The 72,089-nt window shown below is 36.4% G+C and overlaps 1 protein-coding gene across 1 annotated transcript; it reads left to right on the top strand.

The window, feature by feature from the left end:
* The first annotated feature begins 21,237 nt into the window (after window positions 1-21,237).
* LOC764414 (metabotropic glutamate receptor 7-like) lies at window positions 21,238-61,070 on the top strand. The gene is made up of 2 exons (XM_031000044.1): window positions 21,238-21,741; window positions 60,795-61,070. Exons 1-2 carry the CDS (start codon window positions 21,238-21,240, stop codon window positions 61,068-61,070), a joined length of 780 nt encoding a protein of 259 aa, XP_030855904.1.
* Window positions 61,071-72,089: the final 11,019 nt, after the last annotated feature.

Here is a 72,089-nt window from a genome sequence, read left to right as displayed (position 1 = left end):
AGGGTCTCTCATCATAATCTGGTATTAAGCCGACAATCGTTACTGATCTTCCATCTTGTCTTGGACAGTTTTCGGTAAGTGAACACCATCTTCTTCGGCCCTGTCTTATCTACTTTATTTTCGAATATTTACCGGAATATGACTGTTTTGATAACCAGTGTTCTATACGTGCGATACATGTCTACTTGAGTATAATTAGATTAGTTTAGTTAATCTAATTAATTTAAGCCCCGAAAATTAAATATTGATTTCTTGTGTTATATTCTACAAGATGTAATAGAATGCTGTTTTGATATTGTTTTTAATTAATCATGTCACAACTCTGTATCATATTATATCAGATTATATTCTTTTGAGTACCAAAAAAAATAACACTTGAAAAAAAAATCTTGAGTATGATTGCAATTTGATGGTATATGTATGTTTGTTGGTACTTGTTAATGTTATCCAATAGATAGCCTTGTAACTGTGTAAGTGGTATATTTTGTGTTTGGGTGCCGAATTCGAAATTAATGAATGATTTTGTGTAGCCTAGTCAAGTTGGTAAGATTGGAATGTAATGTGATGAGATTTTCAAAATGGGCTGGTTATATAAGGAGAATTTTCGTGTTTGATATCGTTGTGATTTCCTTGGCTATTTAACAATTCCGGCGCCCAAAAGTTGGCGCCATTTTAGGCGACATGCGCTGTACGAAGATAGTGTATAAGGCTTACATTACTGAGGGCCATTTCTGAACATTTTTATAGGTTCATTTTTGTTGCAGTTATATATCTACGGGATTCTTGATCTTTTATTTTAGTGGCATTCAGTGTATATCGGTTTTATGTAGTAGTTTGAGTATTCATATTACTTTGGAAAATGATATCCATGTTTGCAATTCAAATTACATTATAGTATGAAATACAACTTTATACTCTTTGAAGGCTTAGAATTATTTGGTTCATGTAAATCGTGGCTTGGAGAAGGTGAACTGTGAGTGATAAGTCTATCGGACCCTGCCCCTTATACTATTGGCGAATGGCACGCCCAGTCATTTACTCTTTAAACAAATTAAATATTTGTCTGTATTTATGTTAGGGATTAGTGTAGTCAATTTATGTAGGTGAACGGCTCATTGTTTTTGCGCCGACACAGCCGGCCGGTGAATAAGGGGGGGGGGGGGGGAGGGCGCTGGTGTCTTTTGTTTAAAAAAAACGTAAAATGTATATTACTATCGAAAGAAATTACCGTTTAGGGGGGCTAGGGGGGCCCGGGCCGGTAAAATCGGCCCATGGATCCGTGCCTGGGGCCCTGCCCCTTTATATGTAGGTAAACGGCTGTGCCTATCGGGCACTGCACCTTAAACTGAAGGTGAACGGCACGCCCAGTCAAAAAAATTTTCTTCAATTGTATGTATTTATGTTAGGGCGTAGTGTAGTTAATTTCTGGCTGGGAGATGGTGACCTGTGAATGATGAGCCTACTCCTTAATTGTGGGTGAACGGCACGCCCAGTCAGATGCTCTTTTTTTCTTCAAATTGTATGTATTTATGTTAGGGCTTAGTGTAGTTAATTTCTGGCTGGGAGATGGTGACCAGTTAATGATGAGCCTAGTGGACCCGGCCCCATAAACTGTAGGTGAACAGCACGCCCAGTCAGATGCTTTGTTTAATTGAATCAATGTGGTTTAGGGCTGAGTGTAGTTAATTTCTGGCTGGGAGATGGTGACATGTGAATGCTAACCCTACCAGGCCGTGCCCCTTCAACTGTAGGTAAACGGCACGCCAAATCAGATGCTCTTTTTTATGTTACGGCTTAGTGTAGTTAATTTCTGGCTGGGAGATGGTGACCTGTGAATAATGTGCCTACCGACCCTGCCCCTTAAACTGTATGCGAACGGCACGCCCAGTTAGATGCTTTGTTTAATTGAATCAATGTGGTTTAGGGCTGAGTGTAGTTAATTTCTGGCTGGGAGATCGTGACCCGTTAATGATTAGCCTAGTGGGCCCGGCCCCTTAAACTGTAGGTGAACGGCACGCCCAGTTATAATCTCTTCTTTTTAATCGTATCTATGTATGTTACGTGTTCTTGTAGATAAATTCTGGTTGGGAGATGGTGACCTGTGAATGATGAGCCTACCGAGCATTGCCCCTAAAGGGCCACTCTATCCAAAACGGGCTAAAAAAAAATGAAGAAAAAAAGACATGTAGATTAATTTTTGACGGAAATTCCGAACGTTACAATGATTTTTTTTTAGAAAAATAATTCTGGAATCTAGCTTTAAAAATGACTGCTCAGAACGCTCAGGAAAAAACCCTGCTTCGGAGCTAAATTGCGCAATAGCATATGACGTCACTGCAGGAGCCTCTCCGTTGAAAAATGAGGGTGATTTAGGCATTAAAATGTCTTTAAAAAGGCAAACTATGATATCAATTTATCCAAAATATAATATGCACTTGATAATCCCAGTACGTTTCTGGCAATTTCGTCATTTCTAATTATGAATTACAATGAGATTGTAAGATACTTATTTGTAGAACAAATCGGATATGCCCGCAATGATGTAAAATGCGTCATTAAGTCACGTGACCGTATCATTTTTTTTCGATCTGTGAAAATGGATGGTTATTATCAATTTTTTGTCATTTTAGAGATTTTTTTGAAAAATCAGAAGCTGGAATATTAATAAGTAGAGATTTATTCATGTTTTGAAAGCCTATGTTAGTTGGGTAAGAATGGTTCTTTAAACTGTAGGTGAACGACCCACCCAGCCAGGAAGAAAAAAAATGTGTGTATTGCTCAATCAATCAAGTCATTTATTGTTATTACTTAGACAACAAAAAAAAACTACGTAAATCGTGGCTGGGAGATGGTGACCTGTGAATGGTGAGCCTACCGGGCCCTTTCCGTTAAACTGTAGGTTAACGTACAGCACGTCTATCCAGATATTTAAAAAATATATTTATAAGGCTTTGTTCAGTCAGGTTTTGATTTATTTTTCTCTTCTTACGAAGGTCCTTGAGCCTTAGTGAAATTAAACGAAGATTATTTCTGGTTGGGAGATGGTGGCCTAAGAATAAAGAATTTACCGGCCCCGGTCCCTTAAACTGTAGTTGAACAGCACGCCCAGTCAGAGTTTTAAAACAAATATTACGAAGGCTTTGTTCAGTCAGGTGCTGACATTTTTGTTTTTCTTCTGTAGGCCCTTTAGGCTAAGTAAAATTTAAGAAGTCAATTATTGGTTGGGAGATGGTGGCCTGTGAATGAAGAACCTACCCCAAAAATTGCGTAAAGAGAAGAAAACAGAGAGAGAAGGAAAATTAAAGAGACAGAGAGAGAAAAGATAAAAGTGGTTCCCAAGACAACCCTTAGTTCTGTAAACTTGTCTTTTTTAATGAGAAAGAGGTTGTTTGTGCGTGTGTGTGTGTGTGTGTGTGTGTTTGTGGGTGCGTGTGTTTGAGGGTGCGTGTGGTTGTGTGTGTGTGTGTGTGTGTGCGGGTATACTGCTACCTCAACTAGGCAAACCAATCGTGTTGTATCCGAATTTACCTCTCGTTACTTTCCGCCCATATGTGCCTTGTCCATATAAGCGACGGACGGTCTAGATTTCGTTTTTGAAAACAAAAATCAAGCTTAAATATCCCCCACTCAATATCCCTGCTCCTGCTACCTCTGTCGAGGCCTGCCGTATTCATATGGTACCCAGCACCTTTAATGTGATGAAACCAAATAGTCACTGGCCGTATCACCCTCCCATTCATGAAGGGAAGCTGCGCACTTCGGATTGGTCGATAGCATGAGGCACATTCATGTGTTGTGCTCCCTAATGAGACATATTTGATTTTACCCGAATGGGGTCAAGAGGAGCTAATCGAGGTTAAGTGTCGGGAGGGATAGATTGGAGGTGACGTCAGTTTTGGCGAAGGAATAACAAAATTCCCCTCGTCCAAGTCTGGTTGAAATTACTGATTAAAGCTCCGTTTAATTCCTTTTTAATATGTGCACATTGTTTGCTGATTATTTTCAAAGATTTGGCGAAGGAATAAAACAACTCAATCGGCCGAATCGCAGATTAAATCTCTCTTTCATAAAGGTACAAACGCACATATTTGTTTATGGGCTTTGGAGAAAGGATCGCAAAATTCAGTTGGTCAAATTTCAAATCTCAAAACAATGCTCAGTTTCATACCTTGAAAGTGCACAAACGTAAAACCATATTTATGGGTTATGTTTACTTCAAATGATTTTGGTTTGTTGAAATAATCAATCATATACCCATCAAGACATGTTTGTATCTTAGTAAAATCTCTTATGATATTCGATACATGTATTAATCAATAGGAAGAGATCCTTAGGAGTATAGATTTGATGCCCCAATTTATTTTGTTCCTAATCAAGGCAATATTTTTAATTGGAAATTTACGAAATCAATCAGCGCATCTTTAAATTTCACTTCTGGAACGAACAGTCTAAATTTGTTCTCAAATTGAAAAACCACTCCGATGGAGAAAAAAAATGATTAACGCATTTCTTATTCGAGTTTGTCGGAAAAATGCTTTTGAACAAACCCAACAAAACCACAATGACATTCAGTTATTTTAAAAGTGAATCTTAATTGCATCCAAACCGCATCGTGAAATACATATAAAATATTAGAAATGAGACAGAAACCTAGTCATGGCTTCTTTGCAAAGATGCCTCATTCGGGTGGATTATCATAAAACTGAATAACCATCAACGACCCGTTTCTTATTTGTTATCCCCCTTATCCCCCTCTCTCTCGCTTTCTCTCAAATAACATGTAATGTTGGTTCTTGTAATGAAAAGGAGTTTGCATTGTGTGTCATATTTTCCCTCTTGAACAAAACATGAATATACTAGATAGTTTAATGGCCTGTTTATAAACTCCGATCAATATCCCGTTTGAAAGGAATTCCAATTCGGGGCTAGCCCTTTAAAATACATGTATATACGCATGTAGCTCAACTCGCCCTGATGTCCCGTAGATTTGAACACATCCCCACACACGAGTAGTTTCTTGTATTGGATACAATTCGCGAACCGATTCGTTTAGCGAACAAGTCTGACAAAAAAAACACCAATTTATTGACCGCCTATAAACATAACACTTGAACACTGTTCAATGAATTCGAAAGCAATTTTCAAACATTTTGATCACGTATTTCATAGTCTTCTTTTGTTAATAAAGATATTCATAATAGATATATTAATTATTAGTTAAAGTAAAGCGTGCAACATAACATTCAAGTTGTTGTGAAGTATCCTAAAGTTTGAACAAGTTGATATACTACCCACATATTTACTTTTCTTTTATAATCGAAATTCGATTTTGGCTGATCGCATAAATGTACATGTATGTGGATGAGGGAGGCATGTCTACAAGTAATAATGTCTTGTGGTGGTGGTTATTTTACCTGACTGCTAAGAAAGCACAAATACGATGTTAAAATTTAAGACTTTTCTTTTTACTTATTTCCAACACAGTTTGTTTTTTAAGGTTTATCTCCATCTTGCACGTTAAGAACCAACTGCACTATTTGTATAAGAGTAGGGGAAACCCCGGTGCAGAGTCCACCTGCACACCCCCAATCACTTCTACCGGAAGGAGAGACCCGAGGGTTACAGTGATTCGCATCGATTTTCGCCTCCCAGGCACAGGTGACGCCAAATACTTAATAATAATAATAATGATATCAATCTCTTACATATGCCTTTTCATTATTTTTGTCAGCATAGGACAGATCATATTATTATTTCACCAACTTGGAATTTCTTTTACCTCATGATGACAATGATTTGTCAAAGGCATGGAATACGCATTGATTAAAGTTTAATATTCTAAATAATCAGTGGGCAGAGACCGGAACATCTTTAACAGATTGGGCGTTTTTAAATCATATAAATCCACAATGGTATCTAACAATTAACCTTCAACAGAAGAAGAAAAAAATCATGCACATTGTCACTAGCCAATTAATGTACACATCCGCGCATGAGGCTATTGTTAGTAACCACACAGTAAACAGATATCAGTTGCACGGTGAATTGAGACGGTATAAGCTGCGGACTATTGTTATCAATTGTGATGATGCCTTTTAGTACTGTTAGTTTTGATGATTAATAATTTTGGAATGGAGATGAGCAAATACGAGTGTCTAATAATGTATATTTACTAACTTGCATCAAAGAATAAAGGTAACCACGAACCACAAAAGAGCAACTCTAGAATCAAGGGCAACAGATATAATGTTGAATTACTGGATTGTGTACAAGAGAGAAAAAAAGAGAAAGAGAGAGAGATGAGGAGAGGGAAACAGCAACGACAACTGATTCTCTGATTATAATTTTACCATTTCGAGTTGACATACTACTAATTGTATCTGCAACTACTACTAGGTCAACTTCTACTACTACTTCCACTAAGGCTACTTCTACTGATGAAAATTATTATCACTGTTTTTATGTACTTTAAGATATATCAGTTTTGCTCCTGCCGTCGTGGTGTATAGAGCACAAGAATTAAAGCATGACTGCTTCATAATTTACTACACCTGGGTCGAGAGTGACACATATAGATTAATGTTTTGTTGAAGGACACTACTGCCTTCGTTGGCTCCAAAACAAGGCCGCCGAGTATTTCAAGCCAAGTGGTCATATCACTCGACTATGATAACATTACTGTAGATTAGTAGAGATTTACCTTAATTTGCATGGCTATGAAGGTCGTCATGTGGAATTTACTTGTGATCGCATGCTATTTCAAAATTTCGATTAAAATGTGCAGTTACGATACCTACCTATGATTTAATACCAAACAATTTTTCCAGTAGTAAAAAACGATAGAGATTGAGATTCAAATTAATTAAAAGATACATACATTATCTGTTATATAAACGTAAACATTTACTTTTTATTTCTCTTTTTTCATATCAGTCTGTCGGTTTTCTCTTTTTTTCTCACTCATATATAATATTGTTTTTGCCAATGAGCGGGAGTGTCATTGGAAGCGAAATATTTATTATGTTTACTACAAATTTGAAATGTGTTTACTATAAATACGCCATAATCTAGGGGAAAAAATCATTGTAGAAATAAAAAGGAAATGCAGGAAGAAAACAACGTCTTGCTCTACAGAGCACTGTCCATTGCAGTTAGTGGTGACCAAACATACGTGTAAGGTATAATGATTCTTTGATCTCCGTAAAAGGGACGTAATGACAAACAGATAGGAAGGGGTCTTTCACTCATGCTGGGGTAATCAAGGATCTATATCGCTGATTGCTCCAAGCCGAGGAGATGGGAGCTATAGACATAGGCGTGATGCCGGGCTGACCTGTAGGTTGGTTCACACCATCGAGCAATGATAGGCTAGTCCACACTATGAAGTATATGGTGGTGGACTCTACTTCAATTTTAGACACGTATCATGCAGTACCATTGAGGTTGTACATGGAAGAAATTGCCATTGCAGTGGCACCACGGCCTCCCTGAGGAATACTTTAACACATTTAGTCCTGCACATGCGATAACATTGTAAAATAAACTGTCTGGACGCCATTGGGAAGGGTTGATGATGTAATACATAAAACTTGAAGTATGATATGAGGTAGAATGATCGAAATAAGTTAACAGAATTTGTCTCAATCATGATGAAAATTACATGCACAGCAGACAGCACATGGAAATGGTATTTGGGACAGCTCACAATCCGAATCTTTCACCATTTCTCATTATATTTCGAATATATAATTTAATTTGGAGTGCCCTCCTCTTTAGGACGGTATTTCTACTATTTCCAAACTGACATAAAATGATTGAGAAAGATGACATAATATTGTCATCTTTACCAAAACCCAACCTTTTCTTTAAGAGTAAGTACAGCCATATATTAGAAGTGTCGGAGTGGGTATATTGTACCCCCGTTCCACTTGAGTAAAAGGGAAACAGGGCAGGAGAAAGAGAGGCAAGGAAGGAGAAGAGAGGAGTCGAGATGCAGAACTGGGAAATTTGAGAAGCTAGAGGAAGAAGGGAAAGATCTGAAAAGGGATGAAATAGACATAGAAGGGAACGGTTTCAGTTGAAAAGGGAGAGGGGGAGGGGATGGATAGGAATAAGATGGAAGGGAGGTGGGGATTGGAAGGCGTAAATGTCTAGCAGATAGACATCAGAGAACTGATAAAAAAGCATGTCAACTGGATGATGGAAGAATCTGAGTGTAGTTCATTCTTACCCAGAAGATTTACATGAAATTCAGTCCAGGTAACATTGGAATACCCCCTTATATATTGATGTATTCACATATAACTATTTGGCACGCCTACAATTATTCTTCAGTATCATCTCCCATATCATATTAAAAAATCTGATATAATTTTTCATCGCTAACAAAACATTAATCACACGAGGAAGATATGTTGCCGTTCTTTCAACCTAATTATGTCAGGATGATTCATATACAATATTTGCCATGACATCCCGTAATTTGTGCTAGTGCTACAATTCAGCTCCAGTCGGAACATATTTATCTTATCACCGTGAAGGAGGAATGCCCATCTCATGATGTTTGAGTGCTAGGTGTATTTTTCTTCAAACAATGACCACGAGTTCGGAAATGAATGCTTACACAGAACACCAATGCATATACTGGACTGCATCACTGGTACCATGCTAATCCCCATGGCACAGCAGATGATGTCATTGCACTAGTAGCTGCCAGATCAAGGTAAATGATCCGGCTAATTATTATCAAGACTGCATGTAGTGACCACAGAAGTAATTTGCAGCAGAGGATGACGGTAAATTGAAGGAATGAGGTGTAGTATTAAAGCAGAAGTAGTTTTCAGCCATTAAAAGTAGTAGTATACCAAGTAGTAGTTATAGTAATTTACGTAATAGTAGTAGTAGAAGTAGAAGTAGTAGTAGTAGTAGTAGTAGTAGCAGCAGTAGACTAGTGGTAGTAGTAGTTGTTGTTGTAGTCGCGGTAGTAGTAGAAGCAATAATAATAGTTATTGTTCTTATTGTAGTAGTTGTAGTATTAGTCCCATAAGTATCAGCAGTAGTGGTAGTAGTAATATTAGTAGTGGTTATTGTTCTTATTACATTAGAAGTAGTACTTGTAGTAGTAGTACCAGAAGTAGTAGAAGAAGAAGTAGTAATAGTAGTAGTTGTAGTAGTAGTAGTAGTAGTAGTTCTTGTTGTATATGTAGTTTTAGAAGTAGTCACAGTCGAAGTAGTTACAGTCGAAGTAGTCACAGTCGAAGTAGTACTAGTACTAGTAGTACTAGTAGTAGTGGTAAAAGTAGTAGTAGTTGTAGTCATAGTTGTAGTAATTGGTTAGAAATCGGCACAAACTTTGGTCATTTCGAAAATCTTCTTATACTTTTCATTTAACACATAACTGTGAAGGTATAATGACTATGTATTTCCATGTGTATATATAGGTTAATAGTCAGATTGCTTGGCCAATATCTTCAATCACAAGTCTCGCTTGCTAAATTATTTTTTCATTTTTTGTCTTGCCGTAGGCAGAAACTCCGTCAATAGGCGCATTGACGCTCACTCACAGCAGACACAGTTTCTATATGTGGACTGAATGGCAGACTGTCATTTAATGAAGCATGAAACATTCGATTTGAATGCTTGTCATAATCGATATTTTTATTTAAAGTCAAGGAGAAAACTCACAGACATTAACAAATTTCGAAACTGTTCTGACGTGTGTAAAAAATTGAAAAGTCATTATGTTTTTCTTGTGGTTGCCCGCTGTCGCTATACGGTACTCGCTTGCCCATGCATTTTTTTTCGAATATATGGATACCTCACTTAAATCTAAACCACAAAACCGACAATATTTAAATTGTTATTGCCTTTTCATACTTTTCATCTCGTTCACATGACTACTACCTGTGTTAGCCTCTGCAATTTGATGTAATTCTGGTTTGGTGATGTTTCCTTGTAGTCAGATGTCTTCAAGTTCATGTTCACTTACACTATACGCCAAGGTATTAGGAATTCTAATTTCACGTTAAGGCTGGTTGGTAATGTTTCTGTTGATGCTGATAGCTTTTGGTTATTTCAACGTTTAATTGTAAAAAACAGAGACAGTAGAATTCATTCGAAGCGTAATTTTGAAGGACACTGCGGGAATATATATCCATTTTGGAGTAACATCTAGGCCGACATTTGCATTCGATCTATACGTGCATGGCCAATCTACACTTAAATTTGAAGTGTTCTTAAAGAGCCAGTAGAGAATCCAAATCTTCGGCATTTTACATCTTAGTGCAACGTAGGAGCTGAGACAGCATCCACATAATAAAATCATCAATTAAAGTCTTAGTGCTAAGATGCACAACTCTGTTAACATTTTAGCAGTGTTATAGACTTGAGGAAAAGGGCCTGCTAAAACATTAACAAACTTGTCGAGATAAAATTTCTGAATTGCCGCAATACCTTGTATATGTCATTACCATGTATTAATGGGAAGTAAATAATTAAGCTGAGTTTAACTGAAATTAATCTTTATCGCTGCTCTTTTCAAGGATACAATGTTCTGAGACTATCATGTCATATGACAATGTTTACATATAATTTAACCTCGTATGAATATTCATGTTATTATCAATACGTGCGTATCAGGGTTAATCTTTTGAAAGCTGATCAAGTCATCAACGGTAAATTTTGGGGAACCCTTTTCACTGAAATTGAAGAAGAACAAAAATCTTCAAGAAATTGCTCCTGTTTTTTTAAGATTATTAATCCTTCTGGTTAAAAGTCACTTGTATCAAAATTGTTGATCCCGCCGAGACGACTAGTGGATACATGCTCATGAAAGAAGGCAAAGAAAAGATATTCACGAAGGACATCCATTACTCTACAATGCACAAAGTGGGACTACTCCACGTGTAAAAGATCTGTGGATATTTGGGGTCATTTGTACTATGTGCTAACTAGTCTATTTGGTTGCTACTTGTATCAATTTTTATCTCGAAGTTAAACCAACACATATCTCACCGGGCAGAAAGCGTTATTGAATCGACTGTCAATGTCATAACACATTCCACAAATGGACTACCAACGCCAGCAGAAGTAACACACACCAAACTGAATATACGGGACCGGTCAGTATTTTCAACACCAACCCAAATCTATTTAGACGTCTAGCTAAGTCTGCTAATAGCCCTAAGCATTGTTATATGCGTATTGCTGTAGGATCTATCTAAATATTTAGAAACAATCAGGGGATTTTCTTAGTACAAAAGAGGAACCTTCCCTGAGGAATTTAGCGTTTGTTGAAACACGTGTACAAACAACGGGGAGGAGAAACGCCTGGAAAACTAGGGCAGATTCTGAATCAAAGTATGCAGGGTTACATGCGGAATGGAGATGAGAAATTGCATGTCTATCTACCAAGAATCACCGTACAGAAGTTAACACTAACGAAAATGGTTTATGTTTATAAATTTCTTAGTTCTTGCATGTGATTCTGCATGAGAGGTGAGAAGATATAAATCGTACATTGAAGCATTTTTTTAAAAATCAACTTTTAAATCAACTTTCCGATATTCAATTTCAATTCATCTTATTTTTGTATTAGTAATTTGTATCTCCCCCCCCCCCCCATTTTATCATATGCAATATTTTATGTATAGAATTTTAATTATGTACTGAGAGTAGCATGTGTGGGGGCACATGCCTCCGGGCAACAGTGTTGAACTTCACTTTTGTACACCCAGACCCACTTGCTGCTCCCATATCTCTGTGCATGTGTTTGTTCATTCTTATTATGTACTTGTCTCTTGCTATGCTGTATCCTATTTGTCCTTTTTTTATTTGTTTTATTTTTTTATAAATGGTCGAATAAATATTAATGATAATTATAATAATACTAAATTAAAAAAAGTTTCATACATGTGCTAATATTTAGAATCTAGATTACGTTTGCGAAAGGACAGCATCGTCCCTCGTTAAAGTCTTAGAGCCCATGTCTCAAATTAATTATATGAAATGTTTACTACAATAAGCATTATGGCGAGCATCACTAGCATATCATCAATATTAAAGGCATTGTTTAACAATGCTAAATCTGAGATGCATGGTCCGACTTGTAATTAGTGTCTGTGATAGGATGTAATATTGAAGCCCTAAACAAAATTGCGCTTTAAAATGATCATGAAGAGCCTAAAAAAAGTGAAAATTATTGAGTGACCGGTTCTACAATACTCATTTTCCATAATAGACTGTAGTGTTATAAAACCGGTTGGGAAAACGGTTTATACAATTTCCTATTCCAATCATAAATATCTTGATAATCAGACGGGCGATCGGCTTGTAAACGTCACGGGATTCCTGACTGACCTTAAAGTGACTCGGTAACATTGTTAAAGGTTGGTGAAAAAATTGCTTAATTTTTGTATAAAATGTTACTTATTATATTCCTTCTATTGTACTAACCCTCTGACATATCAAAATAATGAATTAAAAAAGATACCCCCACATCCTTCTCAACGGAAGTGTACATGGCAAACGCGCAAGGGGAAGCCCAACTAAGAGATGGACATAATGCATCAAGGCGGACTGCAACAACGGACAAGTTGATTCCCTGACTAAAGCCACTAGGCTAACAAAAGACAGGAAGGTGTGGCAAGCCGTTATGAAACAGAAGCCATCATACATCCCAGTGATGGTGTGGGCGGCTTAAGTCAAGAAATGCGGTGGTCACATCCCGACGTACCTGCAAGTGCGTGCTGTCTACGTGCAAAAACGTGGGCAAAATTTGAGTAACCGTACATGGTGAGTGCCGCCTCCGTACGGATTTGGGAGCACGCAGACACACCGTAGCACTTTTAGTGCACGAGGAACTTTCGCTGCGTTCGGGTTGCGTTCGGCTATACCGATTCACCCCCAGTGCGTGTGACGTGTGTTGCCGATACTTCCCACTGACCTCTACACCCTTTGCCACTCCCTCCCTACGTTTTCAGAAAAACGTGGCGGCCGTGGCCTCCCCAAAAACCGTATGGACTAAAAACACGCACGGTCGGTTGTGACCAACGCTTAAGTTAAGTCAAGTCAACCCTCTGACATGCAAAAAAATCCTGAAAACAATTATCAAACCACGAAGATATCTTTGGTTTTCTTTGCAGGCGTCACTGTGCAAAACTGTCTAACAGTGATTAACAGTAAATTCTCCCAACCATTTTTGAATTTTCCCAACCGTTTTTCCATTTAAAAAAGGCATAAGACAGGCTATTAAAGATCTGTCCAAACTTAAATGTCTGGAGTGGTATATAGAGCCAATGTATTGCTTTGTGACGATTTACATTCACCTAAAATGTAATTAAATTGTAATAATATAGTTGGAGAATTACAGAATCGATCAGATCAGTTTTTCCCAATTTGTATCATTAATAATGGACCGTTTTTACTCGATTTTTTTCAGATTATCTTTAATTGTACATCTAGCATTGAAGTCACTACCTTTGCACCACTATCTCTCATATGGACAACGTTACCAAGTCCCTTTAAGGTTTATAATTATCATTGCAGCATGAGCTAATTCAAGATTTTGTTTAGATCTGAGACAAAGACACCCGATCCCTAATAAGGATGATGGATAAATAGTGATTGGCATCGAATTGATGAAAATAAAATTAGATTGATAATTAACTCGATATTTCATCCGTCGTAAAAGAAATTTGATTGGTTGTGTAACACCCGAAAGATAAACCAGAAACCAGAAACATAAACCAATATCAAGATGGAATGTACTTCATTGGAAGAAGAAGAAGAGATTGAAGAAATAAACCGTTATTGGACAAATTTTCTCATAAAGATCAACGCTTTAAATGAAGTAATGAGGCGGGCCTAGAGATATTGCATAAACTATACTTAATCGGCCAAAGATCTGAATGTTCAGTTGATATGGATATCATATAGGACGACTTTATGCTCCAAACACAGGAAATTTGTTTTCCGTTGGAATTGTGAGTTCAGTAATCAATACTAATGCCTACTTCTCCACCTACCGCGATTCTTATTTAACATGTTTAATCGTGCATATAAACTAAAATGAAAGAAAGAGATGTGTTTAGTTACCAATTTATACCACTATGGAACTATATTGCATTCAGTGCTGGGAAAATCCTCTCCCTCTCTCCTGGAATCCGTGATAAGTTCATTACAATCTCAAATAAAGCTGGAAAAATACACCGCAGGACACACTTTACGTGACTAAAGCGTCTAGGGGCCAAGGTTTGTATAGTCCTGTGTTTCACGAGCAACGTATTAATAACCTTCAGAAAATATAATGAAATTCTTAACTGGGGTAACGAAATAATCATTTTCGTGGGGTTTTTATTGTTAAGAAACCGAAGCATCTACTCATGGCTATTCTCACTTAAGATCCACGTGTCCCTGTATATGAGCCTTTTCCCTCCTACTTTATGATGTAAATGAAAGTACAGGTGAGGAATGTCCATTTACATTCAATTTAGCCGCATTTATGTATATCCATATTTTCCCTTCGTCAAACATCTATGACTCGGAATAACGGAATACACTATAATAAGAGGAGTGTCTACAACAATTTATTGATTTTCATTTGGTACTGGAATGATTTAAAGACAATCATCTTGATCATAATGGTAAATATAGCTGTGCCAATTATTTATTTTATGCCAACAAATAATTTGCTTTGGAACTGACAATTTTGTCACTCCGTCTAGAATAATGTTATAGATCAGGAATATAATATAGGGATGCATAAATACACCTTGGGTCGTGGCAGGCTTTTTATCAGAAACGGACACCTGCCAGTGACTTTCTTGTTGTTGTTGCGCATCACCACTCTAAATTATTACACAACCTCCTTCCGGAGAGAACACTTTCATCGAGTTTGCAAAAATACTTTGAAATATAATCATGTTGATAAATTTTCCTTTAATTGCTGGGTGGGTGTGTATCACGTGCGTAGGGACACACAAGTGTGTGAGGGTGGGTGTGTGTGGGTGCGTGGTCGGACAAGTATGGATATATGTATGTTGTTTCGTTTTTTTTCCAGCTTCTTCTAATAGGGAAGGTCGTATATGTTAAATTTTACATCCTTAATTGGGAGAAAAGTGCATGCAAGGACACAAATGTCTGTCATATCCATATATTTGTATTTTGGCGGGAGCTGTACGGACGCTTGAACCCGCGAGATAGGAAAAGTATGTTGGGATAAAATCAATACCTAATAAACCTTGGCTGTTTCTATTCCTCCATCAACACAAAAACATTGACATCATTTCTCCCAGAAATCGATCGTCCTGTAATAACTCGACGCAGTCAAACGCGTATGGAGAATACAAAACACGAAATTTAGCTGAAAATAATTTGTTTACGAATTGCGAATTATTGGTTTTTGTTTTATTTTCGTGCAGTGGCAGAAGGTAAAGTGGCAGAAGGTAAAGTGGTAGAACAAAAATATGTTGATACTGTTTTCAACATCAGCAAACTGCTTTAAAATATGTGAAAATGAGTGGGAGAGGGAGGAGAGCAAGATTGAAAAAGTAGAATTTATGAGAGACAAATAAACTTGCCTTTATGTTATATAGTTGTATACCTTGATATTACAAATTTGGAAATGAATCTTTATTTGATGAACCCTTTAAAATGGCACTTTAAAATATGGAGAGTCTTTGGTTTTACTGGAAAGGGAAGATATTGACTAAGCAAACAGTAAACCTAGGCCTGGTATTAATAATTCTGTTCCATTTTTTTTTTTTTTTTTTTTTTAGCTCTTTCATGGTAGCTATGTATATTGTACAGTCTTAAACATTTTGTATGTATAGAATCTATGCTAGGAGTTATTTTGGAAAGACTAAAACATTAGCATCTGCGTCAATACACTTCAAATCGCCCAGTCGATCAATACTACAATATTTTCGATTGCAGCAATAGGCCCTGAAATTAGGCTAAATATGAACGGCCTTATATCCTCTGACTGTTTGACTTGTTTGCGTTCATATTCAATATATTTAGAACGCATAACTCACAATACACTAAATCGGGTAGGGTTTATCATAAATGATTTCATATCTACCACCGAGTAATCATGCGCATAATCGGAGTTGATTTCAACTATTACATGTAGCTACATACATGATAAAGCATTCATAAATGAAAGAAAAATCATTGCTAGCTTCCAAAATTAAATTGTAGCTCAGCCCATAACAAAGAAAAAGCACACATACATGAAGAAAAAAAAAACACCGACGAAACGTTGACTTTAATAAATTCACTAGGTTGACGAAATGTTGATGGTTCCCTTTAAATTTGATAGTGCCACCTCAGCCTCCCTCGCAGGAGCCCAGGGTGTGAGAAGGACTCGATGGTGAGAAACAAGGCTTGGACACTACCAACACCTACCGTCACATTAAACCACCATCAATTAAATTAACCTTTTTGCTATCTTCCCCTCCTCAAATATTTCTCTTCACCTTAAACTTCCACCTCCCTGGTCTGTTACAAGAAATGGTGGAGCTAGGGTAGGCTGAAATTTGAACGACACTTATAATCTTTCATGGCCGTCCCCTGTGATCAGGTAATGTCATTACACAATCAAATAAAGCAAATTCTAAAGCAATGGAATAGTCTACCTTCAAGACTTGATAATTTTACAACACTATCCTTTATGACCTATAAAGAATACATTCGAGCCAGCAATGTCCTGTTAATATAGTATTTTCATCTGGATTTATCTAAAGTAAGAAGGATACATCTTTTCAAAATTCGTGTTATTAAAGCAAAGGGGGTAAAATATTGATAAATAGTGCTATGGAAAGATTTGTATGAAGTTAGTTGTAAAGCAATACGCCTGAGTATGAGTCTAGGGGCTACTATGAAATTACTGTACGACTTCATATTACCGGTACTCTAAAACGGAGGCGCCGAAAAAGCGTGTAATACTGAAAAGGGAAACTATACATTAGTCGATCGGAATGTCATTCTTGATGTAATGTGAGTCTGGACAACCAACTGTGAATATCAGTTTGACTCGTAAAATCGCAGCTTTCTTCTTTTAAAGCATGAGGAAGGGATATGACATACAAAATACATGTCAATGTACACTGCAAGGCTGACACAAATTGAGAATCTTTTTCAATTTCATTATCTAAAAGTAAGTGAATTTATAACATAAAGACCTATAAGTCTTTTAAACGTTCAGAATAAAAGTTATTATTAATATATGTTAAAATGAAGTATGACTTTAACTTTGCAAACAGAAGCCTCAGTATTGAAAGAAAAATACACTCAAAAATAAAAATGAAAAAGCAGGTCACCCCAATGCAATGTCATTCGTCATGGACTTACAGACAGTATATCCTATTTATAAACGGAGAATGAGAGTTGTCTCTTTTGAACAAAAGCGACGAAGAGCAATAAAGATCAAGCTCTGATATGCAGCAAAACAATTGAGTCAAATGCAAGTGGACTCCATCCCATAACAAGCGGAAGACAAACGTGGTATTAAACCTGACAGTTTTACAGCTGCCGATGACATGAGTTTGGTTGCGCAATACATATGTTTTATTCCCCTCCCGATTTATCAAATATGATATGATCTCGACATTCAGATAACAAACAGGGAGGATTTGACCTTCCCGATTTATTTATCATGTGCCACTCATGCTTCGAGTTTATAGAGTTTCAGGAGGACAGGGGTAATGCGAGGAGCGTCAATCATGGATGTTTTTCAAGGGTACATGACTACACCGCTAGGGAGACACAGCACTCAACTGCACCCCGAAATGTGCTGCCATCCTAAGTTTGAGGGTGCAAATGGTGACTGAAATTAAATGCTGTTTTAATCTTTTTATAAGGAAGGAGGATTTTGTTGAGGTGCCTTAAAGTTCGTTGTTGCGGTTTCCGTATTTTATCATCTTTCAATTTCTGTCCGTTTAATCTATATGTGCGTGTCTTAATGCTTATGTCTTTACGTGTATACATATACGTAGTCCTATCTTCGTGTACACGTGTATGTAAATGATAACTTTGAAACGGGTCCCTTGGGTGCAAAGTAGTCCTACAATTGAATCAGCGTGTTCATCTTGCAAGCACTACCTTGGAGGTCTTCGACCGGGTAGATGAGCAGCCGAGCACGCGATCGGTGTACTGAATAATGAAACGGAATAAGATCAATCAAATTTACACCAAGAACGCAAGCACCTGTGGAGTAGCGACGGGGGAAGGGGCTGCTCCACCCCTCCCCAAAAATAATAATTCAAATAAATGTGGATAAGGGGGCAAGAAAGAAAGGAGGGGTGTTGAACGAACCCCCTTGTCTTCATAACACTATCCTAATCCATCGCTCTGCTCGCTAATACTTTAACAACCTAGTAGTACCAGTGGCTTCCCTCCCACATGAGTCGACTTAAGCTATGTGTTTGATAATCATAATGTCTTCAAGGTACGATTCAAAGTATTTTACCAATAGTCACATGTTCAGTTATATGTAATCTAATATGTTTCTAAAGTATTGCAATCTTTATTAGGTCGGCTTTTTCCATTCGTTTTTTTTCTTCTTCACTCCTCCCGATGATACCTACTCCTCTAACTTATATTTTCCACTCCATCTTAAACTTGTTGATATTAGTTCTTGTACTTCTTTTAACTCACTCCTCACTTTTATTTAGGGAGGATTAGTGTAAAGTAAATATACCCTCTTTAAACAAATTTCCTTTAGCAGTAATCTGATAGATGAAGTATTAGTTACGTATTTATTTAGATATCTTGAATGTTAATCGGTTATCAATCACTTAATAAATTCTTATTTCTGTCGGTTATTTCCAGAACTCTGAGACATACACGCTTTATGAATATTAGATAACTTACATTCCCTGAAGATTTATACAGGTATATAGACCCTGTTATCCCGGAAAACACATGTCGAAATACCTTATATTCTGTCTTTTATCAACCCCTTCCATCTTGTCCGATATGACGATATCAACTTAACCGTAGCTTGTAACATGAATAAGATGTGTTTTGACTTGAACCCATAAATCACGCACAGCCACTGCATACATGCAGTCAGTGAATGCTGACTGTCAACGTTTTCTGGCTTTGGGGTAGTGCATTCCTAGATAGTACTTGGAAGTATTGTTGAGTTCCCTATTTGTTATTTTCCATGACGTCTTTTCAGGAAATTTCTGTGGCAACCGTATGTCCCAAAATATACATGCGATAACTTTTGGATCTCGATGGTAGCAATGTGGTGTATTGGTAAATACTGTGGTATATTGCTTTTCATAGGAAAATTCCTGCCTTCGGTCTTTGCTGTGTGATTTTATCCTTTAGACAAGGTGTTCCCTTTACATTTACCCAGGTATAAATGGGTAAAATATTGGAGCAATAATGGCTGCAGGGCCCCCAGGAAGAGGATGAGGCTTCCCTGACTAAACAACACATTATTAGTAGTAGCAGCAATTATTAGTAGTAATAGTTTTATTACAATTTTTATCATAATTATTATTATTCTTAATATTGTTATCATGAATATTTTTATTATTAACGATAATATAGGCCTCACTAGAAAATACTGATGAAAATTTTCAAGCTAAAGGATTAAACATTGTTTTAAAAAATAACAGTCAAATTCTTTTTGGTCAATTTCATAATGAAGTATGAGAGCACCTAGATTAATCTCTAGAAGGCCGGAATAGTAGGGAACTAGTTTCTTTATTCTACACCCAGTACGGGTTTGTGGTGAAAGCATAATTTTATCAAAGAAATAATCCAGATCCAGGCTATTTGATTACATAACAGTTTCAGAAAATCCAACGACAACTTATAGCAAGGTGGAACATCAAACTTAATTATATATCTTTTCGTTGCATTGTAAAAAATGAAAAATGATAACAATAATACGAGTGGCTTAACTAAGTATAACCACCGACGTTGTCAAGTAGGTTGTTATTTAAAACAATGCACATATTAAACGTAGCATAAGCTGCTTTTCACGAGGTCTTAAAATGTCTACATTATCAACAGGACAACTTCTCTTTTTCACAAGGCCCGCTAAGAATTACAAAACGCTTGACGTCAGACCCGGTGCATTTCAAAGATTACTTTCGTGACAGTGATATACCAATGATAGCCAGACCTCAACGGTTTACCTACACGTATACGTTGCAAACATTTTATCCGGATTTGCTGAAGGATGATGTTTGTCAGTAGCTGCAGCGAAAGGAAGGAGTGTGTACTCTCAAATCAAGCACGCCATCTTGCGGATGCAGATTGCACCAATACGGAGAGAGTGGAGGGAAAATAACGTCGCTTCTCATTCGTAGAAAGTGATTTACCATAGTCAAGTATGTTGGCAGCCACGGAGGGTTGAGAACGCCCAGCTTCGCAGATTCGAACAAGCGACAGAATTCTCTCGTTCGCATGTTTTTTTTTCCTTCACGATAATATCTTCAAAGATTTTTAGCAGCAACCACCAAAAAGGAAACGGCGCAGTGTATTTTGTTGTTGTTGTTGTATATAGGGCATAGGGAGTGTTTAACTGATTTCAAAGATATAGTATTGACGGCTTTGGCAGATGTACCGGCATATAACGATTGTGTATATTATGAGTGCTTGATTTCTATTGCAAAGGAATTTTCCACGTGAGTGAACGATGACGGATCAAAGTGCGATATAACAAAAGATTCTCCGCTTCATTTCTCTATCAATAACAGATGCCATTGATCAACACAAAACACTTGATTGGCTAAAATATTGAAGTAAAGCGAAATATGTGGAAAATCGACAATAAAGTAAAGGAATACAAGTCACGTCATGTTAACTTGCTAATAAGTGCTGTTTTAACCGTAAGTCTGCATGACAGAGGCAGTAATTTTGTTTTTCATGCTGAAAAGTAACTCTAATCCATTATCTCTGCAGGGATACTAACGGATGATTAGTTCTCATACAATGGGAGTGTGGCCGCAGCAAGAGGAGGGCAAGGACTGGCGACTGGGCGGCGGTACCTGAAGCTCGGCTTGCTTTACTATCAGGATTCTACTCGGAAGTACTGCACGTACTGCTCTCTAATGATAGTATTATACATGTAAAGCTTATGTTTCTTTTAGTTAAACACATCAACGAAGTCAGTCGACATGCAAAGCCGACTATTGCGAATCATCCCATGGCACATCATGCTATTGAGTTATTTTTAAAGGATAAAACATCTCATTTTAATCTGCTAATATGAAAATGCATGGTATCAGGAGATGGACACCGGCCTCTGATGGAACAACATTATGTCTAACGCTTTTAATCTTTATCATCGTATATTCCATCAAATCCTGTTCATGTCAAAGTGTCGAAAGAGTCGAGCTTCCAGGGGATGTGATACTCGGGGGACTCTTCCCCGTTCACGAGAATGGCGTCCATGGATGCGGCCAGTTCGACCTGGGCGGGTACCAGAGGCTTGAAGCGATGGTGTACGCCCTGCAGAAGATCAACAACGACCGTAACCTGCTGCCTGGAATAGATCTCGGTGCTGTTATACTTGATACTTGCAGTAGGGATACTTATGCTTTGGAACAGGCTATGGATTTTGTGGCGTCTACAACGAACAGGATAGATCTGGACGCGTTTACCTGCCCAAATGGAAGCAAGCCTGATTACGTGGCGCCTCAACCGACGGTTGCCGTTGTGGGAGCAGCAGCTAGTCCGGTATCTAGCATGGTTGCTAATATACTGCGTCTTTTTAAGGTAAGCAAATAAAATAAAATAATTTATAATATGGTATTATGGTATAAAGGGAATAATGGGTGCAATAGATTGTTTATTTAAAACTCTCGTCAGTTGGCTGAATGGGGACGAGGATACGAAAACTTGTTATAAATATTTTAAGGCATCTTGGGCACGTTCCTGGATATTTAGGAGCACATTTTCTGAATTTAATTTAACTATGACCGATTGAGTGGTATGCAGTGATCACAAAGTAAGACATGTTTGCACTGTTGTGAATCTCGGATAAGCAACAGGTATACACTTATCTTGTATCGGCTTAATTACGATGTTTGCATGAAAACTAGCGCTGTGTGTTGCTATCGACTGCTTAATACCCATATCAGAATCCAAATACTACTCCTTCTTTGTTGGTGGTAAACAAAACTGCTAACTTAGAGTAATGTTCTTTTTTTGTGATACTAACCTTTGGTGGTTTTGATCGGAAATACATGGACTTGTACACAAAATCAGTTAACAACTCTAATAACCAGGCACTCATAGAAGAGAAACGAGAGTGTTTAACACAAAGAAAGACAAAATGAACACCGATGTATAAAGAGGCCATGGCTAACAAATTTTAACTGACATTTCCCTGCACATTAACTGACATCTCCCTGCACATACTTAGAATCCTTTTATGTGTTCTTTACGTTAATGATCGTAGTCTATTTTTTTGGTTTCATCAATGATTACCGGTGTAGATGGAAACGGGCATTGTTTGTAATGGGGTTAATAGGCTTGTAAAGGGGGCCAAGCTGGTTAATAAGGGGCCAAATAAGGTTATCTCTGTAAACCACATACTAACGGACATATTTCATTCTGGGGGGGGGGGGGGAGAGAGAGAGACAGTCACACAGATATGAGAAGAGAGAAAGAGAGAGATAGAGAGAGAGAGAGGTGGGGGATGTATTGAGTCGTAAGCTATAGGTACAGTGGTTCTGTTAAAACTCGGCTGAAGATTACTAAGAAACGAAAACAGCAAATAAAAACTTTTTTTGATGGTTCCAGAATAATAATAATAATAATAATACTATGTATATTTATATAGCACCGGTATCCGCCAGGCTCTGACGCTCACGGCGCTGTACATACATGTATTACCATCACAAAAATATAACTTTCTTAACTAAAAGAAAGTAAACTAAAACAATACAAATTATTATGCTACATTGAGATGATTAAATAGCACTGTTTAGAATTATTCTTTTTAGCGTATACTATGGCACATTGTCATTTTCGTGCATTGGTTAAAACAAAATTACAACGAAATAACAATATGTGGTGACATGCATATATAGTGTGCACTATACGATAATCCTCTTACATTTAGAAAATTATATTATATTATATCAAAACAATATATATTTAGATAAACTTTGTCGCATTGCTAACTTGGAACTTCTGAAAGATATGATATGATATGGACATGAATGGATACTTTAACCGATCAAAATATGATTAGAATCTCAACCAGCCCTGGTTTCATGCAGAAACGACTTTTACACACATCAGAAAGTAGTCACTGTCATTGATTATGTAATTTTGCATCTACAAATGTATCTATCTCTGTACTCCAGCAAAATCTAGAATGAATAAAATCTAAAATCGTCTATATTCTCTCGCTCCCTTTCTAGCTTAATGCCACTATCTCACTCTTTCGCCGTTCGATAAGGGAGGGGGACAAGTGCCCCCGGTCACTCCATAGTTGTACTGTCATATATGGGCTTATAGTTATAGATCATCGTTATGTCTATTGGACCGGGCCTTTAATCAACCACTGGGGATGGATTGGTAATGGGACTTATCTCAAGTCCATCCTTGTTCAAGCAGCACACTCCGTCCTATATTGACAAACATTACTGGCAATGCATAAGACCGATCTCGGTAACTTATTTCAGTTCGTATGCAGCTGCGTAACTGACTAGCAATGATGACTATTATTAGATCATGGTTGATAGAAATAAAAAATAAAAAACACCTTTTATAAAGAGACCAGCCATTCTATGGATATGAAACACAAAGAATGCCCATGCCATGTAGACGTCGGAACGATGCATATCAAAATTGAATTGGATATTATTTTGTAGGGATTTCATCACTAAGAATTTATCTAAGTTTAAACGGATGCTTTATCTTCATGGGATGGTACCTCATCAATAGGCTGCAGTTAGGAAAAAACTCAAAATCAATCAACAATTAAGGAGCCCGTAATACTTGTCTCCATTTGTTCCTGCTCTCTGTTGGCACAGGGAACATAATTTGGGAGGCCAACAAGAAGTGCGTGCGCGACGTTACCATGAATTATTGTATGTACTTTGCTAATTTGCACCAATCGTCTAAACATGCCCTGATGTTTGATAATGCATGTTGTGGTATTCATCATTAAAATCAGAAGCCTTACAGAAATGGCAGTGTCTTACTAACCTCCCTGCTATTATATACCGTCCACTACAGAAGTGAAGGACGATTATAATAGAAAGTCTCTGTTCATCAGTGGGAGATATTCTTGTAGGGTTTCGGCCATATTAAAGCTGATTGGCTATTAAAGAGGGAAGGGGTACTTCCTGCTTGGTGTTAGGGTTCCAGATGATTAGGGCAAGTCCGCGAATAAAGATGGACAAACAGTTTGAGACTGAACCTATCTGAATCACAATTCCAAGAAGGATCCTCGCATAGTTAAAATTTGAAAATAAAGCCAACCTTGGCTCACTATGGTCCTGTTTTTGTCCCGAATGTCAACAGAATTCATAATTACCATTCAGATATACAGTCATGTATGCTTCAACACTATATAAATTATCTACATGAAACGTCAATTTACCGAGAATGACTTGCATTTTTTTTCTAGATTTAACAATCAATTTGAAATCGTGATAATGATGATGAAACCTCAGAATAGAATAGCAGTTTCGAAACATGTATTTCAGACGTTACAAAATTTACTTCCCCATTAGAAATGTTTGACCATTATTCTGAACCTCCACCAAAACGGCTAGGATCAACCCTGCGTGTTAAAAAGGTAATGGCACTACAATTTTTCATCTACAATGTCCATTTTTATCAGGAACCTATAATATATAAGCACTGTTTTTCAATAGGTTCCTCTATTTCTACTTATTTATAATCTATCATACCAATTGACTATCAATGAGACACGCTTATACCACATGTACATTTATATAATTTATATTTTATATATCTGTCTATATTTTTTGTAAAATTTGGAACAAATAAACTTGAAATTTGGAATCCTATCTCTCGCTGTGGAATACCGTATTTTTCAGCTTCAAGCTTCCTCCTGCAAAAAGTTTAAGAATTCGATAGAAACATCCTTTTTATTCTCCAAAACCTATCTGATATGTTTGTTTTCAATTGAATAATTGATATTTCTATCTTTTCACAACAAATATTGCAATGACAAACCAGTGTGTTATAATGTGAAATAAATGATTATATTAATTGTGTTAAATCTATTACTTTCTGTATTGCTACTTGGTACTTGGTTGGGTAATCCCTTTGGCAGCTCACTCAGGAAGCTATACAGGGATGGTAGGTGAGGCGAGTAACTACAAGGAGTGTCATGAATTGCAGGAATGGTGTGTGGACAAAGCACTCGTTAATTTACAGTAAAATATGCCAAGTCCAGTGCAAGTAAAAACCAAGCTAAGCTTAAATGATGTGGGCTGCATGAGGGGGCTGCATCATTCTGATGGAGGGTAGAGCAGCCTCCTTGAAGTTGGTTATTCCTGTTGCATTAACTGCCGTTATTTCATTTTTGAGCAATGCATGACACAAGAATATGGCACTTTAAATAAACTTATTTCACCTCTATATTTTTCCCTTTTGCGCCTCGGAATAAAAGTCTAGATAAACCATTTAGATGGCTATCATTATCATAATTATCACCATCATTATCATCATTATCATTAGTATTGTTATTATTGTTATTATGTGCCACAAATGTTTAGTTTTTTTGTTGACTGCATCATGAAAATGAATATTCAATTGATCATACAGTGATATTCTCTCAATGTCGAATTTCCATGCTGTACCATACACGTAATAGAATATGCATTTCACTTTGATATAATAGCCATATACGAACATGTACACACGAAACAATTCATGAAACATAATTGAGCCAGATATATTCCGTCTAATACAGGTTCAGCATCATATATAGAATAACAATGACAAATGAAAAGTAGTGAAGAATGCAGTGCAGAGATCAGATCGATAATAGTGTGTTGATCATGCCGTTCGTTCCACCTGCTACCCAGGCCAGCTAACCTTTTACTTCAAATAACATGTACAGTGCATTAATCAGTTCATATTTTGAAATTGCGTTCTATAAGAACATTTTAATTGTTGTATGTATGCCGATGGTATAAACACTTATATTAAAAAAAAAGTGTCAGCAAACACGCGCACACACTAACACACCCACACGCACAACCTTGATTCCCCCACCACACCCACATAATATACTCGGTGCGCAACCCGTACAAAGGAATAGGCTTTTAATCAATTTGACTGAAAAACGCCATATTAAACCACTACAACCTCTAAAGATTCATGCAAAACACACACCCATCTGTATGCATTCTTCAATATTAAAGTATGAACAAACCCGACATAGCAAGATTTTTCGCATGAGAGGTAATGGATGGGTGTGATTAATATTTATCTTTACCAAGGGGTCATAATTATTTTTTGTCTTCTTCTTATACAGACTTAACTGAAAGAAGACATGTCATTAGGAACATAAGATCATGTATTAAAGCCTATGCAACATTGGAGTTACTGCGCTCTTGTGATGGTGATTGTAACAACATCCTCTTCTTATAATATTCATGACAAATTGGCAATAATCAATCTTCGAATTTAGATCTCTCGTCGTTGTTTTATTTCTTTGTTTGAAATCATTAAAATTTCAATTTTAAAACAACTTATAAAATGACCGCACATTTCTCGACAATGCTAATGTAATACGAATAACCCTTTTTTGTAGGTAGAGAGTTTTCTAATCGTCCACCTTGATGATTAGCATAGAATAAGTTCCCCCAATCACCGCAAATCAAGAAACAATAGAAAATACTTTACATCAATGAACCACTAATAATAACTTAAACAATTACCAATACGCAATTACAATCAACAAATTAATGGACAATTGAGAATGAGAAGCGCTATCAATGTTTTAAGCTCGGAAGCGGGGGAAAGATTTATTCTTGAACGTTGCAGACTAAGGATATCCACCTTAATACCATGGCCGAATTCAATTATAGGACGAAAGTAGCCACAAATCAGGGGTGAAGGTTAACGAGACATTTCAGATAGCAAGGGCATGATGCTAGATTAGATGCAGTCTAAACAAGATTGCTCATAAAATATCAACAAGGTAAAAATATAAAAAAAGACCGGTGGCAGATGTCGGCTGGCAGTGATTATCATGCTTGAGGGGACGCCAATGTCTTTGCATTTTTCCCTCCAGAAAGGGCGGCTTAAGAAGGAGGCAGAAAGCAATCGCGCTTAATAATAGTTGCTACTATTTTGGGACAAGTTCAATTTGATTAATCATCTTGATTAAGCATTGCACGTGTGCTTTGGACAAGGGATATAAATAGAATACAAGTTTGATTACGTTTGTCTGCAAACTTATACCAATCTTCGTAGTTTAAATACATTGGAATAGGTACGCTGCATGTTTGGGGCTTTTATTTTTATTCAATGGTACTTTCCGATTTCCATCGAAAATTACCGCATAGAATCTAAAGTGCCTCATCATCAAAGAGTATCACGAAATAAACGGGGATCAATAGAAATACATTACAACACCTTAATATGTAATTCTAGTGGTTCATTAAAAAAAAATTATACGTTAATGTCATGGATTATCATGTTTCATTTAAGGCGAAGTCCACCTTGACATTGAGTTGGGTTTGATAGAAACTGAATAATAAGTGGAATCGGTCAGTAAACGTTAGAGTAAAATCCGATTGTCAATAAGAAAAATATGCATTTTTAAAAGTTGTAATCAATCAAATACAACTATACAAACTCAGAAATTTAAATTTTCCCTATAATTTTGTTTTTTCAATCATAAATGCATCCGTATAATATTTATAATTATTGCAAATATGTTTTTATACAACCCCTGTATGAAACAAATCTATTCCGTCACCAGTAACTAATAAAATAATTATCAGGATGGAATTCCCTTTTAATGTATCCTATATGTTGTGTATTGAAATTGGAAATAAATGTTATAAGTGGTATAATTGTTTCATCCAAATTCGGGTAATGATGATGATCAGGATGATCATGATGAGTATTTATGGCTTTCAAGCTTATCCGGACATGGTTGGACCAGCTGTCATGATTATGACAGGCTTTAAAACAATTTAATTTTGCCAGCGCTACCATAATTTCTAGGGCATTTTCTCATTTTCCACAAAGATTCCTCCTGCACATGTCATATTTGATATTTTAAAGGTGGATATTTTTTCATTGAAATATCACATAAAGGAAATTGTATGATATATGTTTTCTGTCTAATGATACCTTATTCATAATTTGTCTGCGACGGTTTACTGAGGACAGTGGGTTTATAAATTTAAAAAGTGCCGTAAAAATCTCCTTGGATCATGTTTTTGCACCAAATGTGGATCAGACCATTATGCATGCGAAACATTGGTTGTTATATCGCTTTAAGACTTAAATGCTGCTTCATACCTCAGTGGTGTATTGTTTAAAGTGATCTAATGTATCTGAGCTACATGTACCATTAGACCTTGAGAGGCATTACGTTTAAAGCAGATACTTTATTTTCCTGAAGGAACCATGTTCCCTGGTTTCAGCGTTCTATACGGTGCCACTTTTCATCAAATAAAATAGTTATACTTCTTTAAATGTGACCAACAATGGTAATCCTCCTTCCTCATCCGCTTTTAAATCTTTAGTGTAATACTATTTGATCTATATAGAGCTCCTCACAGTCTGCGTTTGGAAGACGTGTGAGGGTGAAAACTCCATGACCATAAAAATACATAGTACAATAAAACACTTCAGGTGCGACTCTGTTTAACCGTGATTAAAATGGTGTGGCGTCTCTACTAGGTGCCTCAGCAAAATGAAGTGAAAACATTTTTTCTAAGAAACCATAAAATAGGTACATGGTGAATTTGTCCACTTGTATTTATACTTTAGTGCCACGAGCGTCATGATTGACGGATCTGAGTATATTTGAAGAAACCACTATTATGATGAAGAGATGATTATATGATATGATAATTTAGTATATTATATTATTATCATCGTTATCATTTTTTTCTTGAATGTGAGACATGACGTGATGTTGATTCTATTGAATAAAAGGCTCTACAAATGTACATTGAATATGAGCAAAAAGGGAGAAAGGTCTATATATTCTATACTTGATTAAAGAAGGCGAATATTAGATTAGTCACTTATCAGTACAATAAAAATGTCATTGGTTTTACTTCCCCTTATATAATTATATACTATATATCTTTCAGTGACATAATTGTAGGTATTTACTGATACATTTTTACAATGTATTCACCAGTATTAGTTTTCGAAGGCAATATGATAATCTAAGACATAAATGTCTATTTATACACGGCTTTCTGTATTCTGTTCTTGAATACAATGCTATTTGGACGTAATTCGAACCTCGCGAGTGTGATTCCCTTTCCGCGCTCGCTCCCCATATTCGTTGTATTGTTTACATAGATACAGTCTCTTATGGCATGTTTTTACCTTCCGCAATGTTCATTAATATCATCATAAAATGGCGTCTAAAAGCATCGAGGTGAACATTGCCTCACCTATTTAAAACCTCCCTACGTCTTCGAGAAGACAGCATGGTCCGTGTTTCCTCCTTGATGAAGGTCGATAGCGGAGAGGAATTGTAAGTGACATCGTCATTTCTGAGTCACATGGTAGCTGAAAACCCCACATACAGACACGAAAATTGAATAGGGTAAAATAAGTGCACTAACGGTAGAAGAGCGAATAATTTTTCACATCAGACAATATTCGCGATGATGAAGAAACTAACGATATATTCATATATATATGCTCCTTTTATTTGTACATATGGAACTATCACACATCTTTATTCAAAACCACGGCAATTTGAATATGTTCCACTGAAAAATAAGATTTTCTAGAAGATATTGTGTGATGCATAGTTCGTCAACCGTATATCTTCTCCTCTGTTTAGCCGCGTAGTTGAGTAGGATTACCAAGAATACTTGTATAAATCCAATGTTTCCAATTCATCAAGGCAACCAATAGTTCTCGGTGAGAAAAGCTGATAAGGTTTAGTGCCTCGCCTCACACGCCTTTTTTTCCAGGAAATTCGCTACTGTGCATCATACATATTAATTAATTAAGTATAGATAGATTGTATATTTAATCATTGCTATCTTTCCGGAGAAAGGTTTTTAGCAAGTGATTGAATGTGTTTGTTAGGTGCAGAACGTTCTAATCGTACTCAATATCTATTTTGCAGTCATGTTTACTTCATTTAAGAGCAACGTAATAAGAAGCCGTGATCTGTATGTATTTGGTTGAATATTAAATTATTTCGGCATCTTAATCAGTTCACTACTGAATTCTCTTATTGCCAAAGGCTTTATACAGGGGCCACCTGGTTCCAATACGCAATGAGTTAACAGAAGTTAGCATGTGTGCCAAATGTAATGTTATAATATGACGATATAGTATTAAAGTTATGTACTCTAAAGATAAAATCGTTTGTCCTTTTATCTTTCACATTGAGTTAGTTGTGACATTGAAATCAATTAATTTCGAGTTTATGAACTTTATTGACACTATTCCCAGGCTGTAACAAACCCCGACAATAGAAGTCTAGACTTGCAATTCAAACTTTCGAGCTCTGTGACCACCTGTCTTTCATGAATAAGATATGGCATATTGTATTGCCTATGACGTTAATGTGCTAATTGGGTTACACAAAGGGAAACTCCATGGTTTCCCGAAGTATAAATCCTTTAAAAAGAATGTATATATTCGTAGTTAGTGCTGTGATAATGCAAGCCAACAAAAGGTTAGAACGTGATGACTTTTGCAATTGATCGCTCCCAGTAGAGTACCAGATTAGATTGATTTTAAGGGGTGTTCAAATAGAGTGATGTTAAGATTAAACTTATTAGTACTGTTGTAGAGAGTAAGCGATATATATATATGTATATTTATATATGTATATGTATATATATATATATATATATATATATATATATATATATATATATAATAGAGAGAGAGAGAGAGAGAGAGCATGAGGAGGATTTATTACACATAGGTAGCCAATGAAGAGGTCTAAGAATAGGAGTTATGTGTTCATATTTTCTGGTTTTGGTAATGAGACGGGCTGCCATGTTTTGAATACGTTGGAGTGGAGAAATGGTGGAATTGGGTTGGCCAAAGTACAATCCGTTACAATAATCTAAATGAGAAGAAAGAGAAAGAGAAGAGAAAATATAAACATGTGAACGTTTTATTAACCTAAAGGCCAATCAGTTAAATCTGTGTTAGAAAGAAGGTGCCGTTATTTAAATAATGTTTTCCATCTGTCTATCTAATTCGTTTAACGACTTAAACTGTGCATTTCTTTCTCTTCGTCAAAAACCTTACCTGTTTTAAGTGTTATGTATCTTTCAACTTCCTATAGTAAGATACGTGTATTTTTCTTTCTTGGGAGTACCTCTTTACTTGATTTCAGTCTCTCTCCCCTTTTCAGTATAGTAGGCCTACAATACACCGTAATTGGATAACCAACGGTAGAAGAAACAGCATAGATGCAGGTTTAGATAAGCCTTTAATATGTTACAAACGGGAATTGCAGATACAAGTTCAATAAGCAAGGTCAGGGAGCTAGTTTATGACAGAAACCGATTTCAATCAAGGCAATCTCCACCTGAGGTCTTAGGCAAGGAGAAACAAGCTACGTTTTAATAGCTTTATGAGTTACAGACGTAAGCCGTGCAATCTCCAACATTTATCTCAATTAGACGGTGCCTAGGGGATGGGTCTGTCTTGTTCATCAGAGGGATTCCTGCATTTCAGATTCATCTAAATTTATCGCACTTATACTGACCTCTCACGACGATGATACATGCAAGAATGTGTCAACCAGATGACATGGCACGGAGCAAATTAGCTTTAATTCTACCCTAAACCTGCTACCTCAAACCTCGCCTGAGCAAAATGGAGCGAAAGGGTGTTCCTCTTCAGAGGATGTTCCTTTTCCATGACAATATAGAGAGAGGTATTTCTCCTGCCTTTAGTTCTGTAAGTGAAATTAATGACCTAATATGTACAACTAGAAATGTGCATTTCATCATCCTTAATTTTCGAACCAAGGAATATTGTGTTCGCATATTGGTATGGCGCCCTGCAGTAGGCGCCACAATCTCAGGAAACTGAAAAGCACAAATATGAAGTGTAGCTCGCTCAAATTTTTAACTTGTAATGAAACTTCAGATATGTTTTTTTTTAAATATCAAAAATGAATTCATTCTCCTCTATATTTTGTACTTTTTATATATTAAAGACAATTACACGTTCAACATTGTGTGTTGTATAGTCTGTTCGAAATTTATCTTTAGTTTCGTTTAAGTGATTGAGTAATTATGTCTCGCATGTTTATACGAGTAAAATATGAAGCAAAATGATACAGTCCTCAAAGGCACTTGTAGTGATTTACAATTAGCACATTAACGAAAAGCTTGGAATGTTTGAACAGTCTATTTTTACAGTTCATGCAAACACAAAGGACTGTAATTGTTCAAGGCAAGCATTTACATGTATTTGAACGTGCGTTTGAAATGACTCGAAATGTTCGAAATCAGACAAAACAACGAGAGAGAGAGAGAGCAAGAGAGAGAGAGAGAGAGAGAGAGAGGGAGAGCGAGAGAGAGAGAGAGAGAGAGAGAGAAAGGAAAAGGTCTGTATCTACCACTTATATTTGTAATAATTAAGTTATCGATCATTTGCAGAACCCATTCTTCTAATCCACGTAGAAAGGGAATATACATACACTTTCTGTTCATAAAGTTTATTATTGATCATGTCTGGAAAGACAAGGTCATTATGACAAATATATACCCATCTATCATGATAATACCATGTACCAAGGTCAGTATCCCATTGGAGGAAAATACACAATTTGATTACCCGTTATTGTATTGATGAATACGGTTGGTCCAGTGCTTAACGAATAAAGTAAAGATAGTATACCCAAAACCTAGATGTATCGATAGCTGTGTGCTTTGGTAACAATAGCTGTGCAATTCATGGTAGATCAAATACAATGAGACTTGATACAATACACGGTCCCTCGCGTTTGAATTCGTGTGTATTGCAATGATTCACAGATCAATCATTCCACGCTTCTCTTTAATGTGCTCTTTTGAGTGGCGATATTGTATCGTACAGAATAAAAGAATCAAAGAGATGAAGGGTGTCCTAGAATTATGGTTTATACAACAAATATTTATCTGTCAACCGTTCACCGATCATGATGATTTATGTATTCGTTATCCTTGTTATTTGCAATTTTCCCTTTGGCTTGCTAAATTTTCATTAAACCATCCAATATTCATTTATCACGATGTGTTTCTGTACTTCTGTACTCCAAATCTTTATATCCGCGATTTCGCTCTTAATACAGTCTGAACACAGAAGCAACATTGGATGCTATACGCTCAGGCGTTCAAAACATGAATAATCCAGAAGATCATACATGTGAGAATGAAAGAAAAAAAACCTTCTCTTAGAGCTATAATCTATATTGCAAGAAATGTATATGAATGAAATCAAACCGGTGCCATAAGTTTCCAAAAGAAACCGCCAAATATGTGTAATGTGAGATAAAGGCTGTTGGCAAGGACTAAAATCACAAAATTACAAAAACAGGCACAAGTTTAAAATGCATGTAAAAGATGATCCTGTTACAAACCTTTACTGTTCCTTCAGTCTCAGACTTTGTTATTGAGACAGTGTCGATGAAGGTCAATAACTTCAAGGATTTTGAATTGCACTTGATAGAAAATGTATACTAGAACACTTAAAAGAAGTTGAGGGTATATCCCATTTGAGATTAGTTAGTTAGAACATTTATTATCGATATTATTTGATACTTCAATTTTCTTTCCGACATCGAAGTGGATGAATGCTCTTTAAAAAAGTTTTTGCCACAGATAAACCAAATAAATCCATTTCATGTGTGATTTCCTCCCTATTAAAGCTATTGGTTAAAAAAATTGTAAACTGCATATAAAAACAATGTCTGCCCAAAGAAACCTCCCTTGTTTTCTTTCGTGTATCAAGAAATCTTTGGCGGTTTTCCGCGTCGGGATGAAGCACATTACAGTGAACTAGTTTTAAGGATTATGTAATCTAAGACACTGCATTAATGAACGTATACTTTATTGAGAATGGAATAGGATTCTAAACCTAAGATGTTGTCCGCTGCATTTTCATTTTAAGGTAGGTCTTCTTTAGTTGTGGTATTGGTCATTCGTTTATTTTTATGCAACATTCTCAGCCAAAATATCAAAAAATAAATTAATGTTTAAAGCAAGTAAAAGTAAACACGGACACAGAACGAAAACAACTCACGCAATGTTTTCAGAATTTTCGAAAATTCAATTTCCACAATTGATGGCGTGCACTTAGTTCATTCGTCCCTAATATCTAATTTCAGCAGGGATAATGAAGAGCGGATCCCAGGGCAGAACATAGTCATATTTTCTTTTCTTCTTATTCCTTTCTAATATCAAGGAAGAAGGTAGAGGGGAAAAGTAATCACCATCAGAGTAAACCGTGCATCCATTGATTTTCCCCCCGTTCCACATCGATTGTATTATCTAATGCAATCATTAAAGGCTAATGAATAATGTTGGTGGAGGGATCCGCATCTGGTTGGGAGGAATTGTGACGTCATACTATAATGACGTCAGTGTTATTGGACACTGGGTGGAACCTATAGCTTCATTCGGCCTGGATGTAGCTCTTACCACAACACTTATATCAATTGAATATTATAGGAGAGGTTGTGGTCGCTAATATAATTGATACTAATGCTAATTGACTGAAGTCAAATGAAGTAAAGCGGTGTAAATACGGATCTTTGGTAACCGAGATAAATAGATTTGGATGACGTTACACGGAGCGTGACGTGACATCACACAAGAGGAAACAAGCCAATATTTTCTGTTACCATTCGTTTTTCTGTTTCTGAACGTATCCATCAATTTTACATCCTAGATTGAAATGATCATACTTGTATGTCCCGTTGATACTGTAGGAAAAACAAAACCTGCAATGCTTCAATTGACACGCGCAGAAATGACTCTGAGTACATCAAAATCTTTTTCTAATGTGATAGTAAAACTTATTCTTACTGCTTTACCATGAGGTTTGGTATTGTATTAGAAATTTAGAGAATACAATGTCAAAAATTTGATGAGAATCGCCACGAAACTACAGCTATGCAAAGATGCAAATTAAGAGCTACCTATTCACTCCACATTCGCCACGAAGTTTAGCTTGCTTCTATCATTACTCAGATTGCATTGCATTGTTTAAAACAATCACATTCATTTAACACATAGTGACAATAGATGCAGCGCTTAGTATTAATTCCATGTATTCTATGATTCTGTGAAAATTTCAACAGTCGTGATTTCCTGAATAACTACCTTTAATTCAGCCAACCCCCAAAACGTCTCAGGGGATGAGACTATTACTACACCTTGATGCCCCTCACAGGATGGCAATCTGACCCGGGGCATTTAGGAGCTCATCATTTCTGCGTGTTTGTATTCTGGTCTCGCGGTTGGACGGGGATTGGAGATTCGGGTTCCAAAGAACACAAATGAGCTTGATTAAAGGTGGAAAGAGGATAGTCTCCTCCACAGAAGATTCACAATGACCTTTAAATAATAAAACTTCGCAATATTTTTCGAAATAACTTTTAACTTAGAGAAAAGTAGAGTTAGTTAAAAGTATTCCGGTATCAAATAACAACAACAATCAATGCACCACAGTGCCCGAATACTCTTCGTTTTACTCCATTTACAGTACAATATATTTATATCGTGGCTGTGCTATGTCCATTGATCTGAATCTATTTTAATATTTGTTTGTAATTTATTTCGAATATCTTATTCATGCTTTTACCCTTGGAAAAGACTTCGTTTTTTTTCTTTGCTATCTATAATACCACATCCAACCATTTACATGCAGTATAACTTTAAAGAGTTTTTTGGGGGTAATAAATGAAGCGCTTTATTTTTGCAATGATTAATTGATGTTGGTTCGTTACTGCATGAATATAATGACACCTACATAAATTTGTCATTAGATAGCACTAAAAACAGCATTGTATTCATTATACTATACACTGGATGAAATTTAAAGAGACAGGGGACAATATTATCATAAAATTAAATCTACCAAAATAAAATTATGTTTACATTTATTTATTGGAATGACAAATAATATCTAGCTCGTGTATGGTCACTTAGATATCTATAGTTTCATATTTCTGATATATTTTGGCGACGGCACGACTGGATACAACATAAAACAAAGAATAAAATATTTGTTTTAGCCTTCACGATGGTTCTTTTATTGATATAAATCGTAAATTAAAATTTAAAATAAAACTAATTGGTAGATTTCAGGTTTGGCCCAAAAATATTACTTCGATCCCAAAATAGTTTAACCTCAAAGTCTCACAATACGGCGCACCGAGGAACACCAAACCGTCCACAGGAAAGCCAGTTTGATTTTTGAGGAATATTAGTAGAGTATGGGTATTATTTCATTTTAGCATGTGCGATAATGTTCTTAGCCTGAGGAATTCGCATGTGATATGTATTTCAACGCAATATGAAAGTTGAGATATTGGTTCAAGGAACTTCGCTCAGTCTCCTTTATCTTTTTCTTTCTTTCCTCTTGCGGGTCGGTTTTAAAGAGTGAAATAAATCAGCCCGCAAACAGAATCACATTCACCTTTTCGACCGTCCGCCCTGCCACATATAATACCCTCCAACTACTTCAACATCTACGGATGACTAGATGTGAGTCTCGACAGCACTGAGAACAGTCTGGTATTTGTTGAGCCCAGTTGCAGAGGGAATTTTGATGACCTGGATTCAAATCCCCGCTTCGTATTAGTTCCGACACGCATACCAAATGTCAAAATACCCCCCCCCCCCCCAATTTGGTGGTCGATGACGAAATACCGGCGCTTCTTAACTCCCAAATCAAAATCAGGACTGAATGTCATGATTGTGACATGTACAACTTTGACTATTTTTTATCAAAATATTTGTTGTTATAAATATATTTCAAAGTTGCATGTTCATCTTATCGAATTAGAATAGAGGTGCATTTGAAGATATGAGATGACTGATAAAGTACCAAAGGTCGTACAAAATTAACTCATACTTTCCCTCTTGACAGAAATCACTATTTGGACAATATATTTTGTAGCAGCTTTTGAAATCGATCCAATTGAATATGTAAACATTTTTTACAATGAATGTATACATAATCATGTCAATATAGCTCTAGGTTTTTTTTAAATAATAAACTTTACTAATTACACTCGCTATTGCTTGAATTTCCGCTCATAACTTCATTAAGTGGCTTGAATTTAGGATCCTTTAATTGCAACGATATGATGACATATGACCTTATAATTTGAGAAATCTTTATGGTCAGAAGTTGTTGAATTAATTAAACAGTCTATAATATTTATTGTGCTTTTTATTGCCATATTTATATTCTTTCGATTTTACTTAGCCTATATACCTTATGTAAACAGAAACATAAACTTAAATATTGTTTCGTGCTTAATGCGGGGCCTTTGCACAGCGCAAAATGCTCGACCTTAATACTAGTCGAGCTTGCCCAAGATCGTTCCAGTGTGAGATGCTTCTTTCTGTAGAATCATCACATCGCTTTCTTCCACGAAAGAATGACACTGTCCCATGAAGTATATCCTAAAGTTATCGCCCGGTTGCGTTTTCTGGTCGCCGGCTGATTACACTCTCTTCTGTTTGTTTCCTTCGTTTAAACCTTTTTGTGAAATCCTTTTCTCTGCTTTGAGCTAAATGCATTCTCCTTCTGCAGAAGTGAGCCTAGAAGAGGCTGTCTTTGCCTCAGGTAAACACAGATGGGAAGATTCGGGTTGCATCGTTATTAACCCCGTCATTAGGCATTCATTCGTGTACGTTTGATCTTGTGCATTGTTAATTGTGCGTCGTTTTGACTTAGGTTCCGATCTTTAACGTCTGAACGGAACAAAGAGTACAACTTGAGGGCAATTGAAAAGACAGGTTTTTTGTAATATAATTTACGGTAAATCATACTTTCCGGGAAATCTTATTATATTTTAGTTAGTTAATTATCGAATAATGATGTGCATTAACTTTGAAGAAATTGGTTCAAATTCAAATATCCAAGATATGCTATAGCTACGCTCATGAAACGAAAATTGAACTAGATTGATACTATGAACTCTGACCTTAACTTTTCAGGTGCGATAGAAGCATTTTTTTTATATTGTATTGTATCAATATATAAATTTTAAAGGCGGTAACATGACAGAGATATTTTTATAATTTTTAAAAGTAAGAATACACAATACTAGGTCTGCTTTGGTGTAATGAACGCCCGTGTCTCGACACGTTTTAATATTTCAAGATAATGAAATTGAATACTGAAATAAAATACATGGCAATTGATAGTATCCTATTTCTGTCTAGAAAAACTCCTAATACCAATACCAAAATACAGCGGCACAGTATTTCATTTCAAGGAGATATGGCTCTCTGGGTAAGACGATACACCTGAAACATGAATGTCACGAACCTTTGCGATCCAATCGTTTTAATAAGAGGATTCCTCAGCAGAGATCCTTATCAATAAACCGAGGCAAATCTTATCTGATATGCACCCCATGATTCAACCGTATCATACCGAATAATAATATATACCAAAACGCCTACCATTCCTCCTATCTGACTTTGTGTTGGCGTGGGGGAAAGTTGATTAACACTTGGGTTTGTATGCATGCGGGACAGGTGGTAGGGGGACGCGTATTTATTAACGGTTGTTTACCCTAAAAGTTCACGGGGACGGAATATCTCGGGATTTAGGGCGACGTTCCCGCTACCTTATTTCTTATATACATCATAAAGGCAATCTGGAGTTTCAGTTATAAAATCTTAATTTCAGAGATGGTATCATAATAATATGTGTATTAGATACTCACACAATGAGCAATGGCATATGTTTAAACAAATAACAAAACTTATGAAATGTTGATGATCACTGTACACAATGGAAACAGTAAATCCATATATCTGATTAGGTCGTCAGTACGGATGTCCGTCCTTGTTAATTATTACAATGTCTACTTATTACGATAAAGGAATCTAGATCATGTTTTATTATCGAAATAGTTTATTTAATAAATTACTGTAGAATGTGTTATTTCAAAGTATCGAGATCACCTCAAAACGACAAAAATATCATCCCTGCTTTGTTGGAATCTATCAATAATGTATAATACATTTCGTTATTGCCAATAATCAAGATCACAAATAAAGAAAAGCAGGACAACGTTGGTATTGATGAACAAAAGCTCAGGACAGTATATTTCTACCATCGGACACCTTGAATCTTAATATAACCTCCTTGAAGGGCACTGTTTGCCTCGGGCTTCTTTATATTTGGACTGTTGCATCCTGTACTAAATAGCAATAAGGGCATGCTCTCCTAACTTCTTGGTGTCTACAAATTTGTCGTGTGTAGAGTCCGTATTGGACTGTCAATCAAAAGATGTATTTCTTGTTTTTGTTATATTTTTGTTTTGTTTTAGAAAAAACAATCTGTTTATAAACGTGTGATAGATAAACGAGCTGACTCGATTTAAGGGAACTGTACTCTAGGTTTCATTGTCGTGTTGATATCGAAAACCCTTTCATCAGGAAGAAGTAACGTTTATTTTAAACTCGTTATATTACAAGAAGAAAGAACAACGAAACAATACATTGATCATTTAGCAGACTTAATCTCTCTATGAAAGAGCAGTCCATCATAAAGAATTTTTACTCTGGTGACAGAGAATAAAATCTAACAATAGCTCGAAAAAAATTGGGCCTTTCATGTTCGTTTCGATGACGACCATACAACAGTGAACAAAGTCATCTAATACATATCTTAATCTTTATCACACATAAAGCAAAAATAACATTTTAACACAATATAAATGAATAGGATTTTCATAAGAATGAAAAAGAAACGATCATGCATACTATAACCATTACTTGTTCAGAATGTAAACAACAAAATTTCCTTTTTAAGAATTTGAGAAAATAGCCATGAAGGAGATTCCATCGAGCTGAAATATATCACTACATTTGTTATGATTTTTAAACAGATAATATACGTCATCTAAAATTCATGGTTATATAATTTAGAATAATGCGAGTCGTTTATTTAATGTAACAGTATTGGTGGAATTCATGAGGATTGTTAAACCTAAGCCATGATGTGTTATAGGATTTACTAATTGTGGCAAAAAGGGAATAAATATTAAAAAATGCAAAAAGATCCGTTCCCTTTATGGGTACAACACTCTAAGGATTCAAGACAAATGGTTATATTTAGATTTGGCCTTGTCCACATCCTGGATCTCATTTTCGCATTCATTACAACAACATTATACATTGAAATCCACAAAAGTAAAATCATGAGTAGGAAACTTGTGTGCATGGTGACATTTCTAACCAATGGTTTTTTTTTGTCTCGTTTTTTGTTTCATCCATTTCTACTTTTTCTTCTTTTGTTTTACTGGTCCCCGTGCACTATGCAAGTGCGGCTGAAAATGGGATGTCCGGCCGTCTGTTTTCGTTTAATTTGCTGTTCATTCTTTCGTTCTCAATTTTGCTTTGTTTTTCAATGCAATGCCAAATGATTTGTATCGCTTATGTTAGCTATATGTTATGTATATCTTTGTACTTTGTTTTCTTTTGATTGTTTATTCTAAACAAAAGATATGAATATCTTTTAAAAACAAAGTGCGGTTGATTGATACAGTTGGACGCCTTGGAGAGTAAGCTTTAAAACCAGTTTCTGTCAGTAAAAAGGCCTTAAGTAGCATAGGTTCCAATAAAAGGCATGATGGTAAATCTCAGAATTATACGATGGAAAATAGACGTTTTTTTTACATGATAACATCGTTATATACAACTGTAGAATAGCAAGAACAAATAGCAAAAAAGTGTACATTAGAAATGTCTTTGAGCAGATATATTAATGCAAACTAAAATTTACATTTTCTTTAAAAGTTATTGTCACATTTCATCACGGGTAACGGCTTATATCACATTATGTTTTCAAACTGTATTTTATTTATAAAAAATCTTTTCAAGGCAAGGAAAGTTAATGAAAGCTACAAAACTATTTTGAAAACAAATAATTTTTAAAGCAAGTAATTGGCCGGCTTTCATTCTCATTTTATTGATCGGAAAACAATCATATATAATTTCCAAAATTCGATTAAAGAAAATATATCCTTTTTTTCACACATAAAATAGAAAAACCCTTGTGTTCGTTGGTAGTGTTATTGTTGTTGTTGCACATATTCACCCTTGCTCTCTACCTGTCATCTTCCTTTAAGACATCGTTTCTAATATATTAACAGGTTAGTACGGAGTGGTGTAAGGAGAAACTTAGCAGCAGTTAGCCCACAATGCTCGGGTTTCCTGTCGACAGGTCGCCGTAGGAGAAAAGGTGTATGAGCTGGGCACATAAGGCAGGTGTTTTGGGGACCCGGGTCATCTAATTACCAAAGCTGTTCTGACTCTTTCTTTCTCGCTAAAATTTAGCAATCCTTCTCATGAATATATCCTTTACATGATTTAGGTTTCTTATATAACTTCATTACAAGATTTAACCATAACGTTCTTCAGTACGTGTTGTAGTAAGAAATGTGTGTGTCACTTTGATATCTTCACTTAGATCAATCAATTAATGAATAGTGAATTCAAACGGCTTCATCACAATCCAAACTCCAAATAATCAATCGAAGGAAACTCTGGGTGAAATATATTGGTGAAGTTATATTCTACACAAAACGTGTGATATCGTATTTTCTTCGATGCATGTATTACTGTGTTGCGAGGGGACCCCTGTGCTATCTAACCTATAAATAGCAACGCGCCCTAAAGAGGTAAAGTAGAAGAGATAAATTGATATTGACCAGACACGTGCAAGGACTCATGACATTTGGGAAAGAGATAGGTGACCATCTTAGGCTAAGACCAGATTATCATAGATACAGAAGAACGTAATTATCCTGGATAAACCTAGACTGTTAAATCTTTAGATGGAATGTTATAACTAGATAGCAGAGCTGACTTTTTTTTTGGGGGGGGGGGTGTGATGCGTATAATGATTATTCGGGTTATGGGTACGACAAATGAGATAAACTATGAACTATACTTTTGAGTTAAATTATAAAAGTATGTTCTAGACACGCGGGCAAGCACGTCTCACTGCACATGAAGATCTTGAATATAATAGATGTATGATACGTCTATTATATAAAGGTTTGTATAACATGTTTAGCATATTTATATTTATTTGGCATCTGACTAAAGGTCTATTTTTTTGTTGTTCTCTTTTTTTACTTTCAAGAATATTTGACAAAATTAATATATTAAGAGTTTATGCACCACCAAAACATTTCTGTTTTGCAACCAAAGACTGCCTGTTTGGTTAATTCATATTGTTTGGTTAATTCATATAACCATTGTCCTAAATTGTCTCATATTGTATTTTATCAAAACAGTGTTGGCATCTGACTAAAGGACTACTTTAATCACCATTTTTCATTTCAATAGGCATATCTTGGAAGAAGAAAAAAATATTTTGATAATACTGTGCTACCATGCAGACTAATGTATTTTCTGCAACGAAAGAATTTCATGTTTCCTTAATTATTATTATCATTGTCTACTGATGGACGGGTCTTAACATTTCATATCGCCGGGCTGCATTCCTAGTGCTTGCACCAACATCAATTTAATCCTTTATCCCAGTCTGAAAACAAACATAGACGCCAAATGAGGTTTGGTGATTTTTTAATCTATTTTTTGAATTAAATGCAAAACATGACCGGCGTGGTTGGGCTTGTTATGTTCCTTTTGCCCGACGTGCTTCCTGCTCAGATGTCACACGTTGAAAGGTCCTGTCAACGGTGCTTCACATGATTTTTCATTGCATATCTTGATTTGATTGTGACAGACAGACTGACATCTGGAATCCAAACACTCGATGGCTTTGGCGTGAGACGGGCTTTAGGTGGCGTGTGAAGAGGGATGAATAGATTGAGGGACGGATGGAGATATGGAAAAATGTGCTAATGGACAATGTTATGTGGTCAATTAAGAATTACATTACAGAGAAAAAAGACTTAGGTTTGCTAAATCTGGTAGGCCTATGCTTTGCCGAAGAATAATGAAGTTCTACTTCTGTCATCAGTATCATCACTTTTGCAAATCCAGATGTAAATATTGATAGCCGGTTAGATTTAAAATAAAAGTGTGTCTAATTAGTCACAAATTAATGATTCACTAAATCTGGCTATGGCAAGCACTGCAAAAACCATTCTCAATGTCCAGGCAAAGTTTTAAGATGATTGGATTTGAGGAAAAGGTTTAATAATAATCAAAATACTTTTGAAATAAGATAGGACCTAGCTCGTTCCGGATGAGAAGATTTCCGACAATCATGACCATTTTACACGCCTATTAATATACCGTTATGAAGGAGAGATGATGAAAGTGTTAGTTAGAAAGCAGGGATAAATTTTTCATGGGTGGAGAATGTGTAGATAGCAAATGGGAAACAAGAAGAGCAAAAGAAAAATAATTAAGATATCATGATGATATAGAAAAAAACAGACTTGGTATGGCTCATGACAGCAGGTAAGAGACAGGAGATTAACGGAGTGATCTAGTAATGGCTAAATCATATGAGATATGACGTGACGCGTTACTTGTTAGCGGTGAGAAAGTTTGGTCAAAACAGCCCCTTGGTAGGAAGACGATCATCAGAAATGTATTTATATACAGAGATGGATACAGAGAAAGACAGACAGACAGACAGAGATAAAGAGACAGACACAAAGAGGGGGAGAGAGCGCAAGGGATACAATTGAGCCCATTGGGGTGCGTGATAGAGGAAATCAGGTTGAAAGTTGAGAAACTGTAGCTCATAGTTTATGGAATGTGTCAACGATATTTAAATGTGAAGGTTGATGAATTAATAAGCTGAAAATTGTTTATATTAAGAGAATCATGATTAAGATGTGAAATAACACAACCACAAAGAATTTCACCCCCACCCCCAAAAAAATACATTATTCCAATGATTCAAAACAAAAGTTATGATAATAATTAATCAAGACATCCAAGACATATTCTTGTCGAAACTTGAGTTTCCCACATTATAGGCAGGTTCAAATTCCAAACACATGCCGTTTCAGAAAATGCCTATATCTAAAAGTTGCGTGCAGGTTTTATAGAAGTAGATTTAGATTCCAAGTACATGTCGTTTTAGAAAATGACTATATCGGAAAAGTGAAGAAGAACCTCATCTCCTCATTATCGTGACACTTATCATTGGATCACATGTCACTTTGTTGAAAGTTTGTAAACATTTCCATACCACTTTCTCAGTCTCGGTCATTAATATTTGTTTAAGATATTATATAAACAAATTAATGACAAAATTGAATTGATAATTGATAATTGAAAAGTCAAAAGCATGTGCGTAACTAGAAACTGCTAACTAAAATGGGCATAATAACATTTTATTTAGCAGTTTCTTGAAAATATTATAAAATTGTAACGATTTTCTCAAATAAATGGGCTAAAATATTCTGTAATGAATTGCTTCCCTGGATTCAGTCTGCTTCGGCGTTCTTGAATGAAAGAAAATGTATGCCTCTAGTCTTATGATCATGACAGCTACTAAATCCGTCACACGAAACCACTTTATTAGAATGAAGTGATGTTTACATTAATCCATAATAAGTGTCACTAACAATTTACACTTGACCGTGAGGAAATTGTATTAGACATTTCCCGGAGTTTTTTGGGTGCTATTAATTTGCCGCAAACGGTAATGTTTACTGTCCAAGCCAATCGCGGCAATAAAGCTAGATTTGCGTCAGAGCGGAACGGTGGCAAATTTCACGCTGTCTGCCTATCTTTGCGATGTATTAAATCCCTGCATGTTAAAGGGAAAATGCTTGTATTACCCTTCTTCTTCTCTCTCTCTCTCTCTCTATCTCTCTCTCCCCTCTCTCTCTCTCTCTCTCTCCCTTTCTCGCAAGGACAGGGTATGATATGAATTATGGATAAATTGAATTGCTTATTCATAAGTTCGGATAAAACCCTTCACATCCCATGCGATAATAATGCTCTTCCGATTCAGCAGGTGATACTTAGTCATGTTGGGGTTCAGTACAATAATTATCAAATTTGTGTGCATTTTGCTTTAAAATCGTCGCACAATTATCGAAAAAGATCAGCCTCGTGTGAAAACTTTGTTGTTGTTAAACCTACTTAAGTAATCACCACGTAGTCTCATTGCCACCCCGACCAGAAAAAAGGAATGTTTGCATCTTAAGTTTTAATCAAAACATGTTTACACTTATCTCTTTTTAACCTGTCGCCTTTCTTCTTTTATGTCTGAGAAAAGTACTTTAAAGAAAGGTTAAATCTTAAATAAACAACCAATCAAAAGGCATAAAGCTCTCGATCAATTCATTCATCAATTTTACACTAGGATGTGTTTTTACTCTCTCACTTCCGGCCTTTCATGGAGAATCTTTTATTATACATAAGGAATATTCCCTATGTCTCGGAACACCCCCAGTATGATTAACTGAAAACTTAGTTTGATTGTAATTTTGAGTTCATTGTCTGGGTCTTCCGCTACCTGACATGCCCCTCGATATGTTATCAACTTTGTGATCGGAAACGAGTTTAGCAGGACATTTTGCCTCCGTCAAAAGACCCAGACAGGCAGCGGAAGGCTGTACCTGAAACCCTAATATAATCGCACATGCATCTAGAGTGATCAAGTTCTTCAAAGCCTCTCTTGACCTCAAAACCCTTTCAGCATGGGATAAATATCATTATGGTTGTGGCCCTATCGATCCTGTATGCCAAGATGGTCCTACCTTTCGATCGATCGCCATGCAGAGGAGAATCCTCGGTTTGTCTCATTGCTATTTTGATTTCGAGGTGTCAACTACGCGAGATGGACTTCAACGCTGCCCCACGTAATTCAATAAGACGCAGAAGATACGCACCAAGGCGCATCGTAAATATGTGCCGTGTTTAATAAACATTTGCTCGAGTTGCGAAACCTGTTCATCCGATGCCTAAATGTCCAATCCCATATATCCGCCAGGATGGATACGCAGGCTTGAAAGCAGAAGGCCAAGGAAATGTTTTTTTGTCAACCAAAGGGTAATTACCTTTACGCTCTGGCGCTCCCCTTTTGTTATACTAAGAGATAAAATTATTGTGAAAAATTCTAAGGTACATAGGGTTATGGTTAAGCCCGCTGCAGACGAGGCGTCGCTGACGCAGGGTTGCGTCGACTCCTGGTTCGGTGTTTGACATGCCATGTACGAATGATTTCGGACACAAAGTGAATTTACATTTCAAACATTGCGCTGAATTTAATAACGAGCAAATGTACCGATTTTGCTTGATTAGCGGAGAAATAACGCGATCGAGATGAAGCCTTGTGCATAACGGGTATAATTAAGATTTCCCCCTTTTATGTTGATTTTTTAGGAAGTTGACCTCTTTGTGTCAATGAGTTCACTGCTGAAAACACGTACGAGGGCCAATAATTGATTAAAACATATTAAATAAAGAATCAACAGTCTTTTCCTCTCACACCATCTGATGACCTTTCCGCCAGACAAAGCCAATAGACTTCCTCCACCTTTCAAATGCATAATCAGCAAGGCACTTCAATTTTGACCAAGGATTAATCAATAGTTCACCAAGTATCCTGTTTAATCGATATATGATGAAATGCGGTGGAAAAACACATACAATCGCCCTTAAGACTTGCAACAGGAGTTGTCAGAAGGTTGCTTTAGTTTTAGTGGTTTTCCTATTATAATTTTTTTAGCACAAAATAAAAATAAATCGATTAAAAGTATTTTAAAAACAAAGCAAAAATAATTTCTATGATAATACACGTTCACTTCTTTCCCTCTTAATTTGTTTTGCTTCATAAAACAATAACAATGCGTTTTGGAACGCTTTTCAAAGGACATAAACCTCTGAAACGCCACAGAACCAACAAATAATCTCTTTGAAATCCTATTTGTAAATTAACCTTCTAGGAGGATGGTCTAGCAAAAGTATCAATGCCAAATTAAAGATGGCAATCTCACCTGATCTTGGCTGTGGTTACGGTGTATCCTTCGCCATGTCGAGAATGATAAGGAATTAAGCAATATAGCTTCTTTAGAAAAAGTGATGCATTTTTATATTTTGCAATTATCCCATTGCGAATAAAAATGCTTTCTTCCTACAAAAATCCATATATAGCATTTTAGAATTTTGTAAAGACCTTTTGTAATAGGACACTACTTGCGGCTAGATCACATATACTTTAAGGAGGGAAAGCACCCAGATTTTTCCCAATAAGCACCTTTGCAGGTCGGCCTTGAAATGAATTTTACCGCAAAGCCAATACTTGGAAAAGATTTACTTTGGTCAAATTCAAGCTCCTCAATACAACTGAGATCTGATGTGTTGACCTTCAAACAAGATTTGGAACAAAAATCCTGCTACCCACACTTCCGCACCCACACAACTCACAAACACACGCGCGCGCACACGCACATACACGAACATACACACATTTACACACGCACGTACGCACACACGCACATAAAACATCGATGGATTTACCCGAGAGGTATAAACCTTTGCCATAGGCGGGATGACTACCGGAGGTCTCAGCGAGTAATATAGTCAGTAGGCGATAGTTGGGTGTAATCGGACAGAAGGGTGTATTCTACTCCAAGGAGCACATGTCGACCCATGCTCTCGAATAGGCGTTATAACGCACCATGCACGGTTTAGCATCAACCAACCAAAGAGAGACAGAGAACAACTGGCCTGTCGAACCCACTGCCCTACTTCTAAACCATAGCACACCTAAGGAAATGGGATGTTTATATGTGAACAACACAAAGCCATATATTCTACATTTTGCAAATAGCGCCAACCTAGCAGCGAATATCACATATTGCGATCTTAGTAAGATGTGAAGCTGTGGGAACAGGCTCTCGTCTGTTGTTCTCGAAAAAAATTGTCATTTAACAACCGAAGGCATCTGAACTCGGTATAAATCTTAATTTGTACTTGTCCCCTCTCTTTCAAGCACACTTATATTGTATTTGAATGAAACAAAGCGATGCAAATTGTTTTTGACAGCTGACATAACTTGAGTCTACAAATATGTCCCGTTTCCTCACTTTTCCCGAGAATCGAACTAATTGGATTTTTACCCTGGCTGGTTAGATTGGATGCTGTTACATCAAAGTGCGAATCAACAGCAGGTTCCCTCCTCTGAATCAATGAATTTCATTGATTTCATATACGTTAAAACATCTAATCTAAGCACTTCATTTTATTCTCTTGCATTCGTCCTGCAATGAATGAATTATCATAATTTACAGGATTTTGTTTTAAATAAAACTAATCATTTAACAGTACGAAAAGTGCATTTTTGATGTTTGCTATGCTGTGTTCTGATAAAAGTACACGCCAAATGTGTATGGGTGCATGTATATACTCCCTTTATTTTTGTCTGAAAATGCAAGGCCTTTATTAAAACAAAAATCTTAAATCACTGAAAATGTTACATCCCGTCTACACTGGTTGATGACCCAGCAACATCACATTCAGATTTTATTGATGATATTCGATAACTCTTAGAGATTATACAAATTAATTTCTCGTGCGGCTTTGGAACACCCCAATATTAAAAATGGATGATAAGCACTCTTCTATAAGCCATGTAAAATTGAAATTATTTCAAGTTCATAATAAATATTTGAATGTGAGATATCATGCAGAGGAGAAAGACGAGGATGATAAAGAGGTAACTGGTTCTATTTGAGGCAACATCAGGTGGTGGAGGGATCCATGTATAATCAATCAAATACAAATGGAAATTAGTTTTTCTGGCCGCAAAAAATTAGAGCACACTTGATCTGCGGCCAGTCTGCACATTGTCATGACCTAATACTACTTATACACTGGAAGAATTGCATTCCGACCACGCTAATAATCGAATTCAAGGTCTTGCACAATTGTATTCACGTCATATTATTAGCATTATCATAGCGAATTAGTGTCACTGTATCGATGATGATTATGATGGGACGCCATTCGCATTGTCTTTGAGCAAATATACAGTGTATTCACAACATTTATGGTATTATTTGCTATATGAATTGACCGTTAGTAGAAATAAATAAATGAATGAATAAATAGATAAATAAATTATTAAATTATTAAACAGTAGATGAATAGATGAAGAAGTAGATAAGTAGATAAATAAATAAACGAATAAATGCCGAACAAAATTTACAAATGTTTTAGGGTGAAATTTTTACAATTTTTCTCCAGAACTATGAATGTGGATCCCTAATTGAAAAAAGATTTTTTTTTTAAACCAAAAAATTGTAAAAACTATTTTGCTCATGGCCCTGTCACATCTTGACGATTTAGCCAGCGTATGCCGACGTATCAACATTTCTCGAAAACGCTGGCATACGCTGAACTATCGATGGTTTTTCTTCTTCAATTTTTGGCGTATAGCGTATTTATAACGAGTTGGAAGTATACAGAACGTAATGTTAACTTAAATAGAACGTATGAGCTACCTCGCCGTACTACGATGTATACCAGCTTGCTTCAGCGTGCTCTTAACTTAAACAAAACTTACCCATAATTTATTTGACGTACGCCAGCGTATTCGCCAAATTGTGCATACGTCAATGTGTGACAGGGCCATTGCCCTATAACTCCCGGCATTTACATTTCAAATGCATTGGAATGAACACCTTGTTAAAGCTCGTAATTAGGTGATGAGATTTATTTGAAAACGGGACAGCTGGTGGCGTGCAAACTATTCAATCAAAAGATGCTTGATCGTTTGTGCAATCGACAACCAAACAAAACTGCTTGCCTCATCTAAACAGCTGTCACACAAATACCTAATCTGACAATAACAATTAGGCATTGAAAAGTGGTATTGTGTTACCATGTTATACTCAGCGCTTCGTTCCTTAATCGTGTTTTAAGGTGTTCCCATATCACTCAACACAATTTTTTTGCCACGTATGCTCCTGGTTTTGTTTGAGCTTATAACGACAAAAGCAGTTAACGACGGCGCATCGCGGAGCAGAAATCATGTCATGACAGACCACATTCAGGTAGAAGTAAAATGCAATAAGGCCGGGAAAAGGACTCTTCACTTCTTAGATTTCCTTCAAATTAATTTTCTTTTAAGACTAGATAATCATCAATGTTTATGAGGCTGACGTTGGAGAACATTTGACGATTATTTTAGGAACGTGAATACAAATGTTTAACCGGTCATTATTACATCGCCCCGTCCAACACCGATCCGAAATCGGTAATGTTGCAAACTATGATTCGGGAACCAATTAAGTGAGTGTGTGTGCGGGGGGAGGGGGGGGGGGCTGGTGAAGCAATTTTAGATTCTCTATTTGAAACTGAATCATCAACACTTTTAGAATCTTATAAACGCATATATGAAGCTTGACTACTTTTATGTCAATAATATCACAATTCTGTACAAATTTCAAGTGCAAATGTACATGAACATGTCATGGAAACCAGGATAAATGCGAGCGATTATGATGCGCCGTATGGGGATAGCTAATGTTTTGAACGTTTATTTTAAATATCTCCAAAAAGCACTTTTCCAGTATTATTGCATTTTTACCTGAATGTAGTTTGTAGAATAATGACCCTTTTCGTATCTTTCATTAAGGTTAAAGACTATAGTCGGCTGTACGCAAGGTGTCATCAAATTCACTTTCTGTACGATGTAACTCGCTCTTGGTGCTTCAAAGTATTGCGATACTAGGGACTTTTAGATTTACACGACGAGAACGTGGACCACCACGTGTGACATCCTTTTAAGGTAATGTGACGTCCTTTTAAGGCACTGCCGGGCACGGCCCAGTGCCTTAACACAATGCCATACGCGGCAGTCCACGCTCTCGTCGTGTAAATCTAAAAGTCCCTAATATCAGCAAATGACACCACGTGTGCAACATGTCAAAACAGTTATACTTTCGAACTTGACGTTGAGTACTGTGCACGATTTTATATTTTTTTTAATAAAGGGATGGGGTAATAGAAAACAATGTGTGAGTGTGGTGGTAAGGGGGCAGGGGAAAGAATATCGCATTCTTCCTGTCACGTATCTACTTTTTAATTATCACTCTTGTATCCACCACTATTCATCCAAGGCACAATTCGGTCTGGAGGGTGAGGTAGGTAGTACACTCAGGTACAATCAGTTGTGACGTAAAGCAATTCATCTCACCGCCTGCCACGAGGTAGTGTTATGTTACTCAGTCTACATTCTCAGGTGTCAAATCTTGCCCTCCCCATCAAATTAATTGCCTCATGTTTATAAAAGCATTTAACCCAGTGTTAATTAAAGAAGGCATCAAGGTCTTCACCCTGTGTATTCCTGTTAAAAAAGATTGAGGCCTTCACGTCTACAGGGCATATGATCTACTACTCTCTTATAATATGAACAAATATTGTCTAATCTGTCCCCGGAGAGTTGAGATTTAATCTCAGTGTTTTTCACCCCGACATACCCTTCACAAAACCCGATGTCACGAACGTTAAATATTGAACCTCCTCTCACCTTGCGATCGATTCGATGCACGGTGGAAGATGAAGAGGAAACGCTTCGCAGGTACCCCCACTCCCTTAAATTCCCTTCTTGAATTTCAGGAAAAGAAAATATGCCCAGGTACTCAGATAAACAATCGGAAAAACAATCAGTCTAGACACGAAAGAAGATAAAAAAATCATATAGACCTGAGAAGAAAAAAAAATGAACAGTCTATATTTCCTTTGAAAATGAGAGGCATTTGCTGTTGCTTGCAAACGTACTTGTCGCTGTGTAGCTATATTCCATAAAAGATTGCGACTCTCTATTTTTAAAAATGCTGACATACTGATTGAGTTGCAGACACAAAGCAACTGTAGTCGACAGATATATTTGTACGCTTTTGTCTGGTTTATTCGTATTTGATTTCGTCTTGTTGTTCTTTAAACTCCACGAATTATCCCCCCAAATAAAAAGATAAAAACGAACCCTGATGACCTTGCCTTTTACGTCACGTCCTCAATTAAATGCGGTAAGTAGCTCCTAATCAGCATGTCATTTATATTTCTATTAATTTCTGCACGCATTAAAATATAAATCTGCTGCAAATACCCGCACACGTGCAATATTCATTACCTATAAACGACAACAACATTGGTGGGGTTTAATTGTTTCCATGTGTTAGGTTCGTCTCGATCATAACATTTCAATGCTGGAACATTTTCAGGTCCTAAATACGGTGGTTAGATGCTTCATGACAATGTAAAGCGTTTCAATGTGCTGTTAGAGAACAACAATTGAAAGCGATTCCTGAAGGGTAACCTAGTGACCTAATTCATAACAGCAACAGTACAGCTAACCAGGCTCTTTCGTGTAAAGGTTGCTTTAATATGTAAAAGATTTGGACGAATCTAGTGGCAATAGGATGAAAAGGATTTGAAAATATTATTACAGTTTTCTCAATTAATTGCAAAAATTCCCGCCGAACATTATGAGTGTTTCATTTTTTTTAATTACATTTACAAAAAGCTTACTCAGATGTGCCCTTTCAAAAGATTTTTTAAAGCAATCATTTATGAATGCCTACATTTCTTTTCCCTCCGTTCTCCTCCCATTATCCAGTCCATACTGCCAAAGTTCATGATAATCGTGTCTAATTCCTTCCTAAACAAGATCATCTAGGCAGTTCTTCTGGTGCCTCGCCGCGTGCAAATGAAATCAGAAATTATTATTATTGTGCAAAATTGAGAGTTTATCCAAACAGGCAGAAAGGCCTCGTCGCCATTTGCTATCATTTCGGTTTCTGCGAATGTCGTCGCGTGTAGAATGCGTTAGATTCCTCCCATCTCGAGTCTCGCGGGCTGAAATATGAGTAAAGAAAGAAATATATTTGGACAAATCAGAGTCTGTTGATTCAGGGCATCATTCACCAATACACTATTATCTGTGGGGTTAAGGCGTATAGTTGGACCTTGTGTGCCACACATGGAGACGGCGTAGAGACATTTGTGGAGAAAACAGCGGAAAAGAAATCCGTTTTTCAGAGACTTGGCGGTAGGGTTTATTTATTGGTTGCATGGGGATGCACTTTTCATGGCTAGGAGATTTGTCAAGGTGACTTGTCTCCGACAAGGAATTCCCGAGAGATTAGGAAGTATGGCTCAACCCCAACAGATTGTTATTACAGTAGATATCTGGTTAGCGTGATACATACAAGGCCATGCATCAAGAATGGCTAACGTTTGTCATTATTAAACTTGTCAGACGGAATATTGGTAATTTCTTGTGACGTCATTACTTAGTCAAACGCGAAAGATTCATTTACTACCACACTTAAGTGCCTTTTTTTCAAACGAAACCGAAATGCCGTACACCCAATTATGACTTTTTGACGTATTCTTGGAGTTTTATATTAACTTATCAATTACATCAATATGATTTTAGATTTGTCTAAAATTAATAACACTATAGTGCACATCAATAAAATGTATAGATGTGCACTGTAGTATTATTAATTCAAAAATCTAAAATCATTCGATCTTTTAATGTAGAATTGGAAATACTGCGGGCACGATCGAAATAAAGAATTTGTTTAATCACTGACGCAATGCTGAAAATCAATTATTAACGGTTTGCATTTCACGTCGGCAATGTCCATAAAAAAGGAACAAAGAATACAATTTTGATGTGAAGAAAAACTGCAACAGATGAATCAACATAAATAAGCTATATGCTTATATAATGACATTGAGACTTGTCAAAACCAATAACGGAGAATGGAATACACTCGTCAAAAAAGTGCAGCCTGATTGACTCTCCAAATCATTGAATCAAGATTAAGAAAATGAACAAGCTACAAGTACATGGTATTCATTCTTCTCTTCCAATTGATTAGAGGAAGGACTCTGGCGTATGCCATGACCAATATTGACATTCTATCCCGCTTCTGCCGGGTGATATTTATCCAAAGAATCTTGTATGATGACCCCGGACACCAGTGCGCTGGATCGATTGCGAGATGTAGTCGATACCCTGGTTAAATATTGGGTTTTCGCTCAGAACTACCATTGCTTAAGGTATCATCAATATAGCTGATTTCATGGCTCCTATACAGATAACACTTCATATGAGCTCACCAAGTTTGTTTCGACTTCAAGGCTTTAATTAGCTAATCTTTCACCTTGGCAAGAATGTATCACTGATGCAACATACTTCCTTTTTAACGTCTCGAATATTTTTCCAAACTGACTTTAATCATAGCTATTCAAATTGGGAGAGTTTTTTTTTTAAGGCAAACTAGTCCTGGAAATATTACACTGCAGACATTGAAAGAGAAGGTATTACAAGTTTTGAAATTATATTCTTTTAAAAGTAAGATCACAAAAATATATTAGACTATCACTTTTGGCATATAGTGTTGTCTTTTCCGACACTTTTTCACTTTGCAACAACCATTGATAATATTTTCTCCACTTAAAAAATCAACCACGTACAATAGTTCATTGTGATACGGTCTTATAAATTCAAATAGAAAGATCACACAGACACCATTTAATTTCAATACTGTTCCCAACTCTATATATTTCAATACAGTAATAAGCCAATGGCAAAGAAATTTATGTGGGACTAGTAGCTGACCCTTTTCTGTAAAACTCAACCAAGCCCGCTACCATCATTATGGAACTAGGTCACGTGAATTGCAATAGCCGCCCGGCGCAAAACTGCTCCTGTTCAGTAAATGCTTTTAGTAGTACTTCTCAAACTTTGAAATATTTTATGGGCTATGGTGACAGAAATTGAACCCTTTTAAATCCAAGTTAGATATGGAAGTTTGTAAAAACAGGTACCCTGAGAGAGATTTGCCTTATCAATATGTGTATCTATTCCCGGTCGGGCACAAGCGTCACAAGAATAACCATCTTTTAGTTGCTTCATGCCCTCAATTCGGTATAATTTAGTAAAATATATGTCAAATACACTGAATGAGTAAAGTAGGAGATCAAAACTTATGAATCGTAGTAGAGCAGGATGTATGACGAATAAGTATGTCTCTTTTTCTAGAGAAAATTTAAAAATAAGAATAAATTGCAACAAATTCAAAATGTACTTTGTAATTCAAACTGAGCTGTAAGGTTCGCTAAAGGCTTTACAAACACGTTTATTAAAGCATTTTAAGGATGTAAATGCCCGGGGATAAATGATGCACAAACAACATCCAAGAACTGAGTTGAATACCCTCACCCAAGTCTCTTTGATATGCAAACACCTTGTATCTTCATCTGTTAAGCCATATCATCTTTCATCTTTCATCATTGCACTGGGTTTCAGGTGCCAGATCAGTAGCGTTATATAAAGATAGATACTGGCAATACATCAAAGCCAGTTGTTAATTAAATTTGAACTAATCAAATAAATTGAATATTCTACTCTGACAAATTGGATATTCTGATAAAAATGACAAAAAATAACTCTTTCCACGTTCACATTGTAAATGCCAATTACCCTACACCGGTAACTGACCTATAGTGGATAGGTTTCCAGAGGCAATGTAGTCCGAGCGGTTATTATGCAATATAAACATTGTCCGGGTTTTAATCATCCAGGGATTGGTCGTTGATAAAACCTCTCGCAACCTGTCAGTGTCACTATGATCATGACTGACAAAGAAAGCGGACAAAATATACAGTTCCTCAGGTAGACAAAGGAACATCCCTTCACTGTTATTATATAAAAGGGTGTAGAACAGGTGTTACATGCATATTCACCTGTTCTACACAATTTTACATAATAGCAGTGAAGGGATGTTCCTTTGTCTACCTGAGGAACTGTATAATTTGTCCGCTTTCTTTGTCAGTCATATTCATAATGTGTATTCTTCAAAAAAACATTTATTGAGGAGACTGACACATAGATCAAAATGATTTACATCAAAATAATTTACATAATTGTGTGAAAAAACACATTTCCTGTTTCAATGAAAACTATCGCATTGCCTCCCACAACAATACACATCGCTGTTGTTTTTTCGGATCCACCGCAACAGAGAAATGGATATTAACGGGGGTTTCAGTCGACATGTCCATTCAAATAACACTTCCAATTCTTCTCATTCAACGATTGTATTCCAATGTTGTCGGATGGGAATATCTGTAATAAAGGTTACTGAAGGGGGCCCTCCGTGTGTACACATGGCAATAACGTGGTAGATAAATGTTAGCTTTATTGAAATAAACAGTTGGAGGCGAGTCGCATTATGGGGATGATCGCGATACTCGGCACACAAATCTACGACGATTAGCATCAAGACGCGTAATCAAAAACGCAAGAGGGGCAAAGCTTGGGGGCGCAGAGAAACCAGATGGTCTGTTCTCATTATCTTCTTACGCTCCATTTGATGGGGGAATGGGTCGAATTTATTTTATGCACCGTGAGGCGAGCTTCGGAAGAATCGTTGACCTCTATCTGATGTTACAGGGTCCTCACTGGAGATGGGCAGTGACAGTCCATGACCGAGATTTTGTTTCTCATGAACTTGCAAGAATGGTGTAATATCAGCAAAATGCTTTGGATAACACTTCTTAATATATAGCGTTTATATGCTATTGTAATCAGAAGCATTTTTTCTGTTATTCAAGGTACTAGTAAATATATTCTTATTTTTTTATATTTTTTTTTAAGGTTAGATTATGATGTTCCTAGCATCTTAGATCCCAAGTGTGAAAATACATAAGAAGAGTGCTATCGCATGCAGGAAGAGGGAATCGGGAAGCTTTTATAAAAGACATATAATAAACGATTCGTACATTGGGAATAGCGAAAGCCAAATAAGAAAACATATTGAATTGTAATCTAAACGTTTGGGGATGATCTAATAGTCCTTCAGCTCCAAATCCAACGAACCACAGATCTTTGCATCATTTGAATTACCTTACCAAGTCACATTATATGTAATTGGAAATTCAATAGCGCGGAAATAATATGAGCGAAGTTTCAATTTACATATGTAATTATCAAAAATAAGTTCAGATCTACCGAAGATGAAGCCTAAAGATAAATTCAAGTTTCTTGTATTTTTTTGTAAGAATAAGAATACCAGGGAATATAGACATACTTTATAGGCAGTTCGTCTTGCACACATCAGAGTAAGGCGCTTTCTGTAGTAAATTTAGAATTAGAATTACTTAGTGCCTGTATTAAGCCCTACGTGCCGCATCTTAGATCTTACAATTCTGGATCCTTCTGTAATTGACTTCGTGCTCTTGAACCAAGTATTTATAGTGGTAACCATTTTTTAATGATGGGAATTTGCCAGTGAAATACCTCCTCGATTTTAAACAAGTCGTGTTTTGTCTCACGTAACAGCCTTGTTACCATAAATGTATTTCAGTAAACTGTGGGTAATGTGTATATATAATATCTCTTTGAATAACAAAAAACACCGGTTGAAGTTGTCCACATGTTTGGTCAGGATTCAAGGAGTAGCAGATTCGGGCGTTCTTGGCAGTTGGGACGTTCTCTCAATATCAGTGGAAGCCATGGATTGTATCGGAGAGGGAGGATAAGTAAATAGAAGATCAGTGGAATGAGAGCTCTTACCCCCATGGAGTGTACGGCTGAGGGTAGCTACCAATCGATTAGTGCGGCTCCCGTCTGCTTATTAGGATCATCGACTTGTTGAGTTTAATCCCATCATGTTATCATATGTGATATAACCAACATCTCTCTTGCTCTCCGCTTATCCTTGTTTCCCTTCTGTCTCAAGTTTTTTTTCTTCTTTTTCATCTGTTCTATATCTTATCTCACCAAATGATATCCATCTCTCTTTCTCTCTCCTATCCATGCTATATCATTTTTTTGAGCTTGAATTAGTCACAAGTGCATCCAGTTTCAATTACTTGTGGTCTCTGAATATTGCTTACGCCGGCTATGGCAATGATTGCATGGATTCGTATTCATTCGGGAAATGGATTTTTCCCGCTGAGGCAGATGAATTTCCCAGAATAAACATCGTTGAAATATCGTCCTCTGATATTGATCGAACTAGCACTGTGATAATCCATCTTGTATTTACACCATACCCAAGCCAAAGCATCATCTCTCTTAAACACGAAATGTTTTTGTGAGAAATGAATATAACTTGTTCCCTGTTTTGTCGCATCTGTTGATGTTACGAGCGGACATTATGCCATCTAACAATGTAACATTATAGGGAAGGTTTAACAACTATAGGTAGTTTTTCTCGCATCCATCTCTTAATCCGCCAAAAATTGAGAGTGAACATGGATTCCAAGAAATGTTTACAAGAATTGATGTGATTAGTTTTTACTGTTGAATTGACGTTGATTTTTGTTGCGCAATATTTAGAATGTCTTATTACGGAAAAAGCAACTTAAATAACTTGATTATGACTCCATCTTGAAATGGAGTTACTTGCTCCTACAAAGGTTCGTAGGTTATTTGTTTAGATGCATGAACTGACTATTGATGGCAACTTTTCTGGATCTAATTATGCAAAGATTTCCTTCTCGTCAAATTTGTTGATTCATATATAAATTTCAAAGGATCCACTCTTATGTCATGTATAAAGTCTTGCACCCATTTTCGATCTTCACGTAAACGTAAGCGGATCCTTAATATAGAATAGAAACTAAATTAATCTATATCGATCCTTTCTAATTTTAGTTCTATTCGCAATAATAATACAGAGTTTTTTTAAAACTCAACTCGGTTAATATTTTGTCAAATTTGAAGATACTTTTTTCTATATTTTGTTACCCTAACTGGGCATAATATTACTCAAGTTGGATAAGAACATGCCCAAAAGTCGTTTGGATGAACTCCTAATTTATCAAAAATATTGAGAATGTGCAATTTAAAGTAAAGTGTCGAGAGAGTTAGCCCTTCGTGTGTCAATGGAATTTCACGGTAGGTTCATCGTGTCAAGATTAAACACGGCTTGCCCAATGTCTTCTGCCTGCCAGCTCGGTAAGATCTTCCCAGCGAGACTGAGTAGAAACATTAATGAATAAAACATGGTATTTTGTGGCCGTGAAATAGAATTTGCTCCTGTTATGCTGGGGGGATCAATGACCACTTTCAGGGAGTTTATATACTCGAGCCTTCCTTCGATTCGTAGCGAAATAAAATCGATAGATCGTCTAGTTTGGTGTTTGTCATATGCGGAAACAGACCGCGAGCGTAAAAGAGAAACGTAGAGTTGGTGAGAATGCGGGCGTAATGTTAGCTGTAATGTCAGTTACGGGTCTGCCATACGCCATGTAATTTAAATCGTGAAGTTGCGATCAGTTTCCGGGGGTACTTTGTTCTTATATTCAGACTTTTCTTATACCCCCCCCCTCTCAACTGCGTAGCCCCACGCAGTGTCGAAGCTTAGCATATTATTGTTTTTAAATTCCAAGGTACAAAGCAACTTAGAGGGATCTAGACTGAATTTGACCCCTGGTTATATCCAGGGGTCAAATTCAGTCTAGAAAAGCGGTGTTACCTACGGGTGTTACGATGCAAGTAATGAATTAATGAGCAGCAAGTGACTATGGTTTCAAAAGAAATATTTAAATTTGTTTCCAATTCATGAAATCTATAAGAAGCGTCCTGTTCGTACATTCCATCAAACAATAAGAAAGATGCTCTTACAAATAATGTCAGAGATTATTTTCTCAAGTAGCCAAATACATCTTAATTGTTCATATCCTATTTAGGTTTTTTTTTTTACCTGAAAAGATAAAAGAAAAATAGATAAACAAAGTAATGCGTGATTATTTACAAAATGGGGCATGTTTAAATAAGGGTGACTGTTGCATCACAGATGCTTGTTTTGTTCAGTCAAACAAATTAGCATCCAGATGTAAACTAGTACCTGAAAGGTGTAATGCACTTTCTGCCTCCAGTATTACTTCACGAAGACATGATTGATTATTTTTCAACGAAATTTCCCTCCAAGTTTTGATATTCTATTGACACGGAGTTGAAGTCGGTGGTCTTGTATTTCGTTTCTCTTCACATAGCACCATGTCACTTTCTAGACGTATGCTACTAGTAAATTAGCACTTGGAAACTTTCTCTGAGTATATTTTATGTTAAATTTAATACTACTTGGTACTAGCTAAAATTGTGGCTCTTAGTGGTCGAATGGATTCATCCGAAAGAAGTGTTCAGTAGAATGTGGTTCATTTTTTAATGCTATGTCATAAAACTCGCGTCAATTCAAATACATTTGTTATTGTCACTATCTTTAGTTGCGGTGTGGGCAATGGAAGTAAGAGGTTCACCGTTTTCCTGCGAACCTTCAAAATAGTTTAAGCCATCCTTGGTCAAATTGTGCAAGTCAAGTCACACTACCACAAAAAGATCTGTGCTATGAATCCACAATACATATTTACCTTTGTAAAAATTTATATTATCTATCATGGTATTTTGTTTCCTTTTTTTGATATCCATAGATTCCCCAGGTGAGTTATGCTTCTACGAGTCCTGAGCTGAGTGACAAGTCCCGATTCGACTACTTCCTTCGCGTGGTCCCTCCGGACACCTACCAGGCTCAGGCCATGCTCGACGTGGTCAAGGCACTCGGATGGAGGTACGTCGCCACCATCGCCTCGTCCGGCAACTACGGCGAGAAGGGCATCGACGCCTTCAAGAATCTCACAAGGTCCACAGGTAACGTGACTAATCACGTGATGACGTATCCCGTTGTTGAATTGAGTGTTGAGTACTGAACCACATTCGATTGCACATGTTGAGTATTGACCACCAATCAGGGACAAGTTTGACCTGGAAGTAATTCCCCAGGGGTTTATTAATGTCCCGTTCAATTACATGCTCATGTTGGAGAATTACGGTTCATCGTTAAACGGTCCCATACACACATGGGCGTGTTTTTAACTTTTCATTTTTCCTTTATTTGGAATTGGAAGAATGGCATGGGGGAAACGGTACATTCTTTATGAACTTTATTATGACATTGTCCATTTCCTTACCGATACCATGGCCCGTGAAAATACACACGTCCCTTTTTTAGTGCTCTCTGGCAGTTCAAAAGAATTATTTAGCTGAGACACAGAGAGAACTCACTGTACCTCAACATTGCCATCAATTTAATATTCTGTAAACTTTCATTTTTTAACCTTAGCTACATGTATTTAGCGACTTTAATACACTTCTATCAATTAATCGTGAATGTGATATGTTCGTTTTTTATCATTGTATCGACCAAGCATAGCGGTAAAAAAAAGTTACACAGAATGACTTTCTTGTAAGGCAAGGCAAATTTCGTAAATGACCTCAGAAAGAGCCGTTACTTCAAACATTGTAAAAATACGTTGTATCATGATAAACTGAAATAGAAAAATAGGAGAGATGATTAATGCCTGCTACGTGCACTCTTGATGCACTATAAATTGTGAGGCTGGGGAATGTCCTTGGACCAGAGAAGAGTAAAACAATACCGAATAATGCACTCTATTTTCATTATATATTTGCCGTAAATGGAAATGGGTAAAAAGGGAGAAAGAGAAGGGTAGGAGAAAAGCGTCATCTTGTTAGGGCAAAAGTTTGTATATAACGCGACCTCGTCATACATTCCACTAAGGATTTTGATCATTGATAGATTTGAAAGAATGACACATGCAAACGAACTGAAAAGAGAGAAGAACTGAACGAAAGTGCCAGAAGATATAAAAGATGAATGTTTGCACTGGTCTTGATGGGTTACTTTTTATTATTCATCTAAATTTATTTTTCACAAATTGGGTTAGTAATATCATACTTGAGCTTTCCTTTTCGTGATTCATTCATGAATACTGTGTAGTGCCATCGGGTAAACCTGCGCTGTGACTATTTATAGGCAAACATCTCTCATCATAAGTCGTGGCAGCAGAACACTCGAGTCGGGAGAGAAATAACCCCATCACACAGACAGGCGTATTTGTCTAAAACGTTAAGTTTAAATTATGGCCCTATTTTCTAAATGAGCCTTCGCTTTGCTTCAACTCTGAAAGCACACAAATTAGGCTGGCCATACGTTCTGTCATACGGTTTGTTTGATCGCACAGCCATGTGGCAAGGAGAGAGATAGACAGAAAGAGATGGAGAGAGAGAGAGTGAGAAGAAAGGAACCTAAAGTACAACACGACCTTGCGTCTTGCAGACTTTTCCATTTTGCCCGGACTCAAAGGTGCGCGTCTCATATTTGACATTCATGGATACTTATTTGATTGAATGTTGTGGACGTTATGTCAGATTCGGCTCGTTACTCTATGGCATGGCTCTTCGATATAACCAGCATAGTCTCCCTGTCAAAGACGTGGCATATCTCTCTTACTTTGCTTAGCAGTATTGTTTGCATTTTGAATTTAAACAGATTTGAGATACGATGTGTAAGTACTGTGGTAGTAGCAGTATGTTCATATCTGGATAAGATAGCTACGTAAAAATAAGTAAATACGATACATAACGTTTATATAACCGGATCGTGCCTAGCTCAAAGTTGTCTGCATTTCAATTAGGAAGAAGGTGGAAATTATTGATCATTCGTATACATATCTGTTTATACGTGGTGGTACTAGGCGGGTACCTTTTCTTACATATACTCTCCCCGCTTTTCAATTCGTGTATTTTACGTCTATCCATGTGTTTGTAAAGGAATGAGGTGAATATGTTTTAATTCCTACGTCAAGACAAACTCTTTACTGAATTATAATACTTTAAAATAATTAGAATCAGTTCTCCCGAAAAGCAGTTTCCTTACCAGAGCTCGAGACGGGTCCTTGTCTTTTATATAAATTAGCTTTTAAAGGTGAAATTTAAAGAAAATCACAAATATGTCAACTAATGTATCACTAGAAACTAAAAGGCTACCAGATGGCCTTCGTACAAGTTTTTGGTCATCTACATATCGGGTGATTTATAAAAATACAAATACAACCACCTCCATAGCAGCTGGGATATACGAGAGATTCGCCGGAAACAAAACGATGTTTTAATGACGTCACTATATGGATCAATACTGCCCAAGCAGACGACATCCCATAAAGAATGAGCATAATTGCAAAGCTATTATTTGTCAAATTATAATGAGTTTAGTGTATATACATGTAATGACATGTCAAACCATTCAAAAGGGGATATGACCCGATTCTGATAACTAAAATCTTTTGCTTGTAAATACACAGGATAGGTTAATTAACAATCAAAGAAACCAGACTTTCAAATAGAAAAACCCCCGGAATGATATTAAGGACGGCATTTGTTCCCTCTTGAAACGCCGAACATACCGCGGTGTGTGCAGCTGAATATGGCGTCTTATTTTGTTTACAAGCGACAGATTCCTTTATTTTTGTATCGCTGCATTTGTCATCAATATAAAAACATGCGCGGGGTTTAGAGTGAGGCAATAGATTATACACGGTAGTGAAGTAAGAGAAAGAACTCAAGAGAAGATGAAAACACAGGCACTGAAAATGTGTGAAATGTCATGGTACATCGTCTGCTTGTGCAAATCATGTCCATACTGTTATCTCACACATCTCAGCAGCGTTCGGAGAGCTCTTCAGGTGCTCTGCCGGGGCTGTATTTAAGCGTTTTGTAATTTATAATAATCATTACTTCGAATATTTCCAAGAATTAAATTTTAATAACCTTGTAGAATCGAAGTTTCACCTTTGCAATATTAAATGAAAACTAGACTTTAATTCGTCACTTAGACGAATTAGGTGATACGTATGATAATGGTTTACATAACGAATAATGCATTACACGATATATTATTTTGTAAAATGCTTCTCCCATTTATATGCTTCTCCCATTATGATCTATTCATATGTCAAGATTAAATTGTGTCTCCTTGATCATCATGGATCTAGGGAAGATAGATTGAAACAATATATGACCTTTGACCCTGTGCAGTAACCAGTTACACATTTGACTCTAATTTACATCATGAAGAACACCTTTTGACGATTTTATCTTATTCAAAGAAATGAAAATGTAATTGATAAATGATTATCATCATAATGATAATGATGATCAGGATGATAATGATCATGATCATGAGCGCGATCATGACATCTTATTGAAAAAATGAGGGTTGATTTAGATAGCATATAGTCTCAGCTACAACTTACTCAAAAGTCAACAAAATCCAAGCAGAAATAACGGCGATATTGCTCGCAGAAGACAGGAATGTAGACTCCAGATTTGAGAAAAAGTCATCTCCCATAGAGATTACACGCAAAAAGTAATGGATTAAGTGAAAATAGGGTAATAATAAAGTAAAAAGGGTTGTTTGTGACATTATTTGCGATTCTACGTGTTTTAATAATCAAAGGAGATGGTACAGTGAAGGTCAAAAGGAAAAAAAAGTGAAGAAAAAAATTGTTGGAGACACCCGGACTCGAACCAGGGATCTCGAGATTGGAAGTCAAGTGCGTTACCGATATACCAAAACATTTCCCATAGCGATTACACGTAAACGGGAAATGGAATTCTGAAATCCTACTTTGCAAGTGAAATATGAGCATGATCCCGGCATCTAATCGAAAAATAAAGGGCGCACTTGTGATAGCTCATTGTCTCAGCTACAACATATCCGAAGTTCAGCGAAAACGAAGCTAAAACAACAGAGATTTTGCTCGCGAAAGACAGGAGTGTAGAATCCAGTTTTGAGAAAAAGTCATGTCCCATAGAGAATACACGTAAAATGTGAAAAATTGACATGCCTTCTTTAATTGCAAAAATACGCCATGATGCCTTTGTCAAAATGGAAAATTGTGGATTATTTATTTGTAGAAAATTGTCTCAGGTAGAACATATCAAAATTTAAAAGAAAATCAATCAATATTTACAGAGATACAATCAATTTTCCAAAATTATGCTGACGTCATAATATGCAAATTGAAATTTTGAGTTTGGAGGCCATTATGATGACGTTATGAGTTAATTGAGGGTCAAATGAGACATGAAATCATATCTCCAAGTTATAACCTATCTAAATATGAAAAAATATTGGGAGTTTCTATCTATTCTGAAGAGTTACAAAGAATTTTGTATAGACATGTTTTTGCTCATGTATTGTGGATAAAGATAACGCAGGTCCGCGCGCGCTGTCAACTTTGACGGACGCTCATTGCGTTATTAAAAGGTGAACAAGTTATCAAAATGCTTGGAAAGATGTACCAAATATGATGATAGAGAACATTCGGCGATTCTATGTTGCAAAATGCTAGTACGCGCAAAAAACGCGCGCGCATGCGCGTTTGCGTGATTTTTTGTCAAATGCTCCATATGGCCTGAAACGTATGCAAAAAAAATTTGGGATGATTTGGAGCATTTTAATTTTTTTCGCGCGCGTAAACGCGCGTACGAACGCGCACGCGCGCATTTGCGCACGTTTATTGATCTGAAATTGACCGGATGGATATTGATCTTCTTCCTGATAAATATGAATGAAAAATTCCTTTCCGTTATGAAGATATGATCATAAGTTTATTTTCACAAAATGGCGCCTGGATGACGTCACGATAATTTTGAGTCTTTGAAAAGTCACGCAGTTCTAAGTTAGACTAAGATCTATCATCATGGCAAGTTTCATGATAATGGCTTTATTCAGTCTTGAGATATCCTGCGAACAAATTCGAGGAAGAATAATAATAAATAAATAAACTAGACTTTAATTCGTCACTTAGACGAATTAGGTGATACGTATGATAATGGTTTACATAACGAATAATGCATTACAGATATATTATTTTGTTAAATGCTTCTCCCATTTATATGCTTCTCCCGTTATGATCTATTCATATGTCTAGATTAAATTGTGTCTCCTTGATCATCATGGATCTAGGGAAGATAGATTGAAAGAATATATGACCTTTGACCCTGTGCAGTAACCAGTTACACATTTGACTCTAATTTACATCATGAAGAATAACTTTTGACGATTTTATCTTATTCAAAGAAATGAAAATGTAATTGATAAATGATTATCATCATTATGATAATGATGATCATGATGATAATGATGATCATGATGATAATGATCATGATCATGAGCGCGATCATGACATCTCATTGAAAAAATGAGGGTTGATTTTGATAGCATATAATCTCAGCTACAACATACTCAAAAATCAACAAAATCCAAGCAGAAATAATGGCGATATTGCTCACAAAAGACAGAAATGTAGACTCCAGATTTGAGAAAAAGTCATCTCCCATTGGGATTACACGCAAAAAGTAATGGATTAAGTGAAAATAGCGTAATAATAAAGTAAAAAAGGCTTGTTTATGACATTATTTGCGATTCTACGTGTTTAAATAATCAAAGGAGATGGTACAGTGAAGGTCAAAAGGAAAAAAAAGTAAAGAAAAAAATTGTTGGAGACACCCGGACTCGAACCAGGGATCTCGAGGTTGGAAGTCATGTGCGTTACCGATATACCAAAACATCTCCCATAGCGATTACACGTAAACGGGAAATGGAATTCTCAATCCTACTTTGCAAGTGAAATAAGAGCATGATCCCGGCATCTAATCGAAAAATAAAGGGCACACTTGTGATAGCTCATTGTCTCAGCTACAACATATCCGAAGCTCAGCGAAAACGAAGCTAAAACAACAGAGATTTTGCTCGCGAAAGACAGGAGTGTAGAATCGAGTTTTGAGAAAAAGTCATGTCCCTCAGAGAATACACGCAAAATGCGAAAAATTGACATGCCTCCTTTAATCGCAAAAATACACCATGATACTTTTGTCAAAAATAAAAATTGTGAATACTACATTTGTAGAAAATTGTCTTAGCTAGAACATATCAAAATTAAAAAGAAAATTGATCAATATTTTCAGAGATACAATCAATTTTCCAAAAATATGCTGACGTCATAATATGCAAATTAAAATTTTGAGTTTGGAGGCCATTATGATGACGTCATGAGTTAATTGAGGATAAAATGAGACATGAAATCATATCTCCGACTCATAATCTATCTTAATATAAAAAATATTAGGAGTTTCTATCTATTCTAAAGAGTTACAATGAATTTTATATAGGCATGTTTTTGCCCATGTATTGTGGATAAAGATAACGCAAATCCGCGCGTGCTGTCAACTTTGACGGACGCTCATTGCGTTAATTAAAGGTGAACAAATTATCAAAATGCTTGGAAAAATGTACCAAATATGATGACAGAAAAAAATCGGCGATTCTATGTTGCAAAATGCCAGTACGCGCGAAAACGCGCGCGCATGCGCGTGCGCGTAATTTTTTTATCAAATGCTCCATATGGCCTGAAACGTATGCAAAAAAAATTTGGGATGATTTAGAGCATTTTAATTTTTTGCGCGCGCGTAAACGCGCGGACGAGCGCGCACGCGCGCATTTACGAACGTTTATTGACCTAAAATTGATCGGACGGATATTGATCTTAATTATGATAAATATGAATGAAAAATTACTATTCGTTATGAAGATATGATCATTAGTTGATTTTCACAAAATGGCGCCTGGATGACGTCACGATAATTTTGAGTTTTTGAAAAGTCACGCAGTTCTAAGTTAGGCTAAGATCTATCATCATGGCAAGTTTCATGATAATGGCTTTAGCCATTCTTGAGATATCCTGCGAACAAAATTGAGGAAGAATAATAATAATTTCTTCTATACAGACACAAAATAAATACTAGACTTTAATTCGTCACTTAGACGAATTAGGTGATACGTATGATAATGGTCTACATAACGAATAATGCATTACACGATATATTATTTTGTAAAATGCTTCTCCCATTCATATGCTTCTCCCATTATGATCTATTCATATGTCAAGATTAAATCGTGTCTCCTTGATCATCATGGATCTAGGGAAGATAGATTGAAACAATATATGACCTTTGACCCTGTGCAGTAACCAGTTACACATTTGACTCTAATTTACATCATGAAGAACACCTTTTGACGATTTTTATCTTATTCAAAGAAATGAAAATGTAACTGATAAATGATTATCATCATTATGATTATGATGATCATGAGCGCGATCATGACATCTTATTGAAAAAATGAGGGTTGATTTAGATAGCATATAGTCTCAGCTACAACATACTCAAAAATCAACAAAATCTAAGCCAAAATAACGGCGATATTGCTCGCAAAAGACAGGAATGTAGACTCCAGATTTTAGAAAAAGTCATCTCTCCTAGGGATTACACGCAAAAAGTAATGGATTAAGTGGAAATAGGGTAATAATAAAGTAAAAAGGGTTATTTATGACATTATTTGCGAATCTACGTGTTTAAATAATCAAAGGAGATGGTACAGTGAAGGTCAAAAGGAAAAAAAAAAGTGGAAAAAAAAGTGTTGGAGACACCCGGACTCGAACCAGGGATCTCGAGGTTGGAAGTCAAGTGCGTTACCGATATACCAAAACATCTCCCATAGCGATTACACGTAAACGGGAAATGGAATTCAGAAATCCTACTTTGCAAGTGAAATGTGAGCATGATCCCGGCATCTAATCGAAAAATAAAAGGCACACTTTTGATAGCTCATTGTCTCAGCTACAACATATCCAAAGCTCAGCGAAAACAAAGATAAAACAACGGAGATTTTGCTCGCGGAAGACAGGAGTGTAGAATCCAGTTTTGAGAAAAAGTCATGTCCCATAGAGAATACACGCAAAATGCGAAAAATTGGCATGCCTCCTTTAATCGCAAAAATGCACCATGATACTTTTGTCAAAAATAAAATTTTGAATACTACATTTGTAGAAAATTGTCTCAGCTAGAACATATCAAAATTAAAAAGAAAATTGATCCATATTTACAGAGATACAATCAATTTTCCAAAAATATGCTGACGTCATAATATGCAAATTGAAATTTTGAGTTTGGAGGCCATTATGATGACGTCATGAGTTAATTGAGGATAAAATGAGACATGAAATCATATTTCCAACTCATAATCTATCTAAATATGAAAAAATATTAGGAGTTTCTATCTATTCTAAAGAGTTACAATGAGTTTTATATACGCATGTTTTTGCCCATGTATTGTGGATAAAGATAACGCAAATCCGCGCGTGCTGTCAACTTTGACGGACGCTCATTGCGTTAATAAAAGGTGAACAAATTATCAAAATGCTTGGAAAAATGTACCGAATATGATGACTGAAAAAAATCGGCGATTCTACGTTGCAAAATGCCAGTACGCGCGCAAACGCGCGCGCATGCGCGTGTGCGTAATTTTTTTATCAAATGCTCCATATGGCCTGAAACGTATGCAAAAAAAATTTAGGATGATTTGGAGCATTTAAAAATTTTGCGCGCGCGTAAACGCGCGGACGAACGCGCACGCGCACATTTGCGCACTTTTATTGACCTCAACTTGACCGGACGGATATTTATCTTAATCGTGTTAATTATGAATGAGAAATACTTTTTCGTTATGAAGATATGATCATTAGTTGATTTTCACAAAATGGCGCCTGGATGACGTCACGATAATTTTGACTCTCTAAAAAGTCACGCAGTTCTAAGTTAGACTAAGATCTATCATCATGGCAAGTTTCATGATAATGGCTTTATTCAGTCTTGAGATATCCTGCGAACAAATTCGAGGAAGAATAATAATAAATAAATAAATAAATAATAAAAATCTTGACGAAATCAAAAGGTGATACGTCTACGTACGTATCACCTAACTAGACTTTAATTCGTCACTTAGACGAATTAGGTGATACGTATGATAATGGTCTACATAACGAATAATGCATTACACGATATATTATTTTGTAAAATGCTTCTCCCATTCATATGCTTCTCCCATTATGATCTATTCATATGTCAAGATTAAATTGTGTCTCCTTGATCATCATGGATCTAGGGAAGATAGATTGAAACAATATATGACCTTTGACCCTGTGCAGTAACCAGTTACACATTTGACTCTAATTTACATCATGAAGAACACCTTTTGACGATTTTTATCTTATTCAAAGAAATGAAAATGTAATTGATAAATGATTATCATCATTATGATAATGATGATCATGATGATCATGATCATGATCATGAGCGCGATCATGACATCTTATTGAAAAAATGAGGGTTGATTTAGATAGCATATAGTCTCAGCTACAACATACTCAAAAATCAACAAAATCCAAGCCGAAATAACGGCGATATTGCTCGCAAAAGACAGGAATGTAGACTCCAGATTTTAGAAAAAGTCATCTCCCATAGGGATTACACGCAAAAAGTAATGGATTAAGTGAAAATAGGGTAATAATAAAGTAAAAAGGGTTATTTATGACATTATTTGCGAATCTACGTGTTTAAATAATCAAAGGAGATGGTACAGTGAAGGTCAAAAGGAAAAAAAAGTGAAAAAAAAAGTGTTGGAGACACCCGGACTCGAACCAGGGATCTCGAGGTTGGAAGTCAAGTGCGTTACCGATATACCAAAACATCTCCCATAGCGATTAAACGTAAACGGGAAATGGAATTCAGAAATCCTACTTTGCAAGTGAAATATGAGCATGATCCCGGCATCTAATCGAAAAATAAAAGGCACACTTTTGATAGCTCATTGTCTCAGCTACAACATATCCAGAGCTCAGCGAAAACAAAGCTAAAACAACGGAGATTTTGCTCGCGAAAGACAGGAGTGTAGAATCCAGTTTTGAGAAAAAGTCATGTCCCATAGAGAATACACGCAAAATGCGAAAAATTGACATGCCTCCTTTAATCGCAAAAATACACCATGATACTTTTGTCAAAAATAAAAATTGTGAATACTACATTTGTAGAAAATTGTCTCAGCTAGAACATATCAAAATTAAAAAGAAAATTGATCCATATTTACAGAGATACAATCAATTTTACAAAAATATGCTGACGTCATAATATGCAAATTGAAATTTTGAGTTTGGAGGCCATTATGATGACGTCATGAGTTAATTGTTGATAAAATGAGACATGAAATCATATCTCCGACTCATAATCTATCCAAATATGAAAAAATATTAGGATTTTCTATCTATTCTAAAGAGTTACAATGAATTTTATATAGGCATGTTTTTGCCCATGTATTGTGGATAAAGATAACGCAAATCCGCGCGTGCTGTCAACTTTGACGGACGCTCATTGCGTTAATAAAAGGTGAACAAATTATCAAAATGCTTGGAAAAATGTACCAAATATGATGACAGAAAAAAATCGGCGATTCTATGTTGCAAAATGCCAGTACGCGCGAAAACGCGCGCACATGCGCGTGTGCGTAATTTTTTATCAAATGCTCCATATGGCCTGAAACGTATGCAAAAAAAGTTTGGGATGATTTGGAGCATTTTAAATTTTTGCGCGCGCGTAAACGCGCGGACGAGCGCGCACGCGCGCATTTACGCACGTTTATTGACCTCAACTTGACCGGACGGATATTGATCTTAATCATGATAAATATGAATGAAAAATTATTATTCGTTATAAAGATATGATCATTAGTTGATTTTCACAAAATGGCGCCTGGATGACGTCACGATGACTTTGAGTCTTTGAAAAGTCACGCAGTTCTAAGTTAGACTAAGATCTATCATCAGTGAAAGATTCATAACAATGGCTTTATTGAGTCTTGAGATATCCTGCGAACAAATTCGAGGAAGAATAATAATAAATAAACTAGACTTTAATTCGTCACTTTGACGAATTAGGTGATACGTGCTATTTTGTTATCATGAAAGTGTGCC

This window comes from Strongylocentrotus purpuratus, unplaced genomic scaffold (genome assembly GCF_000002235.5).
Source record: "Strongylocentrotus purpuratus isolate Spur 01 unplaced genomic scaffold, Spur_5.0 spur5_scaffold_6, whole genome shotgun sequence".
NCBI classification, from domain to species: Eukaryota; Metazoa; Echinodermata; class Echinoidea; order Camarodonta; family Strongylocentrotidae; genus Strongylocentrotus; species Strongylocentrotus purpuratus.
Note: the sequence above shows the minus strand (reverse complement) of the source record. Positions and strands in the feature narration are given on the sequence as shown.

What these genes read in the sequence shown, in the direction of transcription:
- LOC764414 (XM_031000044.1), top strand. Translation starts at nt 21,238, where the DNA reads ATGCATGGTATCAGGAGATGGACACCGGCCTCTGATGGAACAACATTA. An exon ending in ATATACTGCGTCTTTTTAAG is followed by an intron (nt 21,742 to 60,794) that starts GTAAGCAAATAA and finishes TGATATCCATAG; the next exon opens with ATTCCCCAGGTGAGTTATGC.